This window comes from Phragmites australis, chromosome 1 (genome assembly GCF_958298935.1).
Source record: "Phragmites australis chromosome 1, lpPhrAust1.1, whole genome shotgun sequence".
NCBI lineage: Eukaryota > Viridiplantae > Streptophyta > Magnoliopsida > Poales > Poaceae > Phragmites > Phragmites australis.
In genome coordinates this window covers 45,179,111-45,248,421 of record NC_084921.1, presented here as the reverse complement: position 1 = coordinate 45,248,421, position 69,311 = coordinate 45,179,111, and the positions used below count along the sequence as shown (strand labels likewise).

Here is a 69,311-nt window from a genome sequence, read left to right as displayed (position 1 = left end):
CATTCATTCTTTCAAGCAATCCTACGCTTTGCGCGGCGGCCAGTCGGTGGTCTCTATCGCTTAAGGTTCGAGGTCCGTGTCTTGTGAGGACGATTCGGCGATGCTGGGATCCCGGTCGAGTTCGTGTCTCCAGGATTATTGATTGGTGCTTGCTTCTTTTTTTTTCGGTGTTTGTTTGCTAAGCGATTGGTTCCGCTCCGTGAGCTAACTAAGCAAGCATGATGAGGTTAGGTGTATCGCCGTGAGTCGCTTGATTACTCTGATTCTAATACGGAGGTGGAACTACTGTTGGCCATGGGTCGCCACACGAGGGAGTACCATAAGCATTGCAGAGGCTGAAGTTTTGCTGTTAGTCGTATGTAGACATGTCAATTCTGAACACATGTAGAACAGCCAAACAGGGAACAGCGGTTCTTCTGCTATGTTTGAATGGGGGAGGGTAATTATTTATGCAATTGTCTCGATGGTACTTTTCATAAGCAGATTGGCTTTCTGGTGCAATTCTATGGTTCATAGATTTGTGGAGCCATAGGGAACCGCCAATTATTTATGAACATATATGGATTGCATGAACATGAATGATTGTTTGGGAGCCCAATCTGCGCTAATCCATCTATTCCTTGTTGCCTGAAAACGGAATCTTTTATTTGTCCTTGCATATGCTGGGACGATGCTGCGCAATACGACATAGACGGTTGCATGTCATTTTGGAATATCTCGGTCTTGTTAGTAGAATTAATTTAGCTGCGAGCTGATGGTCTTGTGCATTAATTTTTGTATCTTATGGAGCGTTGTGGCTCATACTGATGCTCTAAAGCCCTGAATCGTTTTTAGATCTGACAGTGTGATAGCAGAGTGGGTGGTTGTTGCTTGATGATTATCCATGGGAACTAGAGTTTAGCTGGAAGGTGTTGAACCGGTACAATGATTTCTGTGTCTTATAAAGTGTCGCAACTTGCAAGAATGCCCTAAAGCCACTAATCCTGTTGAGAATCGAGAGTTTGATGTCAGAGTAAAAGTTTGCCAGTAGTTGATAGATACTCACCTTATTCATCCACATGTACGTGAGTGTGCATGCTCATGCATAGAGGCATGGAGAAGACGGGATAGTCGGAAATTTTGGGTGTGTCTATGCAAATATGTGTGTTTTCCCACTGATATGCATGGTTGACAGTGATGTCATGTTACAACATGGGTATAGTATAGGTGGTGGATTGGTGCTCATCTTCCAATATTGTCCAGCTTTTGATGGAATCAAATCAAAGTGATGACATTTCTTTCAAGTTAATTATGCTAACTCTTAAGTATTATATGGCAACAGTATGCTTACATCTGATCAATAATGTTGATTTTTTGCAGTTCTCGTTTCTCCTACCCTACATGATGTATAAATAATCTGAGCAGTGCTGGGTTTTAGCCCTGTTTTGAAATTTCAAATTGCGCTAAAGATTCAGTTCTAGTCGTTAAAGATGAATGGTTCATGTGGTTCCCAAGGGCATCATGTCAGTGGAGAGAAGAAGGAAGTACATCATGTTAGCCGACCCATTATGAACAGTGGACCAAAGCACCGTCCATTGACCCCCATGAGACAATGCCGTGGTGTAGCATGCGTAGCAATAATACTGTCAACAGCATTCCTATTGATAGTTTACTTAGCCCCTATAACTACTTTCATTGTACGGTTGTTCAGTGTGCATTACAGCCGAAAGGCGACTTCCTTTCTATTTGGAATGTGGTTATCTTTATGGCCATTCTTGTTTGAGAAGATCAACAAAACCAAGGTGGTTTTCTCTGGTGAAAATGTGCCTCCAAAAAGGCGTGTATTGTTATTTGCAAATCACAGGACCGAGGTTGACTGGATGTACTTGTGGAATCTTGCATTGAGGAAAGGGCATTTAGGATATATCAAGTACATCCTTAAGAGCAGCTTGATGAAATTGCCTATTTTTAGCTGGGCATTTCACATATTTGAGTTTATCCCAGTAGAACGGAAATGGGAGATTGATGAAGCAATTATCCAGAACAAACTATCAAAATTTAAGAACCCCAGAGACCCTATCTGGTTGGCAGTTTTTCCCGAAGGCACAGATTATACGTAAGGCATATTTATCTGTGAAATACATTTTTCATTTTCATCTATTTTGTACAATCAACATGGATGAACGGAAAATATAGTAATCATGTATATTTTCAATCTTATGAATTTCCAGTTACGGATTGGCAAACGGCAAACCAAACTTTGTTTGATGTACTGCCATTTTGAAATTGCTTTTATATATTGGTCTAGATATTGCTTGTCATTCTATGGTATGCGCATGATTCTTCCTCCTTTACCTTTTTGCTGATTTGTGATTCCATCTTAGTGAGAAGAAGTGCATCAAGAGTCAAGAGTATGCTTCAGAGCATGGTTTGCCTAAGCTAGAAAATGTCCTTCTTCCAAAGACAAAGGGGTTCATTTGTTGTTTGCAAGAGTTGAGGAGTTCCTTAGATGCAGGTGAACACCCCCTCCCCCTTCTCATTCTGTGCACGTGTGTGCATGCTACATGTGTTGGCATGACATTATGCGACTCTGTTGTTAGAGGATTCCTTCTTTTTCTGTTTGCAGCAGAATCTTTATGAACAAATAACTATAAACCTACAATAGGTATAGTTAATCGTCCAATCCTTGAGTTTTAGGACTTGCGTTCATCACGGATAATGTTAATTCAAGAAATTTGTTTTCGATTTGCGGGACATTGCTTTGCTTGTCTTGAGTAGGTCATAAAGACAGTATAGGATTTCTTAGCACCCTTAAAGTTTCTAAATAGATCGTATGGAGCAATTACATGGGTTATCAATTCCTGGCAGAGGATAAAAAAATTCTTCACTGTTTTAGTAATCTAATTATAAATGAGTTAATTAAATGGTGCATATGTACCTTACAAAACGAACCAAATAAGCAAGTAATTGTTGTTGTGCAGTTTCAGCGTGGTCAGGTTTAGTAGTGGCCAAACCTGTATGTACTAGCATTCCCAAAATATCTTGTCATTGATACTGACCAAAACTGTGTAGTACATGAACCTTGGAGGCTAGGACCAATGAAATGGTGCATATGTTTACTTTTGTTGTTCCACTCGGTATGCCAGGTTTTACATTGAACTTTGTAATATTGGTTGACTGCGTGCATAGTAATATGCAGAGGTCGGAATAAGAAATATTCCTTTATCTAAAAAATGTTTCTTACAAAACGAACCAAACAAGCCAGTAATTGTTGTTGTGCAGTTTCAGTGTGGTCCAGTTTAGTAGTGGCCAAACCTGTATGTACTAACATTCCCAAAATATCTTGTCATTGATACTGACCAAAACTGTGTAGTACATGAACCTTGGAGGCTAGGACCAATGAAATGGTGCATATGTTTCTTACAAAACGAACCAAACAAGCCAGTAATGGTTGTTGTGCAGTTTCATTGTGGTCTAGTTTAGTAGTGGCCAAACCTGTATGTACTATATCATTCCCAAAATATCTTGTCATTGATACTGACCAAAACTGTGTAGTACATGAACCTTTGAGGCTAGGACCACATATGCTTGAATTCTCTGAAAACCTGAAACATTTCGATTTCTGAACTGCTTTGTAATTTTCGAAGCTTCTTTTCTGTTTCTTATGTACTGCTGTGTATTTTGCTAGGAATGTTTACTCGTTTTGATATTTTGACTCCTGACATGCTGATTCATGCAGTTTATGATGTCACAATCGCATACAAGCATCGACTGCCAGATTTTCTTGACAATGTATATGGTGTCGATCCTTCTGAAGTCCACATCCATATCAGAACTGTTCAGCTCTGTGACATCCCCACATCAGAGGATGAAGTAACCGAATGGATGATAGAGAGGTTCAGGCAGAAGGACCAACTCCTGTCAGATTTTTTCGTGAAGGGCCACTTTCCTGACGAAGGATCTGAAGGAGATTTATCCACACCGAAGTGCCTGGCAAACTTTTTCGCAATAATCGGCTTGACAGGCATCTGCTTGTACCTAACATTTTTTTCATCTGTGTTGTTCAAGGTCTATGTTGTAGTAAGCGGCGCTTACCTCTCATTTGTTACCTGTTACTCCATACAACCACCCCAACTGATAGGTTCACAGGAGGGTGATCTCCATGCCAAAAAGGCTTTGTAGATGTTGATGTAACCAGCGACTGAAAACCGTATGCCTGCAAAAGATGTGTACTGCTGGGATTTCTTGGCTGTGCCAATTTAATGTTCCCTTCCTGTAACATGAACAGTCTTTCTTGTTGATTGTCAGTGGAGGAGAGCTCTTATCTGAAGCCGAGACAGTGAAGTGTCCTATGAGGTAGAGACTGAACATTAGCATGATACAAGTTCTAACAGATTTGCATCCGTAATTCAACTACATGATTTAACTCTGAATTGCTATGATCTAATCTGTTCAGTGCTTAAGAAAGCAGCGGATCTCCTGTTCCTCATGGGCTGAAGGTGGAGTGGCCGGTGCAAATTGTTTATGTGAAGTCCTTCATCGGTGATCTACCTTTTTCATTGATTATGACACGACTCTCTTTAAGTTATCTTACACCTGAGCCAACAAAGTCGTTGTAGTATAGTGGTGAGTATTCCCGCCTGTCACGCGGGTGACCCGGGTTCGATCCCCGGCAACGGCGTAATGAGTTTTTCGTCGTGTTTTTGAATTTTATGAACCTCCCACCCAAAATCCCAAATGGATGCATAGGCTCCTGCTTTTCCACGTACGTATATTATTGTTGGTGGTCATAAGTCAGAACACGTCCCCGTCTGAATACAGGACACAGAATAAATATGATTGTTACATGTCAGGCGCTTCTTTTCTTTCTGAAAACTACTGCACGTGAGGCCCCAAGAAAACCCTCGCAAAAACTGAATTCTTCAGCCTTTCCCGTCATCATATCGTAACAAATCACACTCAGCTAGTCAGCTGTTTTTCCTTCAACTAGTAACCACATATGTGCAAAGCCAAAATGGGCATAGCCACCAATAAAGTGCATTGCAGCATGTGTGAACTCATGCTAGTCAATATCCACTTGCCTCCTGTTTGGTTGTACTCCCTTTGACCCACCACCTAGGACATAGGTACCGAGGTAGCTCAACTCGTTCTCCCGTGGCGCATAGCGGGTCCCTAGCAATCCTAGGCACAAACTCTACCACAAATTACATCGATCAAGGCATATGTTTAGTATCCTCATGGATAAAAAACTACCAGTTCCACTTGTTTGTGAATCATTAGCCTTCTCGTTTGTGACTTCTAAGCAACTTTTGTTTTTGAAACTTGTCTTATTTACTTACGTACAGGATAGTGAAAGTTGACCTGAAGTTTCCATTGAAATCATTCGTTTCTCCTGCCGCGAAGGACCTGATTTCACAGGTAAGAGGTTTCCGTCTTACCTGTCTCAATGTCGACCAGAAATGGTTGCTCAGAATTCAGATAGGCATTCGCTGGATCTCACCAAATGTTTGTGTGCAGATGCTCGTAAAGGACTCAGCGCACCGGCTTCTGCTTCACAAGGTTCTTGAGCACCCGTGGATTGTTCAAAACGCTGACCCCTCCGGCGTGTACAGAGGGTAGAACACCGGCGGAACACTGCCTCCACTCTCCACAACTCGAGAGGAGTTTTTTTAGACGAGATAACACTCGGCTTCTATTGAAAGCTAATAGAGTTGTACAGGAAAAGAGCGAAAAGCGAAACAAAAGGTAGCTAGAACTACCAGCACAGCAAAGGAACAGGTCGCAAAATAAACCCACTGCTAATCTACAGCTTGCCCCTGAGCAAGTAGCACCAAACAACGTAAGGTCAAATGCAGAGACAACCATAGCAGGAGTTAAACTTTCACCACATCAGACATCAACACCTGATTCCTTTTGAAAGAAGAAGCCCACTGTATAATGCTAGACATGGCAGCATCCACCTTTTTCCTATCATCCAAACTGAGAAGAATCCTCTATCTCTGCAAATATGAAATCCCGGAAAAGATGACATCAATTGGGAGCGCAGGAAATTTCTTTTCTATAGCCATCTTATTTTGAACTCTCCAGACCGCCCAAGCAAATCCTGCAAAAAGGGAAACACCTAGATTTTTTGGACCCTTAAAATGCAAGTCAAGCCAATTGGAGAGAAAATCACCCATAGAAACCACCTGAGAATGCCACTCAAAGCATTCTCTGAGACCACACCAGGCAAAAAAGGCTAAAGGGCAATTAAAAAGGATATGGTCAGTTGTTTCCAGAAGACCACACAGAGAACAATTCACATTTCCTTTCCATCCTCTGTTCTTCAAGGCATCTGCAGATTGCAGTTTATTATGATAAACCTGCCATAAAAAGATCTTGATTTCCAGAGGAAGATTAGTACCCCAAATCAGCTCAGCCCCCTTACTGAAAGCACCACCAAAGGTGGTGAATCTGTATAAAGATCTAGTTGTGAAATTTCTGGATTTGTCTAAGGCCCAAAACACTTCATCATCACTCTCATTCAGATGAACCTCTTGGAGTTTCTCATACAATTTTTGTAAGTTCACTTGTTCGCAAGGGTTAAGGTTCCTTCTAAACAAGATATCCCAGTGATTCTCCCCACCACAGTCCTCCACCAACACCTCAGGATTAGCACATAACCTGTATAGATAAGGAAACTATGTACGGAGAGGAGTCTCTCCCAGCCATATATCTTTCCAAAAGGCAACCTTGTCTCCTTTATTAACCCTATAAAAAGCCCCTCATTTGAAAAGGTGTTTCACTTTATGTAACCCTTGCCAAAATTGAGAAGACCCTCTTCTCTTTGAAGTAAAGAAAGAACCATCAAGCATATATTTGGCTTTGAGAAGCTAACACCAGGTCTCTTTACTGTCTTTAACAATCTTCCAAATCCATTTAACTAGCAGACAGTTATTCAAGATCTTGGTATTTGCAATACCCAGCCCACCATACTCCTTAGGCCTTCACACTGCTTCCCATTTCATCATATGATATCTAAACTTTTCATCAGCACCCTGCCAGAAAAAGTTGGCTCTAATAGAGTCCATTTTTCTATGCACCCCTGCAGGCAAAAGATAGAAACCCATGTTGTGTGTAGGGATACTACTCAGGCTTGAATTAGTTAGAACTAATCTCCCCCCAGAAGACATATATCTTCCTTTCCAAGGCGCAAGCTTATTATACAGCTTTAGGTTTATATGGTCAAAAGCCCTGACACCCAAAAGATGATCAGAAATTGAAACACCCAAGTAGCTGAAGGGAAACACACCCAGTTTGCAATTTAGCATATTAGCAATCCTTTCTTTACCTTGCTGATCAAACCCAAAAACAAAAACTTCACTTTTATGGTAGTTGATCTTCAAACCTGACAGCCACTCAAAACAGTACAGAATGATCTTCAAATTCAGAATAGACTGATCACAACCATCAATCATGATAATAGTGTCATCTGCATATTGAATGTGCGATACACCTTTTGGTAGAAGGTGATTTACCACCCCAGAGATCAAACTTTTATCCACAACCTTCTCAATCATCTCCCCAAGAATGTCTGCCACCAAATTAAACAGCAATGGTGACAAAGGATCTCCTTGTCTTAGCCATTGATAGGTCTTGAAATAGGAACTTCTTTGCCCATTCACATTTATACAAACCTACCGCCCTTAAACAGATTGCATAACCCACTTAACCCATAAGGGAGGGAAACCTTTCCTCTCCAGCACCTAATGCAAAAAGTTTCATCTAACTTTATCATAGGCCTTCTTAAAATCAATTTTCATGATGACACCCTGTCTCTTCCCATGCTTAAGTTCATGCACCACTTCATGCAGAATCACTACTCCCTCTAAGATGTTCCTCCCTTTTATGAAAGCTGTTTGCTGCTATTTAATAAGACTATTAGCCAGAGTATTGAGCCTGTCAGTCATCAGTTTGGTAAAAATCTTGTAATCCACATTCAGCAAACAGATGGGTCTAAATTGTTTAATGTTAATGGCATCTTTCACCTTAGGAAGAAGGGTAATAACCCTATAGTTCAATCTCTTGAGATCTAGGTTCCCAGCATGAAAAATCTCTTACCATATCCATAAGATCGTCTTTAATCACATCCCAAAAATTTCTTTAAAAAACAACCCCGAACCCATTGGGACCAGGTCCAGTATCCATTTTCATGTTGAACACCACAACCTTCACTTCCTCTTCAGTGATTTCCTTGATCAGGTACTCTTTATCCTGACACTGGACCTGATGGTCCATACTCTAGAAATTCCCTTTGATATGAATTTGATTTTCTGCATTAGAACCAAACAAATTTTTGTAGAAACCTACAATATGCTTCTCCAGATCAGTCTGCTTTGAGATCATGCCATTTTCATATTCCAAAGAGCTAATCATACATTTCCTCCTTCTACCATTGGCACATCTATGAAAAAACCAGTATTATTATCACCCTGCAGAATCCAGTCCTGACCCCCTCTTTGCTGCTAGTAGATCTCCTCCATCAGATATAAGTGTTCCATTTTATCTTCCAACCTATATCTGAGCTTCTAGTCCTCCACATTGAGGCAAGCATAGTCACCTTTCTGATCAAGATCAGATAACAGAGCCTTGATCTCAATCCTCCTTTTCTTATTGTCACCAGTCTGGGCTAACTGCCATCCTTTCATAAATTGTCTTGATTTAGTTAGGCACCCATGTCACTTATCCCAGGAATAGATTTGCTCATGCATTTTCTCTCTCCACCCACTCCACTTTAGTGAGACCATCTCTTTAAAGCCATCATTCAACAACCACTGTTTCTCAAAGAAAAAGAACCTCTGTCTAGGAGAATTATTTAATCCTAAGTCTAGAACAATAGGTGAATGGTCTGAACCCACCCTGGTTAGACTATACACATTACTCAAAGGAAAAATGCTCTCCCACCCATAGGAGACCAACACTCTGTCCAAGTTAACCATGACCAAATTATCTTGTTTATTGGTCCAAGTGAACCTTCCCCCTGACCTCTTTAATTGAATGAGGTGGCTAAGATCAATAAACTCATTGAACAACTCCACTAGCTTGTTGTAAATGTGGCCTGTGTTGATATCCGCCATGGATCTGACCAAATTAAAGTCTCCTCCAAAAGCTAGGGGCAACACCTCTCTATTACAAATAACATGTAACTCCTTAATAAAGTCAGCAGAAAAATCATGATTAGCAGGCCCATACACAGTTATCAAGCTCCATGACATTTAATCTTCTTTCTCTCAAGGTTACTTGAATACAGAACTCCCCAATCCAGTGATCTTCAATTTCCAAGACATCACCCTTGATGCCAAATAGAATCCCTCCCGAGAGACCTCTAGAAGGTAACCAAAACCAATGAAAATCACCACCACTAACCAATTGAGATAGCTCCTTGCTATCAAAATCAGACTTCATAGTTTCTTGTAACCCTACACCATCTAAATTATCTTGCTTAATCAATTCTTTAATCTGACATCTTCTGGCTTTTTTGGCCAACCCCCTAACATTCCAGAAAAGGAATTTCATTTGATAGAATCTAAAATGTGAGGGACACCCCTTGTGTCACTAGCTAGGTCATGGTCAGAGACCGCCCTCTTGCTGTTATCAATGACCTCCATGGTCAAGTCAGCCAAATGTTGTTCCTCATCCCTAACAACTTTGTCAGCTAAAGACTGAAGGTAAGCTTTGTAGTTAGCTTCAGTAATGACAGCTCTAGCAAATTCTTCAGCTTTAAAAGCTGATATGATACCCTTAGAATCATCTACATCTACATCTAACTTATTCATAACAGAACATATATATTCATCTGGGGTATTATTAAGAATAGTAAAGGGGTTATTGGAAGGGGGATTACCTTTGTTCTCTAAGTTCTTAATCTTCATCCTCGTCATAGCTTTCTCTTGGATAGGCACACCGTCTCTAGGGACTCTTGAACTGAATCTAGTGGCAACAAGGTGTTGCTTGCCCTTTTTCCTAGCCTTTTTTATCTCAGGCTTAGACCACCCTTGATCATTGTCAGCATTATCACCCCTAGACTTGCCCCTTCCACCATCAATAGGCTTGGTTTCAAGGTCCAGACCATCCAGACCGTCATCAAGATCACCCATGACCTTCCTTATTTTCTGAGAAGAATATTTTTGTAATCTGAAAGGACCACCCTTAGATACAACAGCAGAGTGATCCACATCCAAATTCACATCATGTTTATCCTGGAATTCCAGAGATGGCCATTTGGCAGCATCCAACAAGTAAGGCCCTTCCAAGCTATGCACCAAAATTTGACCATCCATTCTTTCTGTCTGAGAAATCTTATCAACTTTTGAACCCCCCTTGACTTCAGTTGATGTATTACCTTGAGTAAGGTCTAACTGCACATCATTAAGCTGCTGCCCAACCAAGGATTCCAAGTGCACCTTATTGAAAAGAGTCTTCAGGGATAAATCCACATCATCATTCCCTTCCAGATGATTTTGGAGGTCTGAATTGTTGTTAACCTCAGCTGACACCTTACCTTGTGAAGTTAACCTCAGCTGACACCTTACCTTGTGAAAAAGCAAGGGATAGGCCATCATGCAGGTGCTCATTCATGGTCTCCAAGTTCTTACCTTCAGAATCATCCTTCCCAACCACACCTACTCTATCATCCTCTAGGTAATTCTTGAATTCAGAAGAGTCTACAATAGCCCCCTCCTTGGGGTCAAAAGCAGCAATGGGAGTCACCTCCTCCAAGGAACTTGTCACCTCAGTCACCATCAAATAATTACACTTCCTAGTTTTAGCTGCATTTCCCCCCTTGGATGAGTCTTCTTGCCAGGATTTCCCTCCTCCTTTGTTCCCCTTTTATGGTTATTATCTTCATTTGAAGACATGTCATCCATGCCATAGTCTTCCTCTTCATCATCCTGTTCCTTGGGGTCAGGTTTGGAAGGCCCATCTTCCTGTCTTTTACCCCCAAAAGTTTTCACCACAAATGTAATATCTTTGCCCATTTTATTGAAAAAAAATCTCTACAGTAGTTCTTATCTTCAGAGGATTTCTAAAATTCACTTTTACTCTAATTGGGCCACCTTTCAAGAGACTGAAGTCATCAACAACCACTGGTTCTGCCACAAGAGAAGTGATCTCCTTGACCAACTCCTCCTCCTTAGCAAAATCAAGAAGCCCAAAGATTTTTATCCAAACAGTTTGAAGAACATTGGTCACCTTAGGATCGATATTTCTCTTAGAGATCTTAACAACCAAAGAATGCAGTGCTAGTTCAACCATAGTAAGTCTAGAGCAATTCGAGGGGAGTTCGATTCTTTTCACTGTTGTTATGTCTTTGGCCCTGCTACTAATGCTTTTCTCGCCCAAATTCCCCACCCCCGAGCTGTAACTTGTAGCACAATGTGTATGTGTGTGCGTGATGCATGGGACCTTGGTCTTGTATGCCCTGTACTAATGTAGAATTTCCTACCGGAAAATCTTCTTACTGGTCTATATGATATGGGTTCTAAGCCTCGGAATACCTCTCTGAAATTGAACATTTGATGTGCCCATGTCATTTTGGCCCACGTCCAGTTCTGAACTGAAGATGTTTGTGGTTTGTTGAGGCGAGGGCTTGCTCTGTGTACGCTTTCTGACCGTTCGACTACAGCGGTCCAAGTCCAAGTCTGGAAGATATCGATCAAAAATAGCATTATTCATGTAGAAAGCTCAAATACTTTTGATCCTTATGCATCACCATTACTGGACAGAATTATTCCAAGGAAGACCCATTCACGAACAAAATTGAGCTTACTACAATGAAGCATATTATTATGAAATGCTCACAGTAAATTAAATCCTACCATAGTAGTCTCTCCGCATGCCTGCACAAAAAGATAAAATCAAAAAAGAAGGTAAAAAAAACATCTATAGTTACATGCTTAATACTACTATATACTTATGTATTCTTGTCCTCTCACACTGATGCTGCTGACCCATTGCATTTGGATGAGTCCTTCACCGACGACCTCTCACTTTCTAGGAGCTATATGTTGTGCAGGTGATGGTCGTCGTTGTTGTGCTTCATGTGCTTTACGTCCTCGTGGGTCGTGGCTCAGGAAGTAGGGCTGGTTCGTATGGTTCTTTGTGTGGCGATTTAATTTAAACATCTCTCAAATTTGAATTCGTTTCAATTCCATTCGGTAATTTCCTAATCCAAATCAATCCATGAAAATCGATCTTCCAATCCAACTCAAAATTATAATTCAATTACTCAATTGAATAATCTCTAATTAATTTTGATCGACACGAATTTGAATGTCTCTCGAATTCAAATCTATTTCTTAGATTCTTTTCAACTAAAATTCAATTTGAATTTAATTCCTTTGAATTCAAACCTCTCTCAAATACTAAGGTTTCCGGTTCAAACCTTTTTCCTAATTCAAACACCCTTATTTGAATTAATGCCAAATCCAAGTTTAGATTTAAATTCAAATACTCCTATTTGAATTTAATCTCAAATATCTCAAATCCTTATTCAATCAAATCCTTGTCGAATTCGTTGATTTCGTATTCAAATGCAATTCGAATCATTTGATTTATATTCGAATACTTTCCAGTTCAATCGCTTCGCCAATTCAATCCAGTTCATTTCCATTCGATTCAATTTCTAAATTTGAATTCTCGTTCTAAGGTCTTTTCAATTTCTAATTCAAACCCTTGTTCTAAATCAATTTGAATTCGAAAAAAATATTGTTTTGATTATGATGTCATAAATAAGATTTTCAGTATAAATACAAATCGGTTTATTCCCAGAAAATAAGTAAAATTTGCAGAAAAGCCCCTGAAACTTCAAAAGCTCATAACTTTTTGCTCGTAGCTCCGATTTGGGCGATTTTTACGCACAAATGTTCGTAGGGACGTGTAGAATCTTTTTATAGGGTTTTACCTAGATTTAGTACTATTTGGTGTACTGATCTTTATAGTTTTCTTTGTGTGCTTTTTTTGGTATGTCGTTTAGGAGGTGATCAGTTCGGGAATCTGCAAGTGAAGACTTCGAGCAACCCTCAGCTGAAGGCAAGTGTCTTTAAACATCTTGCTCCTATTTTAGGATTCATGTGTAGTTATTTATCCTCCATTGCATGCTTATCAAAATTGGAATTCCATGTTAGGGTTTACTAGCTTTTGTATGGTTATTCCTTGTCGTCCTTGATGAGTCATGGTTAAGAAAGGGTAGATATGCTAGTGCTGTCATAGTTGGGTAAATGTTAATCTTGACTAATATTTATGCAACAAGAATCGGGTATGGTAATCTTGTAGCAATATAGTATAGGGATCTTAACTGGATGGTTGGTTTGAGGCGGTGCTGCATAGCATGTTTGTGGTTATTCCTGTGTGGGATCCTAAGGATCAGTTCTTGAACATATAACCAAGCTAATTCTCACAACCACGAGGTCTATACGGGTACGGACTGGCCAACTAATTAGCCTCCCCTCTGGTTCTGTGGGCACCAATGGACGATTGAGTGGCACAAGATGGGGCTTCTGCAACGATGGAATCGTCTGTTAGCGATGAAACCTCAGTGGGTGCCTACAGATCAGTGGGATCTTTGGAAAGGCCTTCTAGTGAGATCCCGACTTCACACCCTAGAAATGTGAAACAACACAGGAATCACAACTCATGGGAAAAGCTGTGCAAACTCTACAGAGTATCAAACTGATCGGATCAGCCGTGCTCACAGTCAAGAGCGGCTTGAACTTCTTCTTGATTAGCTAGGATCAGAGTTTTGGTATGGATAGTCGGGTAACCGAATAATGGGACTATCTGGTTAGTCTTGGTAGTCAGATGAAATCCGATGAGTCATCCCTTTTGTTATAGATGTGTCTTCACACTTAATAAATAGGATGCATGTTATTGAAGTCATAGGTCATAGTTGCTTAGAGCAGTTAGCCAGTGTCTAACCTTTTCTTGACTTAGCCCCATAGCATGTTTTCCCACACATGCGGAGTACATTTTGTACTCACACCCATTTTCCCCTTTCTTGCATCCTTCTGATGTTCAGAAGTCGTCCATGAAGCTGCATCCTTCGATGAGGACGACTTCGACCTGGAGCTCCTGTTCTAGGCTGCTGTGCCCCCGGTTGACGCCTGTGAAAGATGGAATACCCATTGGCGCTAAAGCTCTCTTCTTCCGCTGTGTTTTCTTTTAGACCCTCGGGTCTTTTTTAAATAAGTTATTAACGTTACTGTAATAATGGCATTGTGATGATACACTGATGATGTAACGCTTGTATGAAACTTGATCCTGGCATACATATGTTGTACCCAATTTTATTCCTTTAAAACTGGGTGTTACAGTGCGAGTAAAACAAGCAATAAAATTAACACATTACTTACTACTCATGTATCATATGTACAGAAGTTACACTCGGCGATATACCATACAGTCAATCTATGCCTAGCAAACGCGCTAGGCCGCCACGTCTCCCTGAAGTATGACAAGATGAGGAGGATTGGCCCCAGCTTTCGGAGCGAACAACCCCGCTGGAAGACGCGGGTACCCTGGGCACGAAGGCTTGTTAAAAAAATAATCCCCTCAAACTTGAGGAGCTGAGGGTTCCACCTGGAAATGGTACGAGTCAAAGGCAGTAAAATCTGCCTCTGCATCCTCTCCCTCGACTCAGGCCATGACGTCCGCAAGGATGTCCGATGGCAATAGCCCGTCAAAGTCACAGGGGAGAACAAAACATTGGGACTCCATCAGGGCAACAACCTCGAAGATCATCCACCACTCGTCTACCCCTACAAAACTCGGATCGAACGCCGAAGAAGAAGTGGAAAGGTCCCCCGGCTCCTCCTTCACAAGGACATCAGCGGCCACCTTTGGGTCCAAGCGTCCTTGGGAATCGCGAGGAAGGACAAAGTGCTCCCACTGCGTGAAGGATCGCATAGGCCCGGAGTATCCAGACATGCTGCGCCCTTCTCTAGAGGTGGCAGCTAGAGCATAGGGGAAGTTTCCTGTTGCTCCGATCGTTGAACCTTAAAGGGCGAATCCTGCCCAAAGGTACGCCAGCACAACACACAGATAAATACACAAAGCACGAAAGAAACATGAGCTCACCAGAGAGTTGAGGGTAGAGTCATAATATATATGAAAGGAGTGGCTAACACACTGAATCTCCAACCTCCCACAAAAGAAGAAGAGAAATAAAAAAAGCAAAGCCTACTAAGGACTACACCTCAAAAGGTCGATCCTGCGAAGCATCATCCTCACACGGCGACTGTCCCTACGGAGCGATGCTCGAACGAGGAGGCCGCCAAGGTGGTGGTAGTGCACCAGAGGAGATGTCTAGGCACAAAGCCTGAACTCTCGAACTCGAAGTCCCACGAATGCTAGACTTCACGCTCTCTGACATGAAACGCAGTGTCGCAGGTCGCCCGTGCCTCACTCATACTCCAAGGTGGAAGCCGTCCAAGGTGGCACAAATATGCGTTGAGGGTGCCTCAGGCCAAACATCCTCGACTGTGAAGCCTGACTCTGGCTGCTCCAACACAACGAACTGATGGACCCCTGCTCGGTGTAGAAGCGCCACCTGAAGCCCCAAGGCCACCCGAACACTCGAGCCGACATAAGCCTCGACATCATTGGCCACCGCCCTTGCTACGGACCAGAGCCAATGGAGCATCCGGACCAGAGGCCCTAAGGCGCCAAAACATCCGCTTCCAGAGTGGCAGTCGGGAAAACTGCCGGAACTATCGTACACAAAAGGAAGAGAGGAGATCTTACACGGATGAAAAAAGCTGAAGGGCACTGGAGACGGAGTTGTCTGAGCTGGTGGCAAAGAGGAACGCTATGTTGCTAGAGCAGTGGATGAAGCAAGGTGTTGTATTGCGGCAGAGATGAAACACATGCCTCCGAATATTATTTCTTTTAGGGAACAGAAAATTATAAGACTCATGGTACCAACTAGTCGCATTTTTTTATGTTTAGCTGAGCTGGGATTGACGAAGACGTAGCCATTGTTAATAGCTCAATGATTGATGATTAAATACATTATTTAGCCTAGTAAGTTGCATCCAAAAGAGATCAAATGATGGTTCGCAAAAAGCTGCCGCTCCACAGTTAATTAGTGATCAGTTTATTGCCTTAAGGTAGACTGCTCGGCAACGATGAGACAAAAGGGGTCTTCTATGTGGTGGTTGACCACTAGAAACTTAAGTAGTGGTCACCCCTTTCATAAAAATTCTCCTTGGAGCAAAATTTCTTGTCACCGCACCTCACCTTCGTCTTCTGTTTTTCCTTCCACGCCTCACCTTCTTCCACCTCTGGATATTGACCACGGGACTAGGATAAATTTGACTTTTTGATATGTAGCTTAGATGGATCGTTAGAGACAGTGGATACGTGGAGCTTGTTGAGATGATTTTGTTTTGCTATCTAATATCCTATGTGAAATTATTCTATTTTGCTATCTAATGTTCTATTTAGATACTCTATGAAGACATAGTGAGCCCAATAAATATAGATCTTTGGATAAAAGAAAGGAAAGGGTAGGGGGTTAAATCAGGGGGTTGATCCTCACCCTAATCCCAACCAGACCGACCGATGCTCCCACTCCATCAGAACCCAAGCGCCGCCTCTCGCTACCTCTATCGTCGGTCCAACCCGTCGTCACCGTCCCGCCGCCAAACGTCACCGACTACCACCGTCACCGGCCTAGCACATCATCCTTCCACCACCCAATCGTGTCGCCACCCTAGCCCACACCCCCTCCCCACCCCCGCCCAGCCAGAGCTCCGCTCAGCCACATTGTGTCGCCTGGCTGAAGCGTCGCCCGGCCGAGGAGGGGGTTGGAGGCAAGGGGTCAACTAAGCAAAAAGAAAGGAAAAGAAGAAAGAAAGGTGAAGAGGAATGAGAAGAAGAAAGACGATGAAGGAAATATCAGGGGTTTTCACAGGAATCATCGAATCTGTCATCGATTCAACTTTCTCCCTGTGAAAGTGACTTTTAATTAGTCTTTAGAAGCTTGTAGATGTGTGTGAGGACGATTGATTTCGTCGTCGGATTAGTGTTTTGATGATCCATTTAGCGTGCAACGATTCATTATAAATTGAGCTTTAATAGGTGCCAAATTTGACCATATGGTTAAAATGAAAGTTGTAGGACACGTCAATAGATCTCCGTTGGCATTAGTCTTGTTCTTTTTTATTAACGGATTGGGAGTAATTGCTAAATCGGTGTTGTCACTCGGCGAGAGTTAGTATGTATGTCATTGCTTTGCTCTTTGGTCTTTGATCCCGTTAGTGGAAGTTCTCACTCCACGTCTTGCGAGCTTAGTGGTCAATGTTTTTATGTAAACCTCAGTTGTCGTGTTCACGGGGGTTTTGGGTGTAGGAAGCGTGTTTTTGTTGTGTGTTGTTGCTGTTTTTTATGTTAATTATGTACTTGTTTAGGTGGTGCCGCTTCGAAACGCAGCTAGTTCTCGCCTTTGTCGCCAGTGAAGCCTAGTGAATGTAGTGGATGTCTACATTTCAACTTGTTATTTGGTTATCTCCATCTTCTAAATGCCGCACTTATTAATAATTTATCAAATTAAATATGAGCATGTTACTTGCTTTCTGCCTTCCAAATGTTTGGATGTTTTTCTTGGATTATAAGGTAAATGAAGTAGGATATATCTTCTTTCTTGCAATTTATATTCCTTGTATGCAAAGCATGCCATGTATACCTATGTTGATGTTATGTCTTTCGATTATGCATGAGTTTGATGCCTTAATATTTACTTTTTCATAGTTTAATTGAATTTTGAATTAAGAAGTGAAGGAAGTGGGGATGCGTCCCTGTACAATTATTCTTTATTATAGTATGCAATTTTTTTAGTATTATGCATATCTTGGAAGTTATGTTGTTAGCTATACATAAAGAATGTCATACATATGAATCCTATGCATTGAAAGTTATGTCAATGTCTAATAGTCACTGTCGGTGATATGGGATCTAGGGGTTTCCGAGTCCCGACACCAGGACTGCGCAGTGCCACATGGCGCCTTCCCTCGGGGACCACCTCCCCGAGGGCCCGAGGGAAGACAGGTCCGGGAGGGGGTGCTCGGGGCCAAGAACAGTTGGTCTCCGAGTACCCAGAGTGCCCCGAGGACCCGAGAAGAGCCAGGTCCGGGAGGGGGTGCTTGGGGCCAAGAACAGTTGGTCCCCGAGTACCCAGAGTTCCCCGAGGACTCGAGAAGAGCCAGGTCCGGGAGGGGGTGCTCGAGGTCAAGAACAGTGGGTCCCCGAGTACCCAGAGTACCCCGAGGACCCGAGAAGAGCCAGCTCCGGGAGTGGGCGCTCAGGGCCAAGAGCAGTTGGTCCCCGAGTACCCAGAGTTCCCCGAGGACCCGAGAAGCCCTACGCCGATGGGCCCTGCAGGGACTCCACGATGAGGTGTCGATCGGTGGGAGGCCCGATGCTGCATTTAATAGGGAGCATGGGTGGTCACATCCAACCACTCTCCCCCACGCCTGTCGTACTGAATACGTCAACCCCTGCCACCGCCTAGCATGAAGGCATGGGCACAATTAATACGGCGGATCCCATCGCATGTCCCTTCGTGGGGCCCAAGAAGAAAGACGGCTTGAGGATATCGTCGATGGGCTTGAGACTTATCGCCTATCGCCCTGTTGTATCAGACCGTGTCAGATCTACTCTGACCAGACGGGCATGAAAGGGTACTTAGAGGCTGACCGGTGGGCCCCCCTGCACCTGCTAAAGTTGGGACGTAAAAACCGACGAGACCGTTCGAGGGATGCATTTTCAACCCTCTGTAACATCAACTGTAGACCCATGATGGTTGTTTTCCATTTATTGTTTACGGGAACTTGTGCCCCCGTTCTGGGCACTCCCTGGAGGGCCTCCCCCCAGTTGATAAAAGGGGGGAGCTCTTCGTAGAAAGCGAACAAGAGACCTGACGACCAGACCTGGAAAAACAAGCCAACAAGAGACCGAAAAACACACCTGACCAAGAGACTTCGGACAACAGAAGAGCAAGATAGAAAGATAGGGCCCAAAACCTTGTAACACAGAGATCTAGAGAAATGCATTTGAAGAGCATTGATAATATACTAGCCAACGATGATTCATCCTGCCTAAGTCCCACACGCATTAACCCCACGTACGAGGTAGATCCAGGACCAGCCCCCCGGCCGAATCTCAAAAAGGGGTCCCTCAAGATTCCCGCTTGCGGTGTTCATCCACCGACAGTCATGATCATACTAGTATAACACCATAAGTTACCCGAGAATAGGTACGATTATATATATATATATATATATATATATATATATATATATCTTTATTTTAATTACATCGATGTTGTCTCTTCATATTACAAGGAAGGCTACCGTTTTGGATGGTACTGTGATGGCAAATCATAGCTAGTGGATGGTAGCATGTGGTTTATATTGTACTGTCATTCTTTATTATATTTTTTAGATATTGTTAACCTGTTTAGCATATTACCTTTATTAAAGATGAATGTTTAATTAATTATAGCTAAATATCTTGTTAAAACAATTTACTTGCTGAGATTTTTGAATCTCACTCTCGCTATCTTTCCAGGTACGCTTGAAGTGACATCTAGCATGTGAGATGAGTAGCAGCAAGACTTATGCATGATCATTTTTTTTTTTGTCTTTTTTGTTGTGATATCAGTTTAGTATCTCTTAGTTGTTCTGATGTCTAATTGTCTCATTGTGCCATAGTTATATGATTGAGGCATGTTTCTCTTGCTAAAATATTTATTATTATTAGTGTGATGATATTTTTTTTATCTCTTGCTCTGTATTGGTTGGTTAATTATATCTCTACTTACAGAAAAAAAGTGCTTCCGAATTATTTTTAGGGTTCGGCAATCTTGTAGGTAATTTTTTAGTAGCACTCCAGACTTAGTGGTCCTGGGATGCCACACCCGTCGCACCACCCAACGACCTCTCCATGTCGCCCTGCCCTTCCTACCCATGGTCGGTCACCCACCATGTCGCCCTTCCTCCCCCGCTCCACCTCGGCGCCTGTTGTGCTGATGCCTGCCCTAAGGCTGGAAGGGGCGATCGATTAGGACGGCACTAGGAGTAGCACGTTGGGGGTGGCTCACCGGCGGCTTAGGTGAAACAGGAATAAGATGGGGAGACTTCAGACGCCAACGCAAAGGTGTTGGCACAGCGGCGCGGTCGGTAGCAGCCTGTGGTAGGAGATTGAGTGGGGCGACGTCGGTTGCCAAGCAGAAGAGGAACGACGGGAAAGCATCCGTCATGATGGATTCCAGTGATGATCCGGCGAACCTGGGTACCTACTGATTAGTGATTAGGTGAAAAGAACAAGAAGGATCGATTCTTGTAGAAGCTCAAGAACGGGGTTCAACTTTGGATGGAATGGCAGCGGTTTTGGAATGAACCAAGCTCACCGTGAGCGAAGACAAAGACCGAGCTCGAACTCCCTGGTGTTGGGCTGGGACGAAGCCCGGGAAGAAAAGAAGGGAATGGCCGGCCTGGATAAAAGAATAGGCCAAGGCCCAATATGATATTTGTAGAATTTGGAAGGAAAAATATTTGTGAGATTTTCATAAGAGAAATAAATGCAATGAAAAAATGTTGAGTCCTCAAGAGCATAAAAGAAATGTCAACTTGAATAATGAAAGCACAGGCAGGTTTGCAGAAGTAGAGTCGCTCTAGCAACGCAGGATGAAAAGTCAACTCGAATTATGAAAACAAAGTCGTTATCTTAAGGATGGCTTGCAGAAATTGAGCAGCAGACAGAAAATTGAATATTTTGACGTCTCTGAAAATAAAATGGTGCGCCTTAACAAACCAAGAATTAGCAAGATAAATTTTTTTATTTTAGGCCACTGTGATGCCAAAGCCAGCCTTAGATCAATTGTTTGTTCAAGTTTCCAAATGCACCAATCATGAGCTATGGTAAACAGCAGGAAAAGGGGCACCAAAGCACAGTAGTGACACCTGAATACAAGTTGCTCTTAAGATTCAAAGTAAACTGATAGGCACAGTGCCTACTTCATGTTTCTATATGACAAGTCCCAAAAATTACATGGAACAAATCCAAATGGTTCCATCACATCCTACCTCAAAGTTAATTAACTGCCATGTAGCTATCAGCATAATCAATAAAGGGAGCATTTGTTAGGGTGATATCATGTTGGAGCATACTGGCTTTACGAATCTGTCAAATCCATGCTGCAAATTGCAACGGTTAACAACCCCAATTGCAGACACTGAACATAATTATGCTCAGTGTCAATTTATGACTGAACACGGCCAATGAGCTATTGCATTTCAAGATGTCAACTCACACTGAAATTAGAAAGGATTTATGCATTGCAGGCATACGTTCTCTCTTTTTTATTATTTCAGATTTTTTGAGCCCAACGAAGGAATCGACAACAAACTGAATGTATCCAATCCACAATTCCAACTGGATCATTCTTATGAATAGAAGATCATGAGATCTATTGGGGAGACAACAATATAATTTCCACTTATTGCTTCATATATTCATAGGCAAAAACATATCCAAATGAGCAGGCCAAATGCAAGCGTTCCACTGTAAAAAAAAAATTGGGTATCTTGCACAAATCCTATATGATAATGCACATAACAGACAAATATGCAACAGAACTTACACGAGTGATGTTAAACATCAGAACAAAAAGCAACAAAACACAGTAATTACATCTGAATACAAGTATCACTCCAAATGAACCAAACTAATTTGACAAGCACAGAACCTACTTCATGTATAACAAGTATGACAATTTCCAAAATTTACATGGAACTATTCTAACTTTCTAAGTAGTTACATAGTCAAAATGAGTTAATTAACAGCCTCCTACGTATTGAAATTTTTATTCCGTCACAATCAGTAAAAGGGGGCACTTGTTAAGGTGGAATAATGTTAACATACTACCCTTGCAAATACATGTTGCAATGGCTAACAAGTGACGTGAACATAACCATGCTCACTGTTTATGAACGACTAATTCCCAAACCGAACATGCTAATGAGCTACTTAAAGAACAAATCAAATTGTTAACTCGCGTCAAAGTTAGAAAATTTAGATGCATCGCAACCATATGCCCTCTCTCCTTTTGTTTTTCTTCTTCATTCAGATTGTTTGGAAGCAATCAGCACAACCAATTGCACACGTCCACAATTTCAAATGGATCATTCATGGCCTCGTGAGAGCAGAAAGATCATGACATCTGCTGGGAGATAACAATATCTTCTTAGAATCCACAGAAGAAATATGTCCCAATGAACAGACCATATGCAAGCATTCTACTCATCTACTGTGAAAGTATCATGCAGGGAACATATATGCCGCATATAACAGACAAATAGGAAACAGAATCCATTGACAAGATCACAAGAGGTCAATTCATCACAATTGGCAACTTTCTTATTGACAACCAATATAGCACGAACGAAATACATATATCTATAGCACTACAGTTGTGATGCACAGTCAAAAGCATAACGAATGAACAAACCAACTAGGAACCAAGCGGATCCTTGCTCACAGTCCAGCAGAGGGCAGGGCAGCCAAGAACGTACTGTACGCCGAGTCCAGGTCGAAGTTGAGCTGCCTGGCCTGCTGCTCGGTGAGCTCATCTGCCGCCCCCATCTTATGTAGCTTGGCGAGCCAATCGTTCACCTTGACCTTCCCCTCAAAGTCCGGTGGAAGCAAGGGACCCAGCCTCCCCATGGAGGTCGAGAGGTCCTGCAACAGCGGGCGGACCTGGTCGTTGGCGAGCATGTTGAGCTTGACGGCATCCATGGCGGTGATGAAGCTCTGGACGCACTGGGCGATGGCGGTGGCGGAGGCCGCGGTCGAGGCCGGAGCGGAGGAAGACGCGGAGGCGGTGGCGCGGAGCTCGACGGTGGCCGGGACGCCGGACTGGAGGAGGCGGTTGAGCGCGGCGGGGCAGTCGAGGCGGTAGGCCTGGACGAAGCGCGGGACGGTGACGATGCCGGCGAGCGAGGAAGAGAGGGAGTTGAACTGGGAGATGAGCTTGAGGCACTCGGCCTCGTAGTCGGCGGCGGAGACGAGGTCGCGGACGTAGGCGCGCTCCAGCTTCTCTGTGGCCTTGATGATCGCGTACAGGTCGGCGTAGCTCTCCAGGAGCTCCCGCTCCCGCTTGTCATTCCACAGCTTCACCTCCATCAGATCAGCGCCGGCGAGCCCTCCCACCCTCTCCGACGAGCGAATCGCGGGGGGCTAGGGTTTCGTGTCGCGCGAGAATGGGGGAGCGGAGGGGATCGGAGTAGGAGGGGTTTGGGAGGATTAGGAAGTGCGAGGGGTTCCGTGCAAATTGCAGGGACGAGCCTGAATGCTTGCTTCCTCGAGTCCGCGACGACGCTGCAGAGGCAGAGGAGGATGCACGCGTTTGTTTTGGAAAAAAATTGTATGGGCGATGGGTGCAGCCTGCGGCGCGTGCGACCCCAGCTCGATGGATGCCGCGTGGAAGCCCATTCCATCGGACGGCAGCTGTAAACTGCTCAGCGCTGTGTTTCCCATCGGCTCCACATCGGCAGACGGCTCGGCTCCGCATCGACTCAGGACTCAGCCCTGCCTTCCCAGCGCGGCCCTCCTCTCCTCTGACTCCGCCGTCGCCAGAGCACGGCGCGGCCTGTACCCGCGGTGTCCGGGGAGGTCGCGAACGACGACTGGGCGGCTCGACAAGGCGCGTCTGGTGCAGCGCCTGCAGCAGTGGTCGCCTGCGCAGACGGGCAGGGAGAGGAGAGGGAGACGGGAGTGGCGGCGGCGGATTGGGAGGAGCTCCAGAGGTGGCGGCGGCGGATTGGGAGGGGCTCCAGAGGTTTGCGCCGTCCTCTCGGCGACATGAGCCTCTGCCTGGGCGCCCTCGCCGTCCACTGCGACAGACCCCATGGATTTGGATCAGGTACATTTCATCCGGCACTCCTGCTGATTCCTGTACTGACTTTCTGTGTCCATCCTGATGGCTGCTAAAATGGCATGCAGTTTGGATACTCTGGGAAATTGGAGCGATATGGATTTGCAAGAAACAGGATGTGGCACCTGCAGCAGCGTGACCCATCTGACATGATTCAAGAACTATAGGATTCCTTGAAGAACTGAAAGTGTGCATGAATGTAGATGTTTCAGAAGTACGGATAGGTTGTCAACAATTGTATCAGTGTTGAGTTCATTGATACCTGTGAAAATAGTGGTTCACAAGAATAATGTAAAATGTGATTTGTATCTGAAATATATTTGGATGTTTTGAAATCAGCAGTGGAATGGATGTCTTAATAATCTGATTGTTTCTCTGAAATGCATTATTCTGAACAGGCAACGTCTGTAAGGTTCCTATTCAGAGCAAAGGCAATAGAATGTACATGTTTCATTTCATAAGGTCACTTGACAGCAAATGAGCACAGTTACATAGATTCATGATTTTGCACTCCATCAAAATGTAACTTCCTAACAGCAGTTTGCACTGTAGCATCTTGATCAACTCCCATTAAGAGACTTGTGTATCCTCCTGGAATGTATGGAGCAGCCATTGCAGAAGGTTCTGGAATTAAATTGAAGTGTGTCATTGTGGAATTAGCATATCCACCTTGCAGGAAAGGAGCATCCATAGATGAAGATGGCCCAGCATTAAAATTCTGTCATGTATAGCATAAGAAAGTGTTCAGAAATCACGCTTGTAAGGGAATAAATTGTGAAAATAGCTAATGTCTTACAGTTATTTGGTTTGGATCAGCACGTTCATCTCTTGTTTCCAGATCTTCACCTACAATGGGATATATATGATAATTCAATATTTTAAAAAAAATTGTCGATTAAGCAAAAGGTACTGGGCAGGTCAGTACCTTTCTTCTGAGCACCCTTCTTCTTCTTCCCTGGCTTCTTTTCAACAACATTTTTAAAACGTGTATTCTTTGGACCTTTTATTACTTGAGGAATTTTAAATGATATTACACCATTTAATGCATCTCGGACACATTCATTTGGAACCGGAGGAACCTCATTGGGTTTTTCATGCATCTCACTTAGATAAGTATCCGCTTCCAAGTTCAAGTTATGTATGGCTTTCTGCAATTTATCAAGAAGTTCTTGTGACTGGCGAACACTTCAATGCAAGAGCTGTGGCCTGTCGAGATATAAGTGCTGCCTGTGTTTTCAAATCTCCCTTGTCAGTTCCTTGTTTCTCAATATAAAATCCAGTTTTCGCATATTTTGTCCATCTAGGCAGTATATATTGCGATGGCAAATTGTATACTCCATTCATATTGAAGACTCTAAGAGCATGCTTGCACAATAAACCTGTAAGATATAGTTGCCAATTTAATCAACCTATATTACAGCTTACAATGTATAAATTGAAATGTAATAGTATACATACCTATGGATTCAAACATCCGGCAAGAGCATGTAATGGTGGAATCTTCGGTGTTCAATACTACTGTTGCTCCACGGTCAGATTGCATATACTTAACAAAGAATGTCAAGTTTGTCCCTGCAGCTTCCAACAATTCACAAGACAATGTAAATTATCTTTTAAATTCTTCCTCAAATTCTGAATACATTCTCCTTGTATATGATTCAGCTGCAGTATTCAACATAGGTAGATTTGGAATGTATGCAACTGGGTTCTTTTGGCGTGACTTAAAATCAGCATCCAACTCATTTGCACGGAGACTAACTGCAACCTTCTCACATTCTACAAGGAGTTCTGAAAGACCGAGTTTCCTAATAAATCTTTTCTTGAAGACATTATTCATACCTTCACTCCTTTAGGTCGAGTTCATGTCTGCTGTAAAAGAGTCACGGTATACCGCAGCCCACTTTGCCCTCAAAGCATATAGGTTTGCCATCCATGAGTTATTCTCAAGGTTGTATTTAGCCAACAATTCATGCCATTTCTCTATGAAGTAAGTCTCTGATCTGTCTTCGTACACACATCTTTTGAAATCTGGTAAGAACTTGTTATCCGACGCATGAATTACATGACTAAGATGTTTAGCAGCATTTAAGCAAATGTGCCACAAACAAAGACGGTGGCTGGTATTTGGAAATGCATAAGCAATTGCTGCTTCCATAGCCGCATCTTGATCTGTAAAAATTGTGCTTGGGTGCTTTCCTGACATTGCCGTTAGAAAAGTTTCAAAAAGCCAAACAAATGATTCAATAGTTTCATTAAATAGAAGTGCACATCCAAAAATTATTGTTTGCTTGTGATGGTTGGTGCCAAGAATCGGAGCAAAAGGCATTTCAAACTTATTAGTTTGAAATGTGGTGTCAAATGACACAGCATCACCAAAGCATTTGTAATCCATGATAGACTGACCATCTGCCCAAAAGAAATTTGCTATACGACCATCTTCCTTGTCTACCTGAAAAGCATAAAAAAATGTAGGATCCTGCAACTGTTTATTTCTCAGATATTCAGATAGTGTTTGTGCATCATTGACTTCTAAGTACTGTCTGCGCTCGCGACCAATCTCATTATTGCAATCCATCTTAGCAAATGGCGTTTTGTCTTCCCCTCCATAAAACTCCTTCATGAACTCATAAACTTGGGCTGGCTTCATTCCAGCTTCCCGTATCTGCCCAATTAATTTCTTGTCTGCCTCTATAACCTGTCGTTGGGACCTCATCTTGTGTAACTTATTTGGACTAGCAAGATAATGATTGTGCTCTAGTACGACCTTTTGCACTGTCCAAATCCCCTCTCTGCTGATACTAAACTGAACACGAGCATCGCAATCTGTCCTTGTAATGTCCTTTTGTGATGTCGCATTTTCTCGATGTCCTTGGCTACTGCAAACTATATATTTCTGACATATACTCTTATCTTGGTGGCGCTTTGCCTTGCTCTTTCTAATACTGAACCCAACCTTACCGGCATAGGTGTTGTACATCTCATAAGCCTTTTCCTCGGATTGAAAAGTCATTCCAACTTCAGGAGTGACCAAATTTTGCCCAGCTTTGTGAACCACCTCCTGTACATATCAATTGTCAATTAAAGGTGTACTATAATAAAACAAAATATCATAGATTTGTCAAGTTTGTTACTTATATTTTTTACCTCATCAGGTACTTCATTCTCCACTGATCCAGACGTCTGTGAAATGGTGCCGATGGTCTCTGCTCCCATGGTAACCGTGGTGTTCTGTGAAATATGCGCACTATATGTCAGAAACCAAACAACATAGAAGAAAAGGCATTTGTTTGAAAAAAAAAATAAAAGGCACAACGATCTAAACAAATAACCAACCTGTGTTATCTGTTGTTCATCTTCTCGAGGACCACCACCAATTTCTAGTGCACGTGAATCCTCCATGAGAGAAGAAGATCCCATCAGGTCAACAGTTGTGATGTCTTCTTGGCCTCCAACGTCTTCCATGGAGGCTGCTGGTTCATCCATGGAAGCGGCAGCGGCGGCGTGCAACTGGTCTAGGGCTCAAGGCACCGATCTGTTGGGGGCGTCGGTCTCGTATTCAACATGACTTCAACATGACTTCGACGAGCTCAGTCGATGCGGAGTCGAGCCGTCTGCCGATGTGGAGCCGATGGGAAGCACAGGACCCGAGCAGTTTACAGCTACCGTCCGATGGAATGGGCTTCCACGCAGCATCCATCGAGCTTGGGGTCGCACGCGCCGCAGGCTGCACCCATCGCCCATACAATTTTTTTCCGTTTGTTTTGCCTCTCTTCTCAAGTCATCACTCCACGCGAACCAATCACGACACAAATTGCACGGCAGCTTTCTGACAAGGCATGCATCGAGAGGTTTGATTACTTAGAGCTAAATCCAGCACTGCTATGATAGGTGGGTTCAACTAGGATAAAAGCGAAGGGTTTCAATTCAGCGGCAACTTCCCATGATGATCCATGGTTAAAGAACCCAATATGAACGGTTGAACCGACGAACCGACTTCAATGATTTTTAGTTGTTTCAGGGTTCGGTGAGGCTTTTAAATATGATTCTTTTTTACTTGTTAGGATATTAACATGGTATATAACATGTAGTTTGATTGTTACCTTTTATTAGTTTCATGACAATTCTACTAATATCGTTGTTTTGTTAAATCCAATTTGTGTATATCAGCATAGTCATTATAAAACGACTTCTATCTGAGAATGAGATATTACTTCACATTCTTTGTTAGGCGCTGGAAAGTAAACAAAAATCAAAGCACCTTTTTTTAACAGAAAAGTTTTTTTAATTCTATAGTTGAATGCTCGTGCATTGTAACGGGAGCATAAAATTTACACACGATAACATTATTTACTCATTTAAAATCAGCCACCAACTCCAAGTAGAAAGAAATCAGTTGAAAAGTATTGCAAATCAGAATTTTCAGTTACAAGTTATCATCATGTTGTGACGTTTATCCTTAAAAAAAGAGATAGTGCTAGCACGTCACTTGGCGTCTTGGTCTGAGCAACCGATGGATCTCTATCTTCAACAATGCTTGTGTGTTGCAACAGATCCCAAATAACTTTTTTGACACATTGCACACATATATGGTTTACAAATTTTGACTATTGATTTTTTAGTAAAATTGTATGTTTCAACCAAATAAGATTATGTATATCGAGAGTACCTTCCATTAAGAATATATACACTCTGTTTTTCATATGAAATATAAACACATATTCTTTTTCTTAGACTTAAGTGGCCTCCCGGCTTGTATTGCAAGCATCCATCTAGGTTCATACAAGAGAAAGTAAAGCACTACAAAATAAAACTAGAGATACCCGTTTATATCCTAACCAAACATCTAACTAAAAAACATGTATGAAAAAACTGAAGATAGATATAATTCATAGTTCTCCACAATGTCCAGCAGACAGCTGCTCGACAAAATAGAAAATTAATCTTCAACTTATTATTGCTAGGCAAATATAAATATGTATGCAGATATAATATATCAAATTTAAAGTTGGTTGATTGCATCCTCCCTAATACTCTTTTTTTTTTACAGAAGCAAGTAAATTTATATGTTACCGGTAGAAATAATTAAATGTAAGTAGAAAATATTCTACAATCAGCCAATCTAATTCTTCCCGGTTTTGATATCACGATAAGGGAGCAAGAGAAATTGCAACAAGATCCTAAAAGATACTTTAATATCACTAAATTTGCTCAACATGTGAAAAAGGTTGGATACACAGAAACTTATACCTATTTGGACATTGATAATATTGTTCCTCTAGCGTTGAACCATGATTCTTCTTGAGGTTTGTAAGATTGATGAGCCTAAACCACACTTATTCTGGTTGAATAATGTGAGGAACTATTCAAACAGTATTTAAATTAAGTATTAAGTTGATCATTTACTTAATCACGACTTTAACGATTAACCTGAATACCGCTTCGGTAGTCCCGGCACGTGTTTTGTGTCCAAGATCGGAACACATGCCTTCCAACATAATACATCACAACATAGCTTAATAAAGAGCGAGTAATTAACATTATATTACAAATTCTTTAAACATACAGCGGTTTCTAACAATTTACAGCAAAAGAAAAACAACAACTACGCAGCGGAACAAACCTATACAACAAAAGAGAGAGCGGTGCCACATACCCTTAGGTACCGTCCTAAAAGCACGACCTCCTAGAGTAGGATGAACTACTCTTGCCCGCCACCCTGATCGGCAGGCACGACGTAGCCAAAGAAGACAGCCTCTTCCTTGGCAGCAGCAATACCTGCATCAACTTACGGGCAGCACCCTGAGTACGAAGGTACTCGCAAGACTTACACAATATGGGTATATAATATTCCGACTCCAAGGATTATGCATTGAGCTGTTAGCAAGGACAGACCATAAGGGTAAGTAAAATATATGCGGTAAGCAACCTAGATATATATGTGTGAGCACCTGTACTTAACCAAACATGCCATTCTACTCTGCAATAACCAACCGAACATAAATGAAATTGTAACATAAATGTAACATAAGTATCTGAACATATAAGAAAACTGAACCAACTCATACATCACCACAATAACCGAACCTTCAACCACATATCCGAACCATCAACCACATACGAGAACTCTACGATCAGGTGCAAATGAAACAATAGCATGCTCATGACCGAGAGCGCGGCAGTTTGAACTATTTATACACCCTTCAGGAGATACTCCTGGACCCACATGACACGAGGACCATACGGCTTGTGCCACCCACTAAAGTGCACACAAGGGGGTACTCGTGACAACCTTTCCCAACCAGCTCCAACCGTGTGAATCGTGCATCGCTCAGCGCGGCGTTACTATAACTACTCCCGGAGTAAACTAGTACCACTTACAAGTCCATCCGCTCACACCGTCGATGTTCAAGCCCATAAAGCCACAGCTACGAAGGTATTCTGCTCGCCTTACCATTAGATCAGCATGTGGTGAGTAAGGTAAGAGCTAAAGCCAACTAACCCGATGATCGACCTTAAACGGTGCAAGCGGTCTACAGTGCCTGGGTTCCTCTCCCGAACTGCCCCCAGGACTTTCCTTCGATGCAGACGTCACCCCTAACACCGCCCACATCTCGTCTCATACTCACCACTCATCCAACCAACATCCACATAACCATATACGTAAGCAAGTAGTAAGCCCTAAGCTCGTGAACAACGATAGAATCATTGCTCGTCTTCTACCGAGAACCTATGAATTGCTAATCATTTTGATCGACTCTTAGACATTTACCACATTACCAAGGCTACAAGTATATAGATGAACAATTCAAGGTAGGGATTATACAATCAACATAGCTTCTACCCATAAAAACCCGACATCGACTCCCTATATATAAGCATAGTTTATCAATATTTAGATTTTATTCAATTCGACAAAGGTGCAATATGATAGATGCTTGTCTGGCTGCTCAGGTGGCTACCTAAAGTTACCCATGCAATACTCACAGAAATCCGAAAGATTGGAGTCGTCTTCAACCACGGTCGTCTCCCGCTCCGGCTCCTTGTTCGCTAAACAAGAACACATGCAATGATGAGCATGAATGAATACAATAAGGTATGCCACAATGCTTAACAACATGCTAGAAATATAAGATGTGCGAATCAATGCAATGCTAAACGATCTAACAAAATCTAGAAAATAACAGCCATCCGGAGTATCTGGGTTGGTTCGGAGTATTCTGGTCCGGACCCTCTGGGTGAACCTCCGGAAGAGACGATCTATTACCGCCTTTTTCTTGTCTGACCTAAAGTATATGGGTGAATCTGGAATATCCAGGTTCCGGAGCCTCCGGGCCACCCTCCGCTAAAGGCTCTCGGTTAGCCACTATTCTAACTTAACCCGGAACCTCCGGGTTGGTCCGGACTATCCGGGATGTGACGGACACTCCGGATGAGGCTCCGGGAGAGGCTCTCGATTATTCGCTAACGTAATTATCTGGAGTCTCCAGGCTTACTCGGATTATCCTGGTGATACAGACTTGGGTTCTTCCACAACTTTTTCCCCCGGTGATTCGACTCACTTTACAACTCTGTGCTACACAAACGAGTATATGGCCTATCCAAAGGATTCTAAACTCATCTTGCATTCTAAACCCTAACCAATTTTGAACACAATTCGACGAACGATTTATACTAAACCCGGAATATCCGGGTGAGGCTGGAGTATCCGGGTTAGCCCAGAAAACTGGTCTCGAGTGGATTTTGGGTCGATTCATGTTGTGATCTTTTCCAAGTCTAAAGGGAACATGTTAGGGATAGTCCAAGGGTCCTGGAGCTTACTCATCAACTAGCAACACGACTCTAGAGCTCATATTCGGCCAAAACTCTATTTTTACTCCAAAAAGCTCAAGAACGCCAAGAACTTCAAGAACTACTCGAATCTTCCACGAAAATGAAAATGAATTGGATAGATGAGCAGCTCATGAGCTAGAGAATGCAATGGTACCACATGCATACCTTAAACCCTCCTCTTGAGCTCGGATTTGAGGGAGGAAGAGAGAGTTTGAGAGAAAGGGGGTGAGAGGGGGAGCTCCCAGCTGCTGCACGGGTGGAGAAAGAGCACGGGAGAGTGAGGGAGGAGAGAGGGAGTGGGCTGCTGCCCATAGAGGTGGGGTGGTTGGCCCACATATGGGGCCCACGTTTTAGAGAAAATAGTCTGTTTTAACTACGAATTTCATTCTTTTTCCTCCCAAATTTCTCTCTTCTCATCCAATTGACTTTTAACAAAGTGCATTAGTATTCCGAATTACAATTACGTAAAATTAAACATAATATTTAAAAAGTATGATTATGCTTAATAGCATGATTAAGGATTTGGGACGTGACAAATAAACTTTTCCCTAGAAAAATATGACAACAAGAGCAATCCATGCTATACTCAAATTTCTGTAAACATCAATTAACAATCGTAAGGATTCATTTAGAGCACAAGTTTGGACCTGAGAAACATAACTTCGCAATTTTAGCTCAAGTTTGGATCTAATACATTACACCAAAAGCATAACCATTCTGAACGTGATGGTAGCACCAAATGGAATACAGAACTTCATTATAGGTTTATAGCAATAAGCCAAAAAAATCTTTAAAAGTTCACAAATTGTAAACATCCCTTCTTCCACTTGCAAAATTGTGATTTGCAAAAGTCTTAGAGACGCAAACCGGACGTATGGTGAGGTCCATGATTGCTGCAGAGCATAGGGAGCATTAGCAGTGCAAAGGACCTCCTCTAGAACCCATCATTTGTCGTGGCGAAAAAAGAGACACTGGCAGCGAATTAAAAACAGGTACGAGCTTGCCAAATATCATAAGCAACCATCTATATGTCAAGCGACCACCAGCAAACTGAACTCCTCTCTTTCACCACTAAAGCCACCATAATCTGTTGCGATCACCCATAGAAATGTATGTCTTCAGAACATCCGCTCTTGCAGACTCACACACCACTGCCGACTCCTCTTCCTTGAAGCATGCCGCCGTCAGAGATTCGATCTGTCCCTGATACAGCCGTCACATGTTATCCTCCATAATAGCTGCAGTTTATGTCGTTGTTCATCGGGATAAACTTGTAGCATCCGCCAACCAGCACCTAACAAAGAGAGACGACAAGGAGGGAGCACAACAAACAAATTGCAAAAAGAATTCCCAACTGTAATGCTGAACAAATGAATGAAGAAATGTGACATGTGAGCGATCGATCAATACCTGGCAGTGCACGACGTCCTCGACGCTCCTCCTCATTGTTGGTGGAGCCACCAAGTCCTTAGGGCAGGTGGCGAGCATCTCCGCTGTGGCGCGCATGGGACTCCGAGTCCTTCATGATCTCCATTGTCGCAAGGCCGAGCAGGAGGCTCCATTTGTCGACTATGCCACGAGCGGTTCGCCTCCATCTGCCGCCGATGCCATGACCGGTTCTTTGTCATCCACTCGCGAGGGGTTCATGGCTCGACCTCCTCCACGCCCGATCCTGACCCCGACAATGGCGGCTCGATCCCTGAACCCGACAATGGTGTCCTATCCCTGACCACGACGGTAGCATCATGATCCTCTCGGTCGCAGCGCCTCGAGCCTAGTTACCGATGGTGGCGTGGCCAGATGCAAGAGGCCAATGGTGGTGGGTTGCAAGATGTAGTGGATGCTTTAGCGATGGAGGGGAAATGAGCGGATTTGGCTTTCTCGAGATTTATCGGTCAGCCAGGGTCATGTCGCGTGGAGTAGTTGGGAGGGGAGCAGCGTGCAGAGTAGTTGGGAGGGGAGCGACGCGAGGAGGAAGGGGGATGGCGTAGAAGAGGTATGGGAGAAGGACTTGGCAAGGAGCTCGAGGGAGGATGGGAGTGGAGAGGGCAACGATGGGGAGCACCCATGGACGAAGTACAACGCGAGGGAGGAGGCAGCGCTGTAGTAACGGAGGACAGCGTCAAGGAGGTGCGCGCGAGGAGGCATCGAGGCTTGAGGCCGATAGTGCGGTGGCGAGACGCTATGGTCCGGAGTGGTGGTGGCGGAGGAGGTGGTCTGCGAGCTCCACGGAGGAGGTGAGGCTAGGGTCAGTGGTGACGGAGGGGGGCAGGCGATGATGAGAGAGAAGGGGAGGTAGTTTGGGAGATGAGAGAAATAACAGAAGCACAAGATCTCATATGTTGGTGCATGACGGTTTCATATTGGCTGGTATGAGAACTATTATCTATTTTTTAAGAGTAAAGGTAGATGAGAGATATAGATTAGGCAAAAGTTTTGCACGCCGGAAGCCCGGAACCCTTTCCCATTCCAGTGGCGAACTGGCCCAACCCAAGTACCCGACCCAGCGGAGCACAGGCCCAAACGCCCAGTCCTGCTGCCTCCTGCAAACCTAAACCCCAACTCCCGGCACGCCGCCTCCGCCCACACCGCTGCCGCCGGCTGCCCGCCCCCTAGCCCTAGCGGTCGGTGGAAAAAATCTTCCGCGTCGGTGGTCGTGGCTGCCGGTGAGATGAGGCGATGGCGTGCAGAGCCCTTGCGCCCCAGCTCTTCGCCTCCTCCCCGCATCCGATCCCTCCCGTGCACCCCGTCGTCGCGGTTCCTTTGTCCAACGCTGCGCTGCAAGGGACCAGGTGATGATTATTAGGGACTGGATTAAGGGTCCATGCTTGTGAATTGGTGGCCGGTGTCAATTGTTGAGGTTAACTTTCCGACAGCTGTCAGCTTGCCTGGTAACTTTCGTTACCAACTTTTCAAGGAGTTGCCTTGGGTTTTTATTTCACTTATCCTGCCTATATTCTATAAACTTCCAAACACAACACGTTAACACAGGCGGTACTTGTGCTGTTGTGCACAACTGGCGAGGGAAGTTTGCATTGTGAGCCATCACTCTAGATGATCACCTTCCATGCAAAGCACTGAAGTGAAAAATCGGTATGTTGTTTAGGTAAAGAAGAATGCTGACAATGATTGGTTCCGTATTTGATTTATTTATCAGACTTGCCAAGCCAAGCTTGATGCCACTGAACAAGATGTTGATTTTTAGTGGAATTTTGCTAGCAAAACCCCCTATTTGCCAGATGGAAGATTTGATCTTGAAGCATATGATTCTTTGATAAATATGCAGATAGTTGGAGGGACAACAGGGGAGGGTCACCTTTTATGAGTTGGGATGAACATACCATGCTCATTGGGCATACGGTTAACTGCTTTGGCACTAGGATTAAAGTGATAGGCAACACGGGAAGTAACTCAACCAGAGAGGCTGTTCACGCGACAGAGCAGGGGTTTGCCGTTGGCATGCATGCAGCTCTCCACATCAATCCTTACTATGGGAAGACCTCAACTGAAAGATTGATCTCTCATTTTGAGGCTGTCCTCCCTATGGGTCCAACCATCATTTACAATGTGCCATCCAGGAGTGGCCAGGATATTGAGGCAATTTCAGGCTCTTCAAACATGGCAGGTGTGAAAGAATGTGTTGGACATGAGAGAGTTAAGTGCTACACTGACAAAGGTATAACAATATGGAGCGGTAGCGATGATGAATGCCATGATTCTAGGTGGAAATATGGTGCTACTAGAGTTATTTCTGTAGCTAGCAACCTTGTTCCTGGTCTCATGCACAGTCTCATGTACAAAGGAGAGAATGTGATGCTGAATGAGAAGCTATTGCCTCCGATGAAATGGCTGTTTTGCCAACCGAATCCAATTGCTCTCAACACTGCTCTGGCTCAGCTCGGGGTGGCAAGGCCCGTTTTCAGATTACCGTATGTTCCTCGTCCACTTGAAAAGAGGATTGAGTTTGTCAGGATTGTCGACGCTATTGGATGAGAAAATTTTGTGGGGCAGAAAGAGGCATGGGTCCTTGACGATGATGACTTTGTGTTGATCAGTAGGTATTAGTGAGTGAGCTTCGTTGGTCCCATGTATTCTGATGAATAAAAGTAGTGTCGTGCGAGAATCTGCACTTAGCATTTTGAGACTTTTGTTCATCAGTCGTTGGTTTTTTCTGTTTAATGGGTACTGTTATATCAGGACAAATCTTTTGCTGTTGGCTCCTGGGAATATTAAGGCTGTTGTGCTACCATTTTTGGTGCTTGAATTCAGGAAGCTTGCCGCCGAGTGTAACTTCTGTCCTCTGGACACCGCGCAACACGACGACCTACTAGCTAGTACCAAAATATTATTTTCTTTCTTCCTTGGCACATTGCTGGGAAACTGTCCGATCAAGATCATGAAGGATAGAAGAATAATAACAAGAGTCGAGCATTGTACTCTTGTTCCTGCCTGTATATTTATTTTATTTGAGAAACTACCTGTAGATTTCAGTATGCGTCGCTGCAACTTTTCTTTTGTGGAACTACGAACCGGTACTGCAACTTGTTTTTTTGAGAGGCCAGGATGATTTTCATATATATGTGCAAAAGAATACATTGTAGGTCGTATATCGATGCCCTGAGAAAGATAAAAGGAACATCGAGATCCATATAGGATTGTTTCGGTCCTCTTTATCATCGACGATCAAAGTAGCCACTTAGCAAACCACCACCCCAATGGTAGGAAGTCACGTTGAACATATAGTTGGAAGTTGACACCCTTTCTGACAAAGTAATTTTGAAGTTTTTTATTGTCATCAGTAACACATCGAAAAACATGCTCTTACCGCTGAATGCACATGCACTTCATAACGGCCACCGACCGTAACACCGCAGGTGATCCCAAAATGTCCCTTGGTCGCAGGGTCAGACGTCTCAAGCATCACAAGCAACCTCAAAATATGGAACAACGAATCGATCCAAAAACGCTTCTACCCTGATGTAGCTAGGCAAAGCGAAATTGATCTCTTCAGAGCAACATTGGCATCAACACCGTCATCGAAGCCTCCATGCAGTCCGCTTAGAGAACACAAAACCCTTTTTCATCCACAACGGAGCCCACGGCTTTTGCCATCCCTGCATCCACAACAGAGCCCACAGCTTGACTGACGTAATCGTCAGGAGGAGGAGGTAGCAGACACACACCATCGATGGACTCGGTATTGGAAAACCAAACTCAATCTTCTCCAACCAACTAAAAGCAAATATATACATACGGAGACCCCATCATTAAAGATATCGGAGCCATCACAAAAACGACCAGACACCACCACAGACAAACAACACCAAACAAAACTAACCTACATTCCGATATCATAAACAACTACAAATCTGCTCTAATAGTTAGATCTAACTATCTAAACTAGACAGCCAGTGTCTATCTGTCCGTTCCCCACACTCCGTGGGCAAAAAGCCCGTCGGAGGAGAGGAATCGGACGGATCGGCGCCGGGAACCAGAATTGCCGGGCGTCGCTTTTCGCGACTGTAGCTTGGGGAAAAGTCGCGAAGCGATCAGTGAACCGGTACTGCAACTAGCACACAGATTCTACAATTCGGACAATACCCAGAGGGCCCAGAAAATAGTGGCAACAAAGAAGCCCAATAGGCATGGCATGTTTGGACCGAGCTTTCAGCCTAGCAGCTCATCATTTACCCGTTTGCCTCTCCATCCACAGATCGAAACGTGTGGATTTCGAGGCCTGCAGCACGTACTGTCAGCCGAGCTGAACACTGGACAAGTTGGCTGGGCTACTATAGTTTTTTTCCCCCCTAGTAGCACTTCTCGATTTGTCCAGAGCCTAGACGTTGTTCGTAGCACTGCAGTAGGGTAGGGTGCCGTGCCAGAAAAAGGGAGCTCGATGGGGAGCACAGAGACATGACAGTCTGCAGAATTTGCTGACAACACGAGTGCAATACTGACAAACTATTCCCTTCATCTCGTGATTCTTGTCTAAGCAAGCAATGCGTGAAGCAAAGGTGACATCAAATCTTGTAAATAGTTAACAGCATTGGACCTAGAACCTAGATTGAGCAAAGGCCGGTTTTGATCATGCCGAATTGGACCATACATACCTCTAGTATATCGCAACCATTAAACCGTTTTTTCAGCACTGTAGGAAGGGGAATGTGCAATACTGCAGAAAAAAACGTGCTCTTCAATTATATTGCGTCAATTGATAAGCATTATGAAAGTACATTTTCCATGGAAAATGATACACAACTTGTTAATTTATTCATATTCTCTGCTGGAAAAAAGGGCTTGTTTATTTGCATTGCTGTGCGCATGGAATCTAGGCTGCTTAGTTTATGCAGGATACCAAAAGGGCTCCTAGTCGTAAACTTTATTCTAGAGAACAAGCCTCGACGAGACGTCAAGTCAGTTCTTGATACTGCCAATTGGCCATTGCCATCTACGAACAAGTGGAGTAAGGCATAGTTTGTTTTCTACTTCTATATTTGTTTCTGTTGAGTAATTTAAGGAAAATAAATTAAATTTGACAAGCCCGTAAAGAGATGTTTTACGAGAAGTTAAAAATTATTGTAGAAATCAATAAACTATTAAAAACAACTTTTCAGATAAACCAAAATATAACTTTTTAAAAAAAATAGAAGAAAAAAACATACCCTAATAATATGAGTCGGCATCCGATAGTAAAAAAACACTCAATCTAAGCACTCGAACAAACCTAGTAGTAGAGTAGTACTACTGGCAGCTACCAACTACGACGACGACGAAAGCGTGGCGGTCCTGGCCGATATCAATCTGCCGGAGACTGAAGTGGACGAAGGCCGCAGGCGAAGGCTCGTTCCCGCACGCGGCCGACGCCTGCCGTGCCGAGATGGGCTCAGATCAGATCGGTGGATCCGCGCGGCTGCTGCTGCTACCGTTGGCCCGTAGTTGCTTTACGTTTTTGAGCGCGCGGCCGTTCGGCGGTGCCTGCTGCATGCCTGCGCGTCGCTTTCCTGATCTCTCCATCCTGGTCTTGGAGCAGCAGCAGATTTAAGTCGTGATCGTAGTTGCGGCGACCCAGCAAATTCCTCTCCAATTATTGCGTTTAGGCACTCAAGTCGCCACGTGCTACGCTTTTTCAGCACGCGTCATCTTCGAAAGCTATTGAACTTCTCGGCGCATGCATTCTCAGCCTATTCCAGCAGCTGGAACAAGCGATGCCGTATCCTGTCTACCGTAAAGTGCGGCTGATTCCTGTCACGACAAGGTTTTTCGTTGATGCAAATTAAGCACCTTGCGTTGGAGAGAGCATGCGATATTGTTCCAGAGTACCATCATCTAGCAAGCTGAAAATTAAGGATGGCTGCGTGCTCGGTTGTTGTTCTCTCCACGACGAACGTACAACCTTGAAAACCTTGTCGGCTTGTGTCTTCGCTTTGGCCTGATCCTTTTGAGTGTACCAAACGTCTCCTCTCCTGCCATCTTGTCAATAAAAAAAACTACCCCTTTTGTGCCTACAACAGTGCTGAAACACGGTCGCACAGTAGCTTAGATTCTCAAAGTCCATCCCAGCAACCTTTTTAGGTAGGTCGTTTTGTTAACTCGCCTCCACGACGTGTACAGTGCCTCGAGGCATGCAAGCCCAAGCCTGTGAGTCGTGACACTGCACGCACAGTGAGACACACGCACGGTCGCAGCTCCCAACTCAAGATAGGAAACCGAGACGGAAAGCACGCTCGAATTCCACCGCCGCGGACGGTCACTCCTCCCAGCCACAGCCAGCCGTTCGGCACGCGCCGGTGCGCGGCGGCCGGCCTGAATCCTGCGAAACCCCGCCGGGGCAACGGGCAACGGGCACGCACGCTGGTCGAGTGCGGGCGAGCTCCCCCATCCAGCGAACACGTATCCTGTGACTTTTTCTTCACAAAATAGTAATATGAGTCTAGAAAAACAGTATCATATTATTATTTACAGCATCAATTTACTTTATCAAATACTATAGTATTCTACTATTTATAAAGATAATGTAACGAACAGCCTACTATGTTCGTTACATATCTAACCAACCAGAAAGGTTAATATTATGATACTGTTCATCCTCGACAAAGTTAGAGGATACGATTGCCCTTCCAGCACTGTGAAGCCCACGCCCGCCGGCCGCCGGGCCGAGGAAAACCAACACGAGACGGCAGGCAGGCCGACTGACTCGTGATGTCACGCGGGGTCATGCACACGACGGGCAAGCGGCAAGCCGCGCACAGGCGCCTCATTTATGTCCGCTCCGCCAGCCGGGCTCCTCGTCATCCCTTGGGACTCGGCTCGGCGCCGCGGGGCCCCTGCTTTTGCCCTTTCCCCGAAACGGCCTCCGCCACCCGTATCAGCGCCTCACCCCAGGACGGGCCCGGCAGCCCGAGGGGGCGGAGGCCGTCTCGCTGCGCCCGTGGGGCCGGCCTGTGGGGAGGGCAGTGGCCTGTCACGAAGATATCAGGGAGGAGCCGAGCGGGGGGCAGCGGAATCTGGGATTTTCCCCAGTCGCCACGCCTCCTCGTCCTCCCCGGTATGATGCGAAACGGCCACGAGGGCGAGCTTCCTATTTCGCGGGTTACCCCCGCTATTTCTTCCAAAACATGCCACTACTCCATTTCTTTTTTCTTTAGAGGAGACTTAAAAACCTAAACTTTTACTGGGATTTCAAAACCTTTCCACTTCAAGCTTTCGACTTCAGATTTGAAGCCCGTGTTTGAGTTTTGAAATTTCACACTAATATTCTATTTTTGATATAGAAATATGTTGACCTTAATAAAACTAGACAAGGAACCTTTTTCTCACAAATACTTTTTCTAATGTGTGAGAGGAAGATGTTCACTCTTCATTTAACAAGAAGACAACTAATCAAATAGTATTGGTCTGCAAACGCTAATATAATTCTCTAATAAAACAATTGTAAATGTCTATGTCCAAAATATGACCTTAAGTAAAACAAATCTCTAAACCGTGTATAATCTTGAGCTTAAATGTAAATATTGCTTCACACGTTCTTTTCATTTGATGGGTAGGTAGCTGAAAGGTAAGTTGCTCCTTTTTGTCTGTTCTTATTAGAGAGGTATAAAAGAGACACAAATCTATTATGGCATTGTTTGGGTCATGGTATACTTTTCCATGACAATGGCACCTAAGTCTAAACTATTAAATAAATTGAAAATTACGAACTATAATGTTATTGTTGTTTTAGCATAATTCACTAAAAAACTCGTTGTATATTGGTAAAGCTCCCTATTTGTAATTTGACACTCGATGGATTTACAAGTCAATCCATTTGATTTTTCTAATGGGAATGTCATAGGGGAGAGGGTATTTCTCACCTCATGCCGGTTCTGCCGACTTCCCTATCGACAACATTAAGTGTTTGACGTGACTAACTCAAAATTTCATTAGCAAGGATAAAATGAAGGCCTATTTGCGAATTATATTCATTTTACTCTCTTAGGCTTGTGCTTGCCATATTTTGAGTCCTGGCTTTGGCATTATCTTCCTATGCATGTACTCGATATTAGCCCTATAAGTTACTTGCTCTGTAATTCTCACATATTTTGAGTCCTGAACGTGAACAAGAGACATCACGACCATTATTCCATCTTATTGACAAGTAGGAGTAGTAGTTAATAATTTCAATAGTTATTGTTCTATTGTTGCAGCAAACAATATTTCTTTTAACATTTCCCACACCTAAAATGCTCTTATACTAAAGATCACCTTCCTTGAACGCCCACGCAGTTGCTATCCTTAGTATTTGCCGCCACAAAATTTTTGAAGTAGGCAATATCCTTTCTTAGCAACTCACCAATATGAAAACAACGCTGTCAATAAAAGACTACCATCTGCTCTCATTGCCACGTGGTTGCTACCCTGGACATTTGTCACTACTATTTTTCCTCAGTAGCTATTTCAATCGGAAATACCAGTATCAATAAAGATCAACTATCCTCTTTTACTGCCGCGTAGCCACTACCGCCTACACTTGTCACTATATCAAATTGCTACTGAAGATAGCATATCTTTTTTAGCTATTTCATGGTCAGAAATATCAATGTCAATAAGGATCCGTTACTCTTCTTCGTTGCCGTGTAGCCGCTATCATCTATGCATGTCGCTACATTAAATTGCTACCGAAGATATCATATCTTTTTAGCAATTCATATATGTGAATAAAGATCAACCATCCTCTTTTGCCACCGCATAGTTGCGACTCTTGACACTTGTCACCTTAGTTGAATTTCTAAACAGGAAGAATGGAAAATAGTTGAAACTGTAGTGAGGGCTAACACAGAAGAAGCATATACAAACATCAACATCCCCACATCCATCCATAGGTTAAAAGCCCAGCACCAGCACAACACCAAGCTTCCCCTCATCACCAACTCCTTCATCTCCCGTCCTCTCCTCTCTCTTCTCCACCTCCTCTCCCTCTCCAAACCCCCATCGACGTCGGCGTAGGGTGTGGGAGTTGGAGTTGGAGGCATTCGTGAAGACTCTGTGGCGACTTCTCCAGATCGGTAGATCCGTCTTTCTGGGTCGTATCTTTAGGCGATTTGGAGCAAGCCCCAAATAGTATCCTTGCAGAAAGAACCGCTTTTGCGCCGCTGCTGCCTTTGCATTTATTCTTTGGCCTCTTTGGAGATCGCCCTCGTCAAGATTTGGTGGAAACCCAATTCGCTGCGATTCCTTGTGGAAAGGCGCCGCTTTGGTTCCTGTTTCCCCACAGCTCCCAACTCTATATATCTCCATCTCTTGTTCAACTACTTGCCTAACTTTCTTTTACTTCGATCCACCAGTTGTGCCTTCCCCGTCTCGGCATTAGATCGTTTCTTGATTTGACGCAAGCCAGATCAATCTCTGCTCGCTTCTTTTCCTGGGAGTTGTTGCGGTTGTTCCTGTTCTTAGTCGGAGACATGGCGGCGGCGAACGGAGGTGCTGGATCGGTGCTGTTCAGTGAGGAGGAGCTGCGGGAGGTGAGCGGGTTGCGCCGGGGGGAGGACTTCGTGGAGATGACGTGCGGATGCACCAGCCATCGCTACGGCGACGCCGTCGGCCGCCTCCGCGTCTACGCCTCCGGCGAACTGGAGATCAACTGCGAATGCACGCCCGGCTGCCGCGAAGGTCCGTGCCAGCCACCACACACCACTTCCCTCGCTTTGCTTGTCTCTTCGCTCTTGATTTCATGTCCGTGCATCGATGCGCCTATGGTTTGACCTTTGGGTCATGGCGTCTTGCTTCCGCAGGTGAACCTGCATGCAATGCCAGTACATGCCCCTCGGCGCTGCTTGTGGCCGGCATCGCCTGCTTCTAGTACTTGGCTCCATGCTGCAGCCCATGCATTGTTGCTCTGGCTTGTGTGACTGTTGCCTTTTGATTCTTGCCAATAAATCATTGCCTTTTCTGCAATCTGAATGTTAGGATGTCCCGAGCTTGTTTGGTTGGTGGTCATGCGGCCCTGGAGTAATTAATATCACTTGCATCGTTCATTCGGCATAGGTGACCTTTCGTGCTGTCTCAGGACGCCCTCTAGTCTGGTACAACACATGAAAGCATCTTGTCCTTGATACCTAATGCACGTTGATTCATTCTGTGTGTGCTCTTTGCATGCTGGTTGTGATGGGATTTGCCCCTCTGTTCACTGGCGGTGTTCATCACGGCGGTACAGCACATTGCTACGTCTCTGTTTATTTTCAGGCTTTCTTTTGCATGGATTAGCACCTGTTCTTGTTTGGAGTTACATGCTGCTTTCTTCTGTATACAAGTAGAACCGACCCTTGTGATCTTTGATACTAACATCGGATGCTTGTGTTTGCAACGAGTGAGAGGTCAAGGTTACTGTTGTCTCTGTTCTATGTTGGTACCCAGTGGCATAATAGTTCATCTCTGAGATCTGTAGATTATACTTTCTGCTTCTCATCTGCATTGTCTGTATTTCAGTGTGTGTCCGTACTGATGTCTTGGTTGATTATTATAGTTGACACGGATAACATAAGTGCTATGACTGCGGGTTTTACTGCATACTATACAGCATCTTGCATGGTCTGCTTACGAGTTTATGTCTTGATCCCAAAGTATTTAAAAGCGCATTTGTTTGTTTCAGAGCTTAATGCGTCAAGTAACCATTGTCTTCCTTTCTTCAAATGTGCTAGTCGGTTCTTATTTGGTTTAGCATGGTTCTCCGTTTTATGGTTGGTATTCATGAGAGTGGTGGTAACATAGGAAAGGGATAAAAAGATAACAAATAGTTGTGGCTTGCCATATATTCCAAATGTCAAGGATTTGTTTATGAAATCTAGATATGTATGTTGGATTTAACAATTGCACAAGGCTCTGCATTCGAAATGTGCAGTTCCTAATGACAATAATTTATGACGGCAGCCCGCAGCCTTCAATAAGATATGCATTGATCTTGTGGTGCATACACTGCGCTGCTCGGCGGAGCAAGCAGCCACCCAGTTTTTAAGGAAGTTTCTTATGTTTAAGTGCTCCTGGGCTCTAGTGACATCACAGATGGCAAAACTTCAAATTGTTCTTGTTTTATATTCTTAAGAACTCTTAAGAAAGCGTGTAGTTCTTCTAAAAACTTTTCAACACTTGATGGCTGATGTGACAAAAAGAACTTAATCGTTACTGTTGTTATTTGACCCCAGAGACCCAAACCTTGCTTTTACAGTTTATAATAGTCTGTTATATTTGAACGGAATCTTTCTAAATTGGTAATACACATTCTGCTTCAAATTGTGTATTTTGGTATAACTTTATATTAACATATTTCTAGAGCCTATATTATGTTGGAAAAATGGAGAACATTTGTTTAATCACTTTTTGAGCACCTCATAAAATCTTGACAAATTTTTACTCCTTATTTACATTGTGTTGTAGTTTTTTACTTTCAAGAGGGTTCATGATAACTGTCATCAGTTTTGTAACTTGAAATTTCAGATAAGTTGACACCTTCTGCCTTTGAGAAGCACTCTGGAAGGGAGACTGCAGGAAAGTGGAGGAACACTGTTTGGGTCATGGTTCAGGGAGAAAAGGTTCCATTGTCAAAGACAGCTCTTCTCAAGTACTACTACGTGGCGCACAAATCCACCACTAGTTCTCACAAAGGTCGTAATGGACGGCCATCGCACCGTGATGAGTTCATCCGCTGTGCAAGATGTGGCAAGGAGAGGAGATTTCGGCTCCGGACCAAAGAAGAGTGCCGTATTTACCATGATGCTCTTGCTAAAGTTAGTTGGACATGTGCGGATTTGACAACTGACAGGTATGTGTTTGCATTACTGTACTGTGATTTTTGTTGCTGTTAATGTTACTGCAAACAAGCTACGGTTCTTCTGTCAATCTAATTCATTCTACTTATTTGCGTATAGTGGTCTATAATCTAAATTATTTTGTTGTGATTCTCATAGCTGCTAGTTGCTTGTACTTTGTACATTTCTTGGCGGATATGGATATGAATAAGTATTAATGGGCGGAGTGGATGCCCTTTAGAGGCTGGAACTTCCATATTGTCTGGTATTACTATAATAGTGACACAAAGTCCATGAAAGTCCACATTCAGGCTCTCTGCCAAGTCAAGTGGCTGATATGATACATCACCATTACCATAATTGTTAACACCTGCTGTGTTAGCAGATAACTGCGACCCTAATACTCATGAATGTTTGAGGCACTGGAAGAATATTTACACTCAAATTACATAACAAATGTTTGCATCGGGAATATCCACTTAGCTCAAATATTTTTGCAATGTCATCAGCTACAGTACACATCTACAACCTCTTGCAGATGCCATCAGAAACGCAGGCTTGGGCAACATGACACTGACACCTGTGCATCTTTTTAATCAGTCTATCAACTCTGAGTAAAAACAGTGTAGGAACTAGAAACTGCATGCCTTGTGAACTGTTGCCATCTTTGTTTCTGGCCGAACATTGGCAGATCTCTGCAGGTTCATGTCTCCTGTAATCACAGCAGCAAATTCAGTGGCATTCTTACATCACTTAGCTTGCCTGCAGAGATAATATCACGTTGGAAAAATTACCAAGCATGACTGATCGGTGGTTGTTCCACTTCATGAGCTTTTCCTCTATGGTTTCTTTAGAAAACTATGGTGCTGCGTCATCTTATCGAAAAGAAAGAAAATTGTTACTTTGCCTAGTGTATTCTCCTGTGCTTGTATTACTTGTTTCATGATTGGATTCCTTTTACCATGGCTTGTGTCACAGTTTGTTTATATTGATCGCACAGTTAAGCTTTCAATCTCTGGTTTCCACCTGACAAATCTGTTATTTTTGCCTGCTGGGTCCTGAGGCTCGCTTTGCTGTTCTGACTCTTGTATCTTGCTTGATCCCCAGGGTCACCTGTGACGACGAGGAGGAGCGAGGAAGCCGCAAGGTGCTGAGGGGCTGCTCCCGCGTCACATCCTGCACCGGCTGCATGAAGTGCGTGTGCTTCGGGTGCGAGACCTGCCGCTTCAAGGACTGCAACTGCCAGACCTGCATCGATTTCTACCGCAACTCAAAGGAATAGGAGGATCTAACACCATTCGTTCACACCAAAAATGGCCTCCGCCGAGGTTGTCATCCTCGGCAAACCGGAGGCTCTAGCTCCTAGTTCTTCACCCAGGTCGATGCCCCTACCATCATTGGGGCAGACCGCTATCTTTCTCTTATGTCCGTCCCATGGCTGTGGCATCCGTAGACTAGCAGGGGAAGCCAGGCAATTTTGCTATATACAATTCACCAACAGTTCCATTCAAATGCGTTTTACTTGCATCTTTGAAGATCATATGATTCATATCTGTGCTCCTGCTCAGTTTTTTTTGGAAAAAATATCTAGCTCCGTCATTCAGATATGGCCACGTAGCATGGGCATGGGCCAGTTGAAATTATTTGGGGAACACCCGGCATGTCACGTGGCCGCAGATATGGCCGTCCCTCGCAGTAGTAGTACGGGATAGGGCTTAGCTCGCGAGGCTGAGGCGGGGCCTCGCTCTGCTAGCTGACCACGTCCTCACTGTTGCGCACTCGGAGTGGAGCGCCGGCGCGCACAGTGCCGCCGGGCGCCTGCGCTTCCGCACTCCAGTCCGTCCGAGGCGCGCCATGAAGAACCAGTAAAATCTGCGTGGTGGAAGTGATGTGACAGGCAGGGAGCACCACGGTGGATCCATCAAGAGATTCGCGTGGTGAAGACGACAAAGCTGGCAGCGAGATATTAGGTTGTATTTGGTTGTAAAAGATGGATGGGATGGTATTTAGTCCGGTTCGGTGGAAGTAGGTGGTGGAAGCAGTATAATTTTTAATAAAAATATTTGGTTGGTTATATAAGCGATTATAAAAGTAGATCTAGTGAATCTATGAAGATATTTAGTTATCTGTATTAGTAGATACAATAACACTATGATCTAAAAACTGATGAGTGTGTCAGGTGAGTCGTATTGATATTATAACTTAATCTGTATTTGTTCAACCTAAATGTGAGTTCAGTTCAATTTAGACTTATCGTATAGCTAAAATTAAATAGACTTTTATATAAAAATAAATAAATATATATATATATATATATACTCAGCTACAGCAAACCAAATCTACCATATCAGATGATCAGAGTCCGATGCGACCCTGGCTGGCTGTCGGCTGACGCTGGTTGCAGGCTTGCAGCCGAGAAAGGCTCCACTCCACGCCCTGAACACTGCACTGCACTTGACAGTCACGTCTCAGGCTGTCCTAGCGCTAGCAGGCTGTATGTACGACCGTACAAAAATACGGATGCCCGTGTCTGCCTGTCACCGTATAATTAATCGCCTGGTCAGTTGGGCCACATAATAATAACTACAAGGTGGATTACGGAACGAAACGGCTAGAATTCCAGAACTGCTTCGTATTACCACCATATCTATATCTATACTTCAATAAAATACATAAGTTACAACAAATCTAATCGATCGTCATCATCTATTCAAATTAATCCAATAATTACCATACAAAATTAAACTCTATTTCTCTTTCCTAAAATACATTTAATCTCTTATAATTTATTTTTATACCTAGACATATAATATTTATTTTTTATATATTCTAAAAATACATTTAATTTCTCATATTTATCTTGCATACATAGATGTCTAAATATTTATCTTTTCTACATTTACTATCGGACTTCTTCAGATGATGTGCCGTCTTCCGCACTTTATCTACAACATCAGCTTTCTGCAAAGTGTGCATCACCACCCGCATATCGCCTACACAACCATCTACCATGAAAGATCGTCGTTGTCGCTCTATCTTTACACCAATATACTATATAAGAATTATTTTCATTTTATCGTAAAATCGGTCATCATTTTGATTATCCTCACAGCATTGCTACAGACATCAACTCTGAACGATACAGTCCTCTCCACCCTGTCCAGGTACTTTATCATTCTGCTCACTCCTGAAATTACATGATTATATTATAAATTTTTTATATACAAAACTCTTTTTTATTATACTATTTTTTATCTCTTCATATCACTGTATCCTAGATTGATTATAAGTGTGGGAGATATGTGTAGTTGCTAGTATTTTATGGACTGAGGGTACTCTGCATGTGATCGTATGCGCGATCAAAGATCATGCTCGCGCGTGCAGGTACGTGAGCCATCAAAGATCATGCTTTTCGCTTGCATCAGTGCATGTGAACGGACACCACCCTGAGAAGTGGATCTGGTTGGCCAGGTGTAAGGGAGGAGACCGCGGCCTGGCAGTTGTTCGACGAGATACATGCATGGCGATCGCCATCGCCTCTGCCCTCTTTTTTTTTTTTTTTTTTTTTTTTTTTGATAACAGCCTCTGCCCTCTTGGTCGATAGCTTTGCAAAGATCACGAGGAACCGTAAGGCGTCTACGTCTGCTACTGATGAGTGTCTAACCAGTGGGACAGGAGCAAAAACAAATAGAGTCAGCAATGAACGAAGATTGAGAGGCCCATCTGTCAGAGCCCTGCTCCTTTGGACCCGGGCCTTGCTTTGACTAGCTGTGCCATTTCCTCTCACCCATTGTCTCCATGCAGCCATGCACCTCGGCTGCTCATTCCTCCTGCATGCAGGAACGAGCACACCGACTTCCTTCCGTCTTCTCTGATAAATACTTGGTCAGTTGCATCCCTGGGCTTCCATTTCCACAAAAAAATATGCACATGCACAGTGAGCACCACTCAGCCTCCTTTGGTCCGGCAGAGAGGTAAAGGAGCAATTGACTGGATTAATTGGCGGCCAGGAGGCGAATGGCGAACATGAAGCTAGGTTCCAAGCCGGAGATATTCGTCCTTGAAGGCCTGACATGGTTATCTCGATTTCTTGTCTCTTTTTTTCAGTTGTGTTGATTTACGATGTCTTGAACCTGTACTTTGTCATATTACCGATTTTGTAGGCCGATTTTAAAAATAACACTCCTGCCTCTTTGGCACAATAAACCCCAAAATTCGTTTATCCAAATTGCATCCTCCTCTGGATCTCATCTTTTTTCATCCATTTTTTTAATGTAACATCTCTATTCATTTTGGCTCCAATTAAAAGTGAACTGTTTATTGACTTTCGAGCACCAACTATCTGAGAGCAAACACCTGATTTCAGATGGCCCCATATTTTATTGACATGAGTGATATCATAATCAAAGAGTTAATATTTACAATGGTAAATCATCCATTTATTGCATAAGTTGTACCAGAGTACAATGCACATTGTTTATCTCTACCTAATCGGCTAGATTAGGCCAATTCAGATCGACCATTCTCATCTATTCGGTTTCATAAATTTCACATGTTACCTTAATCTTGTTCCCAGGAGATGCATGACCGAGCTTGAGAGTGATGTTGTTGTCGAAGTAGGAGAGATGTCCTTTTACCTCCACAAGGTTAGTCCTCTTATGTCTTCGCTACAGCCTTGATCTTGGCTTGCTCTGAACCGCGAGAATCTTGGTCCAGTTCCCGCTGCTCAGTCGGAGCGGCGTGCTGCAGCGGATGATCACCGAGTACCAGCCGCCGGCGGACGGCGGCGGCATGTGCACGCTGCAGCTGGACGACGTCCCTGGCGGCGCCAAGGCGTTCGAGCTGGCGGCCAGGTTCTGCTACGACGTCAAGATCGAGCTCAACGCGCTGAACGTGGTGTGCCTCCGCTGCGCCGCCGAGTACCTGCGCATGACGGACGACTACGCCGAGGGCAACCTCATCACGCAGGCTGAGTCCTTCCTCTCCGACGTGCTCGCCAACTGGAAGGACTCCATCAAGGCGCTCGAGACCTGCGAGGGCGTCCTCCCCACTGCCGAGGACCTGCATCTCGTCTCCCGCTGCATCACCGCGCTGGCGTCCAAGGCCTGCGCCTCCGACGCCGCCGCGAAGCCGCTCAGGAACGCCAGCCTCGACAGGGACGCGCTCTGGAACGGCATCGGGTCGGGGGACACGCCGCGCGGGCTCGCCGCTGCAGCGGCGGCGGTCGTGGTGGCGTCCGGGATGGACTGGTGGTACGAGGACGTGTCGTTCCTGAGCCTTCCCATGTTCAAGCGGCTGATCCAGGCGATGGAGGCGAAGGGCATGCGCGCCGAGAGCATCGCCGGCGCGATCATGTTCTACGCGGGGCGGTTCCTCCCGGGGCTGAAACGCAACACCAGCTTCAGCAACGCTTTGACCGGCTTCGGCGGCGACGGCATGGGCAGCCGCAACGTCACCCCGCGCGCCGCCAACGTCTCGGCGCCGTCGGAGGGCGACCAGAGGTACTTCCTGGAGGAGATCGTGGCGCTGCTGCCGACCAAGAAGGGCGTGGCCTCCACTAAGTTCCTGCTCGGGATGCTGCGCACGGCGATGCTCCTCCACGCCAGCCCGCTGTGCCGGGAGAACCTGGAGCGGCGGATCGGCGCGCAGCTGGAGGACGCGTCGCTGGACGACCTGCTCGTGCCCAACCTCGGGTACACCGTCGAGACGCTGTACGACATCGACTGCGTGCAGCGGATCCTTGATTACTTCATGTCATCGACGGACGGGCTCGGGACGGGGTACACGTCGCCGGCAGTGGGGGAGGAGGGCAGCGGCAGCATCGGGGCGCCCCAGGGCGGGACGCCATCGTCGTCGCTGTCGCCGATCTACATGGTGGCTAAGCTCATGGACGGGTACCTGTCGGAGGTGGCGCCGGACACCAACCTGAAGCTGCCCAAGTTCCAGGCGCTCGCCGCCGTGGTGCCCGACTACGCGCGCCCCGTCGACGACGGCATCTACCGCGCCATTGACATATACCTCAAGGTGAACGACTGACCGCACGTCGCGCGCTGCATATTCTCACGTTTCGTTTCGTGATCTCATCGACATGCACGCGCGCAGTCGCACCCGTGGTTGTCGGAGTCGGAGCGGGAGCAGCTGTGCCGGCTGATGAACTGCCAGAAGCTGTCGCTGGAGGCGTGCACGCACGCGGCGCAGAACGAGCGCCTGCCGCTGCGGGTGGTGGTGCAGGTACTCTTCTTCGAGCAGCTCCGCCTCCGCACGTCCATCGCCGGGTGGTTCTTCGTATCTGACAACGCGGCGGCGGGCGACGGCGCACGCCCGCACCCCGGTGGCCCCATCGTCCCCAAGGGCGCCGCCGCCGTCGCAGCCAGCGCGCAAGCAGGGGTCCACACCGACGCGCCTGAGGGGAAGGAGAGCATCACCGACGTGACTGCGCGGGTGTCGGAGCTGGAGAAGGAGTGCAAGAGCATGAAGCAGGAGATCCGGCGGCTCGGGAAGCCCCGGAGGTCGTGGAGCATCCTCACCAGCAAGTGCGGCTTCGGGGCCAAGGTGCAACAAGCGCAGCCCGCCATGAGCGGCAAATAGATTCTTCTCCCCTTTCATCAGTTTAGGTGGGCGCTTTCATCCCCAAGTCTTATCTTCTGTTTGCTAGTTTCCGAGCTTTGGCTATACGCACCGAGCTAGCTATCCCTTGTGTTCTGCAATAATTACGTGCTTATGCTTTACAAGAGATGATAATAAAGTCGTTTTAGTACAGTTCAACACTGTCTTGTCCCAAGAAATTTTCTATTGTTTCTGATAGAAGCACAGAAATTCCTTTCCTTTGTAGCACTATGCCTGAACCATGATAGCAAGATGCGGTACAACGAAGACAACAAATATGAACATAGAGTACGCGTTTCAGTAGCAGTTTGACAAGGTCAAAAACAAGTGATCTCCAGCGGTGCAAAGAATTACTCAAGATTCAAACAACAACGATGGTCTCGCAAGTTGTCAAGACTTAAGAGCACATATGAGTTGGGCAAATGTATTGCCCCCCAAAAAAAACTAGTTCACTATAAGCACATCTGAACCTAGGTAAGAGATAAAGCTCCGGTTGGGTAGGCGATATATATTACAGGATGTGAATAAGCTCTTTGCTATAATCTACGAGTGATCTCAGGAACGCACAGCATATGTATAGGGATGTACAAGACGCCGTTACCGATTGGCACAGCCTGTTCCTCTTCCACTCAGCAAGGCCACACTATCAAAAGGCATTTCTCATGGCACCACGGGCTGCCTCATGTTTCATCTCTGCAGCTTTTCCACTTCCACGGAAGTAAGTGTATACTTGCTGCATTTCCACAAGTTCAGAATAATAATATCTCAGAACAGTTTTTTATTTAATGAAAATTTGAAAGATTATGATGCATGAGAGCAGCTATGCTCATATGCACCAACGTGCTCCTAACAGATTTTCCTACTCATTAGTTCCAGAATAGCAGAAGGTAAAAACACAAAACCAACCTGAATAACAACAATGCTGAGCAGTGATTCAAGGCAGAACAATCCAAATCCAATGAAGTAAAATATCTGTCAAAGGAAAAATGTAAAAATAGCGTAAATGACTAAGCAGTTAGGAGTACCAGACAAGATGTGCAAATAGAAAAACTAGGTCGATTCATAAATATATTTGATCAACCAATCAGAAAAGGTAAAACATCAGGTACTCCCAGGCCTGACGACTAATGCAAGATGCAAGATGTCATCACAAAATGCAAGGTCGGATCCTGCCTAGATAGGGATCCCTCATATGTGAACGTTTTGCAGGGTATCATATATTGTATTATTCAATAATCCAGATTAACTTGAATTAGACCCACGGGAAGTTAAGCACTGTAGACTTACCCCCACAATAGCACTGTTGCCTATGACATCAATAGCTGGCAAAATCCCACTGTAGGAGTACAAATAGGAAAACAAGGTAATTAGGCATTACATAATTTGAATGAGTTGTACACTTGTACACAAGTATAAGTGGTATATATAAATTGAAGAGAAGAAAATGGAATCTGAAAGACAGTTGTGACAGTGTTCTTATTACTTTACAGCAGCAATAGGTTTGGTCTAGTATTCAAGTTCAATTTTAGCAGCACTAATTGGCGACTATGTAAATGTAACATAAAAGCAGTCTAACACGTGGGGTAATGGATGAAGACCCAAACTAATTGACACATCACAAGAGTGGTCAAATCAGAAACATGCTAGCATACGCTAAGGCTAGTGAAGAATATGCAAAGGTCATGTAAGCAGTAAATCAGTGCAAAAATGATACCAGCAGTCTCAAAATTCTTTCAGGACTAAGCAGTGCTCTTTTATCCTCAAGTAACTATCAGATTTGTGCATGACCCAAAAGTTAGTAACTTCACATATATCATGTTACACTTACGCCAAAGATTTTCCTTTGAAAGGAAATGGAGGAGCCACAGCTGACCAGACGCAGAATAGTATATGGAGCTGGAAGGGGTAAAATCATTAGCAAGGAGTGAAATATCTTTTAGTTTAATATATGAAATGGTGGTAATCTTACCAGGTAAAACAAGAAAAACCACCCAAACTTCAAAGCACTTTCAGTCCTGTAATACATGTTTCAATATCACTACATGTGAAACATATGAAGATATAATGAGCATGAATAGACAAGGCAGAAGCATATACACAAACCTCATCGCATTATAAAGTGGGCGATACCATAGCACATAGGCCCCAGGGACACCTGAGATGAAGTAGATAATGGCTAGCAACCAGATCATAACACCTATTTAAGTGAGCCACCGGATTAGTTTCAAGTTGATAGCAATTGATTCACAAGATGTAGACAATAGGGCACTCAGCCATACCTTCTCCTTTAATCCATGCTGCTGTAGTTGCAATGATGTTCCAAAAAAGACAGGCTGTCAATCCTGCATGACATCAAAGTTTGCACAAATAAGCACGTTGGTGAAGCAATGCTATACCAATGCACGATGGTGTCTAGCTCTTGTCTCCAAATTTCATTGTCTGCTAGTCTGCAGATCATCTGAGTCTACCACTAAATGAAAGTCCCACTTACAAGGTACATACTATTGTGAGAATTGCTTTGGACATTGCTTGATGATGGTCAGAAATTTAAGCCCATCTCCAAAAGAAGAGTAGGTGTCAATGCTTATACATCAGTAATAAGGTTTACATGTTAATCAAGGAATGTACCAGGATTTACTATTAAGAACTACATTTTTTAAACAAGGCTGAGGCTTGAATTTGTTTCAAATTCTCTACCACAAAAGGTACATACAGTCAGCATAGAGAAATTTGTTGAACGCCACTTCTCGGGTAACAATAACAGTTTTACATCCAAGAAGATAATGTGATGGTGACATTTATTTGGAGGATATCCATTTCTTGGACGACATGTGCAGGTATTCAGGAAACATTCCATTCATGGCATTTGATAGACAGGATATCGAAAAATGTCAGCTTCGCCGAGTAGTTTACTTCCTTTGTCAGGCTATTTCCCACGATATGAGGGCAACGAGTAACCAACACTTACCCAACAGTGAAGAAAATGCCAGGTACTGCATCCTTTGTAGGTGAATTGGTATCTCGTTTGAAATGTCGTGATGAATAATGGGCAAAAAGGGTGGCCAGTTTTTCTCCTCGATGACAATACCAGCTGCCAAAAGAAAAGGAAAAAGTCATAATATTGAAAGACAGACTTAGCAATTAAAATGGACTATGACAGCATGAGGAATAAACAACAAATTAGCTTAGGTAGTCATTCTTCTTTTCTTTTCTTTCTTAAATAAAAGGGGATAAAGCTGAAGAGCTTTTTCAAGAATGGCACACACAATGTAACATGGCATACAAAGGAGCTTCTCTAAATCACTAAAAAACAAAAAAGGGAGACTAAAGTCCCAACCTCTAAAATATTCTGTTTGCTTATCTTCTCTGTGAACATGCTTAGAGCACAACTTCTGTATCACAAAAAACTTTACTAGACCACTCAAAAAAAATTCCTAGTAAATATCCTCATTAACAAACCGACAGTTCGACACCATATACATGTTTCCTGTCTTAAATGTTCTTAATAGATATGTCAAACCCAGATATAAGTAATAATATACCTCTGGCTGCAGCTTCCTCCCTTCTTTTCAGTTCCTGAGTGTCAGGGAAACAAAGAAAAAAAAAATCAAGTACAGCTTTTAAAGAGATGAAACATAAGTGAATGATAATACACACATCTGGGTTGTTTCAAACACATGAAAAATTGCCAAAGCAATTTTTTCCTTCTTTGAGTAAAACTGGTCTACACAGGTCACTCTTGGGTTCATTCTCTTATGTGGATTAAACAACGCAGCAAAATTTTCTACGAAAAAGAACAGATGAGTAGATAAGAACTTTTGGTAACAATGCCCAGTTTGCACACGATTATCACCCTTCACCTAAAAGCACTATAAGTGGCTGCATGGAGATCCCATGTTCTCCAAGTTTCGTCATTATTCCAAACAAAAGTTGCACTGTTGATGATTTAAGCAATGGTTAGAGTGGTCTGTTAGTTGTCTGATCTGTCATAAATTCATGTCAACTATAGCTGACTAGCTTCCATACTGCATCGTGGTTACTGTTTCAATAACTCGGGAAATGTAAAGTGACATAATAGTATACTTTGCTGGCTATGTACTGCTACATATTTAAGCACAATAACATCACTATATCCATGAGTCTTGCAAGATACCGTCTAGTGTATGCCAGAATTTTAGCAAGGGGGGATTTGACCATCAAATGCATTAGAACCACTTCATGAATTCGTAAACACATGTGTTGGGGGATAGCCCAAACAACCCAGGAATAGGCTATGAAGAGAATCGGCCCAATCCACATAATGGCATGTGTTGTAAATCATGTACCCAGGGCAAAAGAGGAATTTATCCCCTCCCCATCCATATATATAAGACCCTAAGGGGGTCATGAGCTCTCAAGCTCATTTGGGAATCACTCCATTCTCTCTCCTGTTGGAAAGAAATCCCCAACATTGGCGCCGTCCGTGGGGATCGAACCCATGACCACATAGCTAGCCGTCAATCTGACAGCCCGACACTTCGGTTGAGCTTCGGTTGGCGAGCCCACGATCAGCCTACCTTCGGTTGAGCTTCGGGCTAGCGCATCTTCGTGCCAAGGTGTTGGTTGGCGAAGGGCCTGAGCATCTTCGGGCCGCGTCCTCCCTTCGGGCCGAGGCGAAGGGCCAGCGTGTCTTCGGGTTACGGCCTCCCTTTAGGCCGAGGTGTTGGTTGGCGAAGGTGGGCTTGCGGCTGGCAAAGGGTCAGCCCACCTTCGGCTGGCGAGCGAAGGGCCAACGCATCTTCGGGAAGTAAGCTCGCGCGCCACTCCCACCAACTCTATTATTACTCCGCAAAAATAATTTTGTTGTTGCCAAGGTTCGAACCTGGGTCACCCGTGTGACGAACGGGAGTGCTCTATGATAGTGGAATGAATTACACGATCTTTTGTTGATTGAATATTCAGAGTTACAACTTACAAATATATAGCACTCAAGAAGAGTGTGAACACGCATGGGAAGACGTAAAAGAGGGAAGTCAAAGAGATGCTCGTGTGAACGGGTAAGAAGTCTAACACTCCCCCGCAGTTGAGACGTGAGCTTGCCGAACGTTGAGACTGGAGCGAAACTCTTGGAAGAACAAAGTTGGCAGCCCTTTGGTGAAGATGTCGGCGTACTGAGAGGACGTCGGGACATGCATAACACGGACGTCACCGAGACCGACACGTTCGCGAACAAAGTGCAGGTCAATCTCCACGTGCTTGGTACGCTGATGCTGGATCGGGTTGCTGGAAAGATAGACCGCGCTGACTTTGTCACAATAAACAACAGTGGCACGCTGAAGTGGCCTGTGAAGCTCTATGAGCAACTAGCGCAACCAACAAGCCTCCGCAATACCATTGGCGACAGCGCGTTACTCAACCTCAGCGCCGGACCGGGATACTATATTCTGCCGTTTGGACGACCAAGAGATAAGATTATCTCCGAGGAAAACCGTATAGCCAGAGGTGGATTTTTGAGTGTCAGGGCAACCAACCCAATCAGCATCGGTGTAGACAGTCAAAACAGTGGTGAAGGTGCGGTGAAGAGCAAGACCATAATCAAGAGTCCCCTGAAGGTATCTCAAAATGCGTTTCACCAGATTAAGATGAGGCTCACGAGGCTCGCCAAATTGGCTCAATCCACATAATGGCATGTGTTGTAAATCATGTACCCCACCGAGGACAAAAGGAGAATTTATCCTCTCCCCATCCATATATATAAGACCCCAAGGGGGTCATGAGCTCTCAAGCTCATTTGAGAATCACTCTATTCTCTCTCGTTGGGAAGAAATCCCCAACAACATGGTTTGACCTGACACTGTTGAGCCAAGTAATAACTCAAATGGTATATAGGATAACAAGCGAGTATATAGTTGCAGTTTCACATTACAATCACAAGGCACATACCCTTTCCCGTTTGTTTAGCTCAGCCTCCTTTGCCTGCAGTTCTTTCTCCATTTTACTTAGGTCCTACATTTACATACAAACATATGCATCTCATAATCAATAAACCACATATCAAACAAAGAATATCTGGAATTTATTTGGATTCAACATCTAAAAAAGAATAGCATGACCACCACTACTTGATCGATAGCATTCTGCATGGCCTTTCTAAAAAATTATCGTAAAGAGAACATGCGAGCAAGTGCATGTACCTTAGTTGAATCAAGAGGTATGTCCACTGTGGCAACACGATCATTATAGAAGCCCGCTGGTTCATGAGGAAGAGGTGGCATCCGAGAATTAGAAGCAGGAGGTACACTTCCTCCCTGCAGAACAGGATGCATTTGGAATATGAACCAAAGAGTAGTTAAAGAAAATAGGTTGAAGATTTGAGCCATCTGAAAGCTCAGTTTGAATTATCTACGAGATATCGAAAAATTATTACCCTAAAGCTCTGAATTGACAGTATCGTAGGTGTTAGATGGAACACAACAAGCATGCATACAGAGTCACAAATACACGATGTACGAGCGCACGCAACCGCATACCAGCTTGCATGCACACCAAACTCCGACAAACACTTACTGCACCAAAAGTTAATGGCTGCTATCCCCCTCAAAAAAGTTAATGGCTGCTAGATACAGTACTCAATCCCCTTGTGTCATCAACAACCTCCACTCTGAAAGTGTCTTATCCTCTTGTATCTAACGAATATTGATGCCAACAGCTTCATGAGTAAATTCCCCATTCCATGAGTTTTCACATATCCACTACAATAACTAGGTCCTAACATAACCACAAATCCAAATTAACCCCAACACAAGCAGCAATTTCTAAACTTAAGTATCATTTCTCCCTTGAAAATCCCACAATAGATACAGCCAAGCCCTATCCTTGCCACAACTCGCAATCAACGAACACCACGCAAGCACAAGCACAACCCGGCACCCCGCCATCGAATCCGATCCTAAGCCACCAACCCTAGCGCCAACAACTCGCCAGATCCGAGCACCCAGCAGCGTTGACGGGTCCAAACGAAGCGTCACGACCAGAAACCATCGCCACCTAGCTCAAACCCGGACCAACCAAACCATTCCGAGTCCCACGCAACAGCGGGGACAAGCTTCCCGGCTGCCCAGATGAAGCGCAGGGAGGAGCGGAGGGTATCAGGACCCAGCTACAACTACAACGACTACTCACCGCGAAGGGGTTGACGTCGTCCTCCTCGAACGGGTTGCGGTCGTACCTCCTCGCCATGGCCTCGTGCTCCTCCTGCTGCTGTGGTGGCTGAGGCGGCGGGTCTCCGGCGAGGGAAGGGAAGGGCAGGGGGAGAGCAGCACGGCGGCGGCGGAGTCCCACCTCCAACGTGACGGTGGCGACCAACTGCTACGCGCTGCCGCTTTTACTTTAGCCGGTGTAATTTACGTGACGAGGTGGGTTTGGAATTTCGGATTTGTTCCCCGGGGTGGGGGGGGGGGGTGTTAGTTTTATACTTCTGCTACTGTGCTTGGTTGCGTGCCGGTGGTGCAAGTTGACCGGTGCCGGTGGTGCGGCCGATAGGGGAAACAAATTTACAGCTGCATAAGCCTCCGTATAGCTATAGCACTATCTGAATCTGAATGACTGTTACTTATTTTTAAGAGAAAATTTGTTACAGGATATTAGGAGTGTGATTTTTGCTATAAGATATGATTTTTTTAATATATGATGTCAGACACTATAAAATGTAGTTATTTACCAAAACACATTCTAACTATTAAAATAGTCATTTCCTGCTTATAAGGAGAGAGAAAGAGGGTGAAAAGTATATTTTACCCTTGGTTAAGGTGAAATCCACAAGTCAATTTTCTTCCTTTCTTTTGCTGGTCTATGGGCTCACATGGCAGTACGAGGAGGGGTGCCAAAAGATAAGACTGACGACTTATATTCGTGCGGCTCACAGAGAAAGTAGAGAGAGACCAGAGGGAGAGGAAGTCAGAGGGGAGGAATAGGGAGAGATGTGAGGGCACGCCAAGGAGAGAGAGGAATTGGGGTGGGGAGGTGGCCGACTAAAGAGGCGCGAGCGAGCGGTACGACGCCGTGAAAGGGTACTGAGGGGGTATTTTGAAATTGTTCTCCCTTCTAATAGACTCGATGTGTTCTGATAAATAACCATATTTAGTAGTGTCTAATAGCATATATTAAAAAAAAATATCATATGACAAAAGACAGCGTGTCCTATAGCAAATTAATTCTCAACGAGATACTCAAAACGATGAATCTTATCTAAATAAAATATTATCATATATGTTTATTACTTGATATATATAATTAATATTAAATAAATTTTACCATCATTTTAAGATTCACGTTGAGAACGAATAACGACAATGCAGACAACGATGCTGCAAAGAGAATGCATCTATAGCACTGCTACCTGAATTTATTTCCGCCAACAGGTGAGATCGGGTTGGCCCGGCAAAGTGGAACAAAATGGTGGTGCGACCGCCGTGGCGTCTCTTGCACTCTGTGAGACAAGAGAAGTGTCAACGATTATCAACGAGTACTAAAAGGTTTGATTGTTCTTTAACGAAAGAAGCTTCCAAGGATTGAATGAGCCTTTCTACGCCCCCAAGAGCTAGACAATAAGGGACTATTCCAACATAGCGGAATAAACAATCATCACATGATACATGATCCATCCCACCACCTGGGATGTAACCAAAATGATCCCTTTGTGACTGTTTCCTTTCTGATCACCGTTGTTCAGGGCTGTCCATACAGTAAATGTGGCTAATTACAGACTGATGCACAGCCAGGCTCGCATATACAGCATGGAATAATGCCGACTGCCAACCCAAGTCAAAACATAATACCAAGACTCAGTTGCAAAGCTATGACAAAATTACAAGCTAGACAACTGTGTGGCGCTTTTCGCCAAAAAGAATGGCATCTACTCTGCTGTATGGATGAACTTCCGACTAGTTTTAGATAACCACCAAGTCTTGCAAAGAAAGACTTAGTTCTTGAGCAAGTTGTGCTTGTTGACCACCCCGCCTGCACCAACAAAACAAACAAAAACATCAAAGAACATCGGGAAATCGTATTCCTTGTAGCGAGGGATACATAATTGAGAAATGAATGACAAAAAGATGGAAGCATCTAGTAAAGGAAAGGGGAAGGAATTACATAATCAATGGATGTAGAACTTGTCGAATCTTTTGCAGATGGTTAAAACACCGTGTGCAACGCTGCAACCTGCATTAGATAGGAGAAGTCGGTAACTTCAGCGGTTGTACAACAGTTTGTCACACCTCACACCCAATGTCTTTCGGCAAGATACAAGTTTTGCAGTGTCCCCTAGCTAACTTTCACCTCCTAGAATACGGTTAATGTGCATACCTCTGCTCAGCCTGAATATCAACTCCAACGGTTGAATTTGCTGATAATGTTGAATGAATAACTGGTCCAAAAATCTTTATAAGATCCAACAACATTTCCAAGGAAACCGTAGCATGCCTGCAAATTTGAGGCAAATTAATTGCAACTTGTGAGACATTTTTACTGCTAAACCAATTGTTTTTCTCCTGCGGGATGCCAATATTTGCATGATTCAGACATTGCAGAATCTTGACATGGATGTTTTCTCTTTCAATTGAGGGAAGACATGCAAAGAAATAAAACATCCAATACATTACCTTTCAGTCTTGCTGCTCAGTAACCCTGCAAGAACAGGCAGAGAGCTTGAGAAAATCTCCAGGTTGAAAAGGTCAAGCTTGCCTCTGAGAGCACTAACAACATCAGCTTGAACCTGTACAGTCTAGACCATTAGTAGCTAAAAACAAGAATATAAAGTACAGCCATGCATAATAGTCACATCTCAGAGAAACTTACAGCATTGTCAGGCAGCTTTGACATTGCAGCAATTGCTCCTTTAATACCACTTTGCTCAAAGACATGCCGCAACATCTGAATACAGTTTAACATTTAAATTATATTGGTCCATCACAAAAAAAACAGATTATGATGTTTAGGTGGTTGGTCAACAATACTTCAAAATAAACATGTATATTCTGTACACGAGCCTAAAGGAAATGAAAGATAGCAGACTTATGTAACAGAATAAGTTCCTTGTTCACAATATGCAAATGATGTCTGGGCCCAGGAACCACAAATGGCAGATTATAATGTTAAACTTTCTAATTGTATTGAAAAGCATAACAAAAGTAATCTTCCCATATCTCATAATTCTTAAAAGGATATATGTGAGCTTCATATGTATAAACTGCCAAGTAAAGGTTAGCCACTCACATGTTGCACCAATAAATAAACTGTGAGTTTCACGAAATCATCTCTATTTGTCGGATGAAGTTCACAGAGAGAATTACTTGATGCATATGAGCAGGTAACAAACAGAAGTCAGCAATTGAATAACAGAAGGGGTCACCTCTAGTTTTGTCAGCCGAAGTTTTACAGCATTTATGAACTTGTCATGGTTCCGCGCTAAATTGATAGGAGTCATCACCTCATCGGTTGACAAGTCCTTTTCATATGTCTGACTTGGTTCTGCCTGTTCATTGCAATCACTACCGAACATAAAAATTTGAACAGCCAAAAGAATTTTTTAGAACACTACATAGCATGAACAAATAAAGATAGAGCAAAGTTACAGTCAAGTTTGTTTGACTTGTATTCTGTATGTAGTTTATGAATACTACAGTATCACTTCAATCTCCAACAGCACAAAGTCCATAAGAGACTACAGCATGATTGGCCCCATGTATCTGGTTTTGAAAATACTTCTGTCATCACTTCTTTCTCCAAATACATGTGGCAGTCGGGTCTCAAAAGATTCAGAGTTCACATTATTGTAACAAGGAAAAGATACGGAAACTCAATAAGATCCAGAATGGCTGCAATGGTTTTAAGCGAAACAGTTGCGGTTGTTACCCACTAGACTAGGAAAGCAGATACAAGTTGAGATACCACTATAACAGAGAACCATAATAAAGTGAAATCATGAAAAAATTTAGTTATACTCAAACTTATGAGTACATACCAAATGGGACGGAGGGCTGTCACTTCTCACTTCCCGGTCGCCACAAGAACTGGTTTGTGGTGAACAATCAATGCTAGAAACTTCTCTCTTTTCCCACCTCTCAACAAGAGACTTTGTTTTTCCCAGTGGCACAGCAACTGAAAAGGAGTTAACAATATCGTTACGGAGCTATTTTAGGCCAAGTAGAACCCAGCTTCAGAATCGATAAAGATTATGCACACACACCTCCTCTGACATATTTGACCCTGGCTGTTTCTGTCGTTGAGCATGGTGATTCAAAGGCTGCATGAAGCAGAGTTCTAATGTTACATCACCAAATTAGCAAAACTGCAGGGTTCAATGTTCAAGAACAAAAAAAAAGGCTATACACTTATCATCATTTGACTGCAGAGGATGCTCTAGCGACACTGATTTGTCCATCTTTTCTGCTATTTCTGTAATATGTTCTTTATCTGCAGCGCCATATTCTTCTTTCTTGTAATACGGAGTTAGTCCAAAGGAGAATTTTAGGCCAGACAAACCCTCTGAGCAAACATCAGGTTCAGTGAGCAAGGATCTTACTGAGCTATCACTATCAGCAGCACCACCACTAAGTGAGGGTTTTCTTGTGTGAACAGCACCCTGAAAATCATCTGGGACTGTAGCTGTGCCTCCAGTTCCTCTACAAATACTGCCTACTGTTTTGTCCTCTAAAATATCTCTCGGTACAACAACAGGTGCAGAAACAGCCTGTGACGTAGTGTAAATATCTTTCACCAATGCTGACTCTGTAAGATGGCCTTCCTTAATAGTTGAAGAATTATTAGTTATTCCTATACGAGATGTTAATGAGTTGTCCCTCTGTCCAAAATTACGTTCCACCGTTTTTGGATTGGTAGAAGGACTATCAACAAGCTTCATACGCCTCATTGGAGTAGAACTCTGAATAGATGATTTGAAAGATGAATCAGGTCTTCGTGGAATAGTACTGCTCCTATCTTTCTTGATCTTATCTGTATTTGCTGGAGTCAAATGTGAGCCACGAACTCTGCTTTCAGCTATTACCACAGAAGCAAGAGGAAGGGGCGAAATATCATCACTATGGGTGTCAAGCAGTAATGAGGCGAACCAAACATTTGAATACGTAGTTAAAAAAAGAAGAAACATAAAGGATGTGAAACCGTACCAATCCCCAACTCCTTGACTTTGTATGAATTTTTTGGATGTGCCATTGCTAAAGCAGGACTGGAATTTGCAGTGCTATCAATTGGTTTCACAGGATTATCATCCATAGAATGCACAAGCTCAGAGAAAAAATTTGCTTTGGGCAAAACACCAAGAGCATAAGGTCCAATGAGCTGGGTCAAACAATGAAAGTTAGAAAAGGGAAGAAAATACATATTGCATGCAAAAACAGACACTCACTGATATATCAGCAACCCATAGACCAACACGGTGTTCATGGTAGGAGCATCCCAAGAGTTTCCCTTCATAAATACTAAGGTCAGCCAAATGGCTCCACCCCATGTCAACATCGTCATGGCATCTAACTGGTTCCCAAGAGAATACCTGAAAATATTCATATAGGTCAGAAAGTACCAAGCTAACAATATCAAATAAATAGAGTATCTTTATCAGACCTACCTTTAAGCTTTGATCTAATCCACAGAAAAGGGCTTTACCATCTGGGTGAAAGACCATAGAACGTACACTGGTACCCTGGGAGAGAGGAGGCATGTAAGTTATCACAGAAGAGGAAGATGCATGTGCTCCTCATGTGTGTTATGGATCAAGGATCAAAAACAACGGCACAAGAGGTGGGCAAGATCAGACTACATGTAAGAGCATATCTATCAAAAAAAACTGAATCAGCCGTAGGGAAATGTGAAATAGATTCCTCTGAGAAAGCTCTTATGGTGCTAATTTGTAAGAAATAAAAGGATGTTAAATAAAGGGCCAGCGGAGCATGTGTTGTAGTACTTACCATGCATATAGCAAATGCATACAAAAGAATCGAGGAGTCATAGTTTGTGGTTTATCAAATCACTGATTACAGAAAACAACATGCAATACCTCGGGTCCAGCAGAACCTATCAATTCAAAAGTTTCAAGATCCCAAAATTTCACTGTCCGATCAGCTGAGCCTGAAAATGCCAGTATAACTCACTCAGAATACAGTTCTGCTTCTTTAAACTTCACTTATTACAAATGTATCCAACAAAACATTTTTTCGTTATCCAAAAAAGAGATTTCAAACTATTACACAATAAAGATGTGAATCGAAACAATTGAATTAACTTAGTTCACACTTTTTTGCCATAGCATTAGGTCATACTTTGATAACAAAGTGATGAAAAAGATGATGTGCATTAGAAAGATAAGTAGGTACCTGTTGCAAGCAAAAATTCTTGAGGATGAAAATCAATGCAGTGGATTTGTCCGCTGTGAAACTTGAAATCATGTAGAAGCTTTCCAGCTGTCAGATCCCACACCTTCACAATGTTATCATCCCCTCCGGTGACAACCCATCGTCCATCAGGGGTAAACCTGATTCTTCTAATTGCTCCTCTGTGACCCTTATATGTGTGAATGCATCCTTTTTTCTTTATATCCCATATCTTAAGATCTGTATCTGACGAACCAGATGCAAAAAACTCGCCGAATGGATGGAATTCAACAGCAGTACAACTCGATCTGTGCCCAGTGAGAGACCGCACAACTACATCCCAATTCAAAAACTTTAATCAGACATTTAGTTTCCCCAAAGCATACCATTGTCCACTCACAAGAAGCTTAAAGTTATTATACATGATTAAATTTGATGTAGGTGGCTTGCATGCTATGAAGGCATGCTGAGATAAATCGGAGAATATAGAGTGGGAGCTGGTTACTTCGGCATGTGTGCGACTGGAAGAGCAGCCATAGATCTCTCTACCCGGAATATAGAGTGGGAGCTGGTTACTTCGGCATGTGTGCGACTGGAAGAGCAGCCATAGATCTCTCTACCCGGTTTGGATGGCAGTCTAGACTCCGCATCCAAACCCAAGTAGAATAACCACAACTGCGGGGATCTATTTCCATCTTGTTAGACTTTTCTTTATTTTGTTTTTAGTGTAGCGTTTTGTTGTGTTATCTATGATATGCAGAGGTCGGGGGTAAACTCTTGTGCGGTTATATCATCTTGATGTAACAATGAGAGTTAATAAAGCTTCCCTTTTCCAAAAAAAAGCCCAACAATACAGGCAATACTATCTACATTAGCTCAGTTGACCACTTTTTCATGCAAAACACCAAAGCGTACACATTTTTACGTGATCATTCAATACATTTTGAAAGTACTTAGAAGCTTGCTGAACCAATAATCACGATTCCCCAATAGCCAATCAAAAATAAAAAGTTGTCCCTAACACAATAGAAGATTACCCTGACAGAGTGTTTTCATCTGTATCACAACCTAAAAGGAATTTGTGATGAACTACTCGTCATAAAATGGCTTTGTTCTATAAAATGAAGGTATAACCCAATTTTTGGGTCCTTATATTAGCACGAACCACACCTTTAGCTTCCTCTAAGTCCCAGAGCTTGATGGAGCCATTTGATGAGCCAGCAAGCACAAGCACCTCTGCTGAATCAAACTGCACACACTCCACCGAGCCTGTGTGGCCTGACAAGCTCTGTACAAATAATAAGACAACCATTCAGAGATTCAAATTTTAAAATAGCCAGAAGAACTGTAGTATCATTAACGTAGGGGACAAATACCAGAAGTGGAGTTTGCTTGCCAATGGCCCACAGGTTGACCTTGCGATCATTGCCACCGGTGATGAACATACGGCTCGATTTCTTGCCGATGGCTAGGGACCTCACTTCAGCATCGTGTGCCACGAACTCCTCTAGTTTGGGATTCCGGGTTAAGGAGAATCAAATGCGAGCAATGCACACTTTCAGATAGGTGACTAGTAGGTTTTCTTGGAACTCTGGTTTGCATTCGACTAAAGTGACTGAAGAATTGGATAAAACAGAACCAAGAATAACTGTCTTTTTGTGACGAACTGTAATAAATGCACGAGCATTTAGTTATAGTAAAATATATTTTGGAAATTTGCCGTGCTAGCCTAAATTGGGGACAAAAAGGGAACTGTTTGCCGAACCAGTTGCAACTAGCTAGGTTGCTTCAAGAACGGTTGTTTTCTTGGCGTAGATTGCCAATAAAGTACAGCATGGTGGATAATTTCATGAATCTACTTCAACCGATTCAAGAAATAGCCCACAGTGAAAAAACGATTTTGGGGGGGAAATAATCCTCGCACTCTACTGCTTGAGGAAATGCCTGCCCGGATTGCTTCACAAAACAGCCGCTTCTTCCTGCTGCGAGCCAAATCGGATCAAGAAAACAAAGTGGCAACTCGAAACGGAAGGAAAAGGATACGGAGCTTGTAGCCGCGCTTCTCGGGGTTCATCTCCTCTGGCTCCCCTTCCCCAGTCCCCCACCAGTCCAAGCCGCCGGCTGGCTCGCCCGCGAGAGCGATGGTGGTGGGGTCGTCGCGTTGTCGTCGGCGATGACGAGTAGGACTCGGATTGGGATCCGAGTGGTCTGTGGAGCAAGGGAGTTGGCTGGCGAGGAACGAGAGCGAAGTGCTTCTTCGCCTTTTTTTTCTTTGTTCCGGCAGGGCAGTGAAAACGAGGTGTGTGGAGCGGCGTGGGTGGGTGCGGAACATCGCAGGCTGTTCGAATTCGATTCGCTTTAAGCTCGGCTGTGTGTGTAATTTGAGCTAAGCTCGAGCTTCCACGTAAACTCGACGAGCATGTCGAGCCGAGCTCGAACAGCTCGACAAGGCTCGGCTGTACCTGCCACTCATGTTTCTCCCACCGAACGCAGCTTTCCCTCCATCTTCCCAGGCCGCGGGGTTGGGTCATAAGGCTCTATTTATTTTAGCTGTAAATTATAAAAAGCAGCTTATAGATTGTAGATTGTAAGAAGTTGAATTGTAAAAAGTTAGATTGTAGATTGTTAGAATCTGGTGAAAAGCAGATTGCTGAATTGTTACAATCTGTATGTTGGATTGTAACAATCCAGCTTTTTCAACCAGCTGTTTGTTTCAGTTTTTGGATTGTGATCAGAATACAGCTTTTACAATCCAATTGTGTGTTTCAGCTTTTGGATTTTAATCACAATCCAGATTTTATAATCCGAAACAAACAGGGCCTAATAGAAGCACACACGCCAACCCCAGGCTCCACATATCCTATCACACAACCTGGCATGTCTAGGGTTCGAAAATACCACGATAACTACTTGGTTATCACGGTTAATGGCTAATTCGATATGTACCGTATTTAGAAACTAAATGATTACTGATCAAACTTAAATTCAAAATTAAAAAATAAAAAATGATAAAATTCGATCGATTTTTACCGAATTTCACCGAACTACTGTACGTTTACCAACCCCGAGCGACTTCCAGAGATCCATCGAATTTGTAAACCCTATATATACCTACAAAGGTACACATGATGAAGTTCCTACAGCTCCTACCAATCAGAGCCACAAGTCCTCAAAGCTCTCCAAATATTCTATTCCTTCACCCAATCTCTTCCCTGATGTTTTTCTCATTGCGTCTCCCTGTTATTCTTCCTAACGAGTTGGCAACTCGCAAGATATCAGTATGTCCCATACTCCCATGAAAACACTGGAACTGGATCTCCATGCACAAGGCCACAAGCCATTCCCTATGTACTCCTCTGTTTCTCTCATCGCTCTACTTCGAGGCCTTGCTTCTCCTTTCCCTCCGCTGGTGACATGCCCCTCCTCATCGTTGCACCCGTGGAGCATATCTTTTTCATGCACTTTGAGCCTTTGAAGGAGCAAGCTCGTCGGCACTTTCTGCTAACGAGCCTTACCAAGCCGAGTTCGAGCCTTTTCAAACTGTGGTCGAGCCAAGCTCTAGCTTGTCTCCAAGCTCAGCGGACATCTTAAATTCGCTCAAGCTCAACTTGAGAGTGTGTTGAGCTCGAGTTTGACATAGCAGGCTTGCTTGAGCTCGACTTGTTGACAACCTTAGTGTGGATCAGAGTTCTTATCGTCTCCCCTCCTCTCCTCTCACTGCTCTGATTTTTTTTTCTTTTGTACCAAAGTGGAACTAAAGCAAGGTTCTCCTTTTCCCGTTCCTTGAGGTGGAAAAGAAAAGCTCACATGAATCAGGTGTACGAAATCAACCATGACCTTTCGTTGGCACCAAAATAAATTCGACCGTTGAGAGTGATTGTAGGCTAGGCTGGAGGGCAAATGGAGACTAGAAAAAAGTATAATGCTTGTGGAGTAGTAGTACGTATTTGAGTAGCGTACCAAATTACGTAGCTAAAATGCATTCACTAACGAACATAATACATCAATGCGGTTGATAAACACTACTTCCATCCCCCCAACTCACCCCACCCCTGTAATGAAAGGTGTACTAGTGCTAGTACAACTAGAGAGTTGGCACGAGCCAGGGGCGACCATGTTATCCCAATGGCTTGCAAGACAACGCACCGCCACAGCTTCACTTCAGTCGCCCCCTCCCCGGACAAGGCCTACGACTACAACAAGCAAACAAGTTAATTCTTGTGCTCGTTTGACAGGGACGAGGTGGGGCGCGTCTGGCGAGAGGTCGCTCGGGAGCAGGAGGCG

At 43.9% G+C, this 69,311-nt stretch overlaps 7 protein-coding genes, 1 long non-coding RNA gene, 1 other non-coding gene and 1 pseudogene across 10 annotated transcripts in view; 6 read left to right on the top strand and 4 right to left on the bottom strand.

The window, feature by feature from the left end:
- Positions 1-4,309, top strand: part of LOC133922054 (probable 1-acyl-sn-glycerol-3-phosphate acyltransferase 5) — a 4,488-nt gene extending 179 nt beyond the window's left edge. Inside the window, exons 2-4 of the mRNA XM_062367215.1 lie at positions 1,360-2,095; positions 2,364-2,494; positions 3,719-4,309. Of these exons, the coding sequence (XP_062223199.1) occupies positions 1,470-2,095; positions 2,364-2,494; positions 3,719-4,161 (1,200 nt within the window). The 5' untranslated portion in view covers positions 1,360-1,469 and the 3' untranslated portion in view covers positions 4,162-4,309. The remainder of the gene's footprint in view (positions 1-1,359; positions 2,096-2,363; positions 2,495-3,718) is intronic.
- Positions 4,310-4,588: 279 nt separating this feature from the next.
- TRNAD-GUC (transfer RNA aspartic acid (anticodon GUC)) lies at positions 4,589-4,660 on the top strand. Its single transcript has one exon. It is a non-coding gene; the product is annotated as a tRNA-Asp (tRNA).
- Positions 4,661-22,412: 17,752 nt separating this feature from the next.
- On the bottom strand, positions 22,413-23,393 carry LOC133922043 (vacuolar protein sorting-associated protein 28 homolog 1-like). The gene has a single exon (XM_062367204.1). The coding sequence runs from the start codon at positions 23,197-23,199 to the stop codon at positions 22,552-22,554; it is 648 nt and encodes a 215-aa protein (XP_062223188.1). The 5' UTR covers positions 23,200-23,393; the 3' UTR covers positions 22,413-22,551.
- Positions 23,394-23,552: 159 nt separating this feature from the next.
- LOC133889917 (uncharacterized) lies at positions 23,553-24,285 on the top strand. Its single transcript, XR_009903974.1, has 2 exons — positions 23,553-23,938; positions 24,019-24,285. It is a non-coding gene; the product is annotated as an uncharacterized LOC133889917 (long non-coding RNA).
- A 1,514-nt stretch (positions 24,286-25,799) lies between these two features.
- On the bottom strand, positions 25,800-27,433 carry LOC133885280 (protein FAR1-RELATED SEQUENCE 5-like). The gene is made up of 3 exons (XM_062324975.1): positions 27,284-27,433; positions 27,095-27,178; positions 25,800-27,008 (listed from the first exon to the last, which is right to left on the bottom strand). The coding sequence occupies exons 1-3, from the start codon at positions 27,431-27,433 to the stop codon at positions 25,800-25,802; spliced, it is 1,443 nt and encodes a 480-aa protein (XP_062180959.1).
- Positions 27,434-34,459: 7,026 nt separating this feature from the next.
- Positions 34,460-35,845, top strand: LOC133885273 (4-hydroxy-tetrahydrodipicolinate synthase, chloroplastic-like; annotated as a pseudogene).
- Positions 35,846-42,148: 6,303 nt separating this feature from the next.
- On the top strand, positions 42,149-46,597 carry LOC133922036 (protein ULTRAPETALA 1-like). Its single transcript, XM_062367192.1, has 3 exons — positions 42,149-42,925; positions 44,747-45,071; positions 46,165-46,597. Exons 1-3 carry the CDS (start codon positions 42,718-42,720, stop codon positions 46,337-46,339), a joined length of 708 nt encoding a protein of 235 aa, XP_062223176.1. The 5' UTR covers positions 42,149-42,717; the 3' UTR covers positions 46,340-46,597.
- Positions 46,598-48,864: 2,267 nt separating this feature from the next.
- On the top strand, positions 48,865-52,019 carry LOC133922021 (BTB/POZ domain-containing protein At5g03250-like). The gene is made up of 5 exons (XM_062367174.1): positions 48,865-49,133; positions 49,634-49,703; positions 49,774-51,081; positions 51,160-51,671; positions 51,890-52,019. Exons 1-4 carry the CDS (start codon positions 49,075-49,077, stop codon positions 51,643-51,645), a joined length of 1,923 nt encoding a protein of 640 aa, XP_062223158.1. The 5' UTR covers positions 48,865-49,074; the 3' UTR covers positions 51,646-51,671; positions 51,890-52,019.
- On the bottom strand, positions 51,997-59,104 carry LOC133922027 (secretory carrier-associated membrane protein 2). The gene is made up of 12 exons (XM_062367181.1): positions 58,825-59,104; positions 57,837-57,950; positions 57,586-57,648; positions 55,206-55,239; positions 54,632-54,754; positions 53,943-54,005; positions 53,767-53,860; positions 53,633-53,678; positions 53,492-53,559; positions 52,951-52,999; positions 52,570-52,635; positions 51,997-52,396 (listed from the first exon to the last, which is right to left on the bottom strand). The coding sequence occupies exons 1-12, from the start codon at positions 58,879-58,881 to the stop codon at positions 52,310-52,312; spliced, it is 864 nt and encodes a 287-aa protein (XP_062223165.1). The 5' UTR covers positions 58,882-59,104; the 3' UTR covers positions 51,997-52,309.
- Positions 59,105-60,271: 1,167 nt separating this feature from the next.
- Positions 60,272-67,467, bottom strand: LOC133922009 (katanin p80 WD40 repeat-containing subunit B1 homolog KTN80.2-like). Of its 2 annotated transcripts, XM_062367163.1 has the most exons (18): positions 67,071-67,467; positions 66,404-66,534; positions 66,198-66,315; positions 65,031-65,360; positions 64,715-64,785; positions 64,286-64,360; positions 64,067-64,210; positions 63,828-63,999; positions 63,224-63,699; positions 63,031-63,136; positions 62,888-62,944; positions 62,663-62,799; positions 62,051-62,173; positions 61,498-61,572; positions 61,302-61,414; positions 61,006-61,122; positions 60,793-60,861; positions 60,272-60,660 (listed from the first exon to the last, which is right to left on the bottom strand). In XM_062367163.1, exons 1-18 carry the CDS (start codon positions 67,357-67,359, stop codon positions 60,591-60,593), a joined length of 2,673 nt encoding a protein of 890 aa, XP_062223147.1. In that variant the 5' UTR covers positions 67,360-67,467; the 3' UTR covers positions 60,272-60,590. The 2 variants fall into 2 exon arrangements, with proteins under 2 accessions (XP_062223147.1, XP_062223139.1); XM_062367155.1 differs by having other exon boundaries at positions 63,031-63,699; positions 67,071-67,466.
- Between the last annotated feature and the right edge of the window lie 1,844 nt (positions 67,468-69,311).

What these genes read in the sequence shown, in the direction of transcription:
- LOC133922043 (XM_062367204.1), bottom strand. Translation starts at nt 23,199, where the DNA reads ATGGAGGTGAAGCTGTGGAATGACAAGCGGGAGCGGGAGCTCCTGGAG.
- LOC133885280 (XM_062324975.1), bottom strand. Translation starts at nt 27,433, where the DNA reads ATGGATGAACCAGCAGCCTCCATGGAAGACGTTGGAGGCCAAGAAGAC. An exon ending in ATGAACAACAGATAACACAG is followed by an intron (nt 27,179 to 27,283) that starts GTTGGTTATTTG and finishes CATATTTCACAG; the next exon opens with AACACCACGGTTACCATGGG. An exon ending in AGAATGAAGTACCTGATGAG is followed by an intron (nt 27,009 to 27,094) that starts GTAAAAAATATA and finishes TGATATGTACAG; the next exon opens with GAGGTGGTTCACAAAGCTGG.
- LOC133922036 (XM_062367192.1), top strand. Translation starts at nt 42,718, where the DNA reads ATGGCGGCGGCGAACGGAGGTGCTGGATCGGTGCTGTTCAGTGAGGAG. An exon ending in CACGCCCGGCTGCCGCGAAG is followed by an intron (nt 42,926 to 44,746) that starts GTCCGTGCCAGC and finishes TTGAAATTTCAG; the next exon opens with ATAAGTTGACACCTTCTGCC. An exon ending in GCGGATTTGACAACTGACAG is followed by an intron (nt 45,072 to 46,164) that starts GTATGTGTTTGC and finishes CTTGATCCCCAG; the next exon opens with GGTCACCTGTGACGACGAGG.
- LOC133922021 (XM_062367174.1), top strand. Translation starts at nt 49,075, where the DNA reads ATGGCGAACATGAAGCTAGGTTCCAAGCCGGAGATATTCGTCCTTGAA. An exon ending in TGTCCTTTTACCTCCACAAG is followed by an intron (nt 49,704 to 49,773) that starts GTTAGTCCTCTT and finishes ATCTTGGTCCAG; the next exon opens with TTCCCGCTGCTCAGTCGGAG. An exon ending in CCATTGACATATACCTCAAG is followed by an intron (nt 51,082 to 51,159) that starts GTGAACGACTGA and finishes GCACGCGCGCAG; the next exon opens with TCGCACCCGTGGTTGTCGGA.
- LOC133922027 (XM_062367181.1), bottom strand. Translation starts at nt 58,881, where the DNA reads ATGGCGAGGAGGTACGACCGCAACCCGTTCGAGGAGGACGACGTCAAC. An exon ending in CCACTTTATAATGCGATGAG is followed by an intron (nt 53,679 to 53,766) that starts GTTTGTGTATAT and finishes CATGTATTACAG; the next exon opens with GACTGAAAGTGCTTTGAAGT. An exon ending in TCAGCATTGTTGTTATTCAG is followed by an intron (nt 52,397 to 52,569) that starts GTTGGTTTTGTG and finishes GTGGAAATGCAG; the next exon opens with CAAGTATACACTTACTTCCG.
- LOC133922009 (XM_062367155.1), bottom strand. Translation starts at nt 67,359, where the DNA reads ATGTTCCGCACCCACCCACGCCGCTCCACACACCTCGTTTTCACTGCC. An exon ending in AGAATTTTTGCTTGCAACAG is followed by an intron (nt 64,786 to 65,030) that starts GTACCTACTTAT and finishes TGGCATTTTCAG; the next exon opens with GCTCAGCTGATCGGACAGTG. An exon ending in TAGGTTCTGCTGGACCCGAG is followed by an intron (nt 64,361 to 64,714) that starts GTATTGCATGTT and finishes CCTCTCTCCCAG; the next exon opens with GGTACCAGTGTACGTTCTAT.